The following is a 60,948-nucleotide window of genomic DNA, read 5'->3' as shown; positions in this document are numbered from 1 at the left end:
AGTGGCGTTAACCACAAAGGCTGGTAAGAAGCTGAGGGGAAGAACAAGGTAAAGGGTAAAAGAAGGCAGGAGGTGAGAGGCTGCAGTCTCTGGGGAAGGAGAGGCTGAAGATGGCAAGCAGTTTTAAGCTTCTATAGCAGCAGTGCCATGGGGAGATGAAACACAACAGGCTCCTTCAGACACCTGGGATGTCTTCTCAAATGTCTTTTAGCTTTGAAGAAATTAGCAAGATTCCACGTTGGAGAGCCTTTTGAGCAACAAACACTGGATTCAGCCACAGGACCAGAAAGACGGAAGAACAGAAGTAGAAAAAGAAAAGATAAAATCCTTGCTTTGTTTGATTGATTATTTTTGTAACCTATGTCCACTGGACTCATGCATTAATTACTGAAGAAAAACAAGATCACATAAGGGAGTTCACAGCCAAAAATAAGGTTATGTGCATGTAGATTGGCTCAGTCACAACAAAGATAATCCTTTATGCTGCTTTATTCACCATCCAGATTCATTAGGTGTTATCCAGCTAAGAATTATTAGTTTTAAAACTAATCCAGATTTAAGGAAGCCAATAGTAAAACTTCAAAGGATTAGATCAGCCCCTTTAGTGAAATATCTGAATGCAACCCTATCAAAAGAACTGAAAAAGCAAAATGTAGGTATTGACTCCACCATAAACAAGTGGCTATTTTGTGAATCACCCTGTTCGGGAACAAAAGAAGAACACTGGGAAGTGAATGCCTGTGTAATAATCACCATTTCCCCAGTTAAAACTAATTATTTGGAAAGAAGTTAAGACAAGAAGGAAAAAACACTTCTGTGATTAATTGTATTTGCAGTGTGTTAGCATACAAGCAAAAACCTTTTGTACATGGAAAGTACAAAAATAAGTGTAGGATGTTTGTAGCCATTTTGATTCAAAATACTTTTTAATGAATGCAGCAGTGACTAAAATGAGTAAAAACACAAGAGTGTCTTCCATTAAGATATTTAGAATGAGATCTCTTAAAGCTGTTAAGGTTTCCAGTGAAATGTAGTCTGAACAGCTAGCAGAGTCATGCAGAACCAGATACGGCTTTCAAATGTGTGTGAAGCTCATACATAAAGCTCATTCTTCTATTCATGCAACAACATAAGTAAAAAATCTGTAGTCTCTCAGTCATGGAAATACATGGTACTTACTTCTAAGGGCTGTAGGCATTTTAAATGGTCATTCTTATAAAGTCCTATTATGGAATATCCATAGCTGACTGCTAAAGCTGACCATTCATTTACTGATTATCACATGAATAAATCCTTTTCCAGCCTACTCTCAAGCAAACCATGCACAATACGTAGTCTTAATCCTCCCTGCATACATACACACACCTATTTTCTGGTTTTATTAAACTAGTAATCAGCAGACTACACACCACTCTGATCTGTTATAGCAGTCTCTTCTCCCCAGACTGCTTGGCTCAAATCGTCTGTAAACATTATTTAGATGGTGTCTTTCAATGTCTTTATTTTTCTAGGTGGGGCAGCAAACCCAATCCTTTAATAAAGTCAGTAGATTTCATGGACCATAGAGTCAGTGTCAGCTAACCAGGTAAAGTAATACAGGCAGGTGTCACTGATGACTTACAACTATATTCAAGGCTAAAAAGGTGTGCCATATCTCACTAGGCGGTCAACTGGCTCACTTCCACCTGAAATTCAAATTGGTCACTAAGAAAAAAGACTCACGGTGTCTGGAAACTTAATCCTCATGTCTCTGGTTTGTCAGGTCAAAGAGAACAAACAACAGTGTCATTAAGTGTGAAGAGATGCAAGTGATTTGCAGAAAGATACAGACTGCTGCTACATAGCTGCAAAATTAAATGTCTTCTGGATATCATGCCAGGGGTTTAGATTTACACCACGAAGGAATAAAAGACCCCCAAATGCTTCTCTCTTGAATTCCCTGCTAGGTCAGCTTGATTTGATTTTTAAAACAAATTTCTGGAAACAGGGATTGAGAAACAAAACAATGCAATTTTTTTTTCTTTTAATTTATCCCTTTCCATTTCTCTTCAGCCCACATATCATGGGACTGACATACAAGGTCAAAGAAGTTGAAAAGCTGACTGTTTCTTCAGTGCATGCCAAGAACAGAGCCTTATTCTGTGAGGATTACTAGAATGGTGATGTACATGAGAGTACTAGGACATAAACCCCCCACTGCTGCAAGTCAGTCCCAGTTCTTCCTTCCTCTGATGATTGCTGTAGTAAGGTGCAGGATCCTCCACCAGCATCTATGCCAGAACAGACATCACATCTAATCTCCTGGCTGTAGTGAACTGAAGCATCCCACATTTGATCAGATGAAGCTTGAAGAAAGTTTAGAGTACAAATGAATAATAAATATTTAACTGTGATGATAATGGAAGGTAAGTACCTGTCAAGGTAATTAAAACTAAGACCTTTTACCAAGAGCTATGATGACTTCTCCGGTAATGGACCTTTGTAAATTCAGGTCAGGTTTCTTTCTCCTCCCCTTTCCTAAATGTGCACCTGTGGTCAAAATAGAGTCAATTCAGGAGTACAGTTTAATGGCTGTGTGATGTAGAAAGTCAGAAAAGATGACTATGGAGTCTCTGTACAACCTGTGAATCAGTCCAGGACAGACATCCCTAACACAACTTTTCCCTAGCTTCTCTGCGGTCGTTCTGGTTCACAAGTCTCTCTTGGAGTTGTTTGCCCATGTTTGGGTGAAGTTTCACTCAGAGATTGCACAGCAGCATTAATATTGCCCTGTCTTCACCAGAAATCCCGAAGTACGTGCCTAAATAACAAATACTAGGCACAGGAGTGGAGGAGTGGTGACAATGCTTGACTCACTGCCAGGAGATCTGTGTAAAAGCATTCGCAGCAGGGCAGCTTAAGGGTATTCTGATTTAATTTAGAACTCAAGCATAATTTTTCTTAATTAACTAAAAATACTCTCTTTGTTTCCAAAGTCTGACCCTGGCCCTCATCCCAACCTATAAAATGACCAAAAACCCCCACGATAGGCCAAATAAGCAATAGTGATGTAAGCTAATCATTACCCATTTACAAGGATTTTCTCCATGCACATTTCATTACCTTCACACAAATAGCTTATGGCTTCTGCAACTGTAATAGGATTACTAACAGTGGCTTCCCTTCCTACCATACACTGAACATCCCAGTTTCTATGTGGATGTCAATCAAGGCAATGAGTAGCAGCCATGAATCACTTACTGTGTTTCTTTGCAAGGCACAGCACAGCACATGCACAGTGCCATTCAGGTGTTCCAGAGGCACTGTCCTCCAGTAAAACTGGGTCCCATAGCAGTAGTGCTCCAGGTTAAAAACCTCCCAGTGAGTCAACAGCATGAGCTGTCAGGCCAAAGGAACTCCCTGACAAGTGAAATTGCTGTTTGTGTTCTGCTCAGCACACCACGCCCAGTCTATGTTACTTGGAAAAGAGCGTGTGAGCAGGAGATCACATTGCCTGGGTACGAAGGTGGTGGTGGTGGAAAACAAGGTAAGAAGGTCAAGAGTATAGCCAAGCAAATGTTGCTTTCTTTGTGTCTCAAAAAGGGGGTTTTGAATGCGAGAAATTCTACAAAGAGCCTTGCTTGTATGCCAAGAGGTTGGAGAGAGTAATGTTAATCAGATGGAGAAAAAAGCTAGCAGCAGATAGGATCACTAAATGTTCCTTTCTAGCCCACTTACAGTGACTGGCACTTGGCAAGCATTTCACCTTCTGCATAGGTCACTTCATGGAACTACATGTTCCATGGGCTCAGCTGTCCTGAGCGCATGCTCCAGCACTGACCCACGGTTGCTACCTGTTTGGTAGTTTAAGAACACAGTCTGTACAGTTGAGGAAGATACAGTGTATAAAAGGGATGGGGGGGTAAATTTATATACAGTGTGCTCACTGGCAGGTTGGTCTCCAGCCTGTGCTGATGCCTGGATTGTTCTGCCCCAGGTGCTGAACTCTGCACTTCTTGGTGAGTTTCAAGAGGTTTCCACTGGCCCAGCCCTCAGGTTTTTCACTGCTGCTCTACCATCCAGCATAGCCTTCTCCTGCCCAGCACACAATTTAATGCCATCCTCAAAAATGGCTGAAGGTGCGCTCTGGCTCATCATCCGAGATCAATGATGAACATATCAAATAATATTGACCCTTTGCATTGACCTTAGGACACTCTTTTTACTATGCTTTGCCACCTGGACATCGAGTCATTGATTATTACCTTTGAGTCTGGCAATCTGGACAACTTCTAATCCATCTTCCCACTCCCTCACCCACCCTGCATTTCATTAGAAGAGTCCTGTGGGACACCACATCAAAAGACATTTTAGAGACAAGATAAATGATACCCAGTGCTGTCCCCATGTTTCCTGAGCCAGCTGTTCCTGCACATCCAGGCTGACCAGGTGTGACATCCATGTGGTGAAGCCATGCTGACTGGTCCTGACTGGCCACCCGGTACTTCATAAGTCTGAAAATGGATTCCCAGGGCATGTGCTGTGTGATTCTTGCCACCCAAGGGACAGGGAGAGGCTGCTCACCCTGCTGCTCCCTAGATCCTAATTCACTAGTATTAGTCTTTTTCCCCATCATCAGAGAGATCTCCATGATTTTCCACCAGTGATCAGTAGCAGTCTTATACTCACACCACCCTCCAGCCCCAAGTATTTGTGAGGAAAACTCATGCAGTCTATGAAGACTTGTGGAGTGCATTAATGCACGTACCATAACAGACTCACAGAGACAAATCCTTCCTGGAATTCAGATTGAGATGAATGGCAGCCCTGGCATCCTTCACAGGTTCTTAATGCAAGTCTTCTTGCACAGTCAGTCCCTTGCTTCTCCTCCATCTCCCACCCTGTTGGATTTCAGTCCTGTTATTTTTCTCTCCCAAGCTTTCCTGAAGTGGTCAGTCTCCTTATCTATGCCTATATCCCAGATTCTGTACTGTGGCTCTGGTGCATGCTCTTCACATATGCACCACCAGAGCAAACTAGTGTGACTGGCCCTTAAGAAATACCCTGAGCCCATGCCCATTGGTAACATCCTTATTCATACCAACCCCCTTTTCCCCAAAACCTGAGTATCAAGGGTGCAAAGCCAAGGTCAAAAGTTCAGTAGCGCTGAAGTTAGACTGGCCTGAACAGGTGTGAATTTACTAAGAGAGATCATAGGAGCTGATCTGCAGAGCCAAGGGTGCTGGGGTCACTACATCCATACTCAAGGGGTTTCTGTTCAGCATGGTATGTTAGATGCTCACATGCATCTGAGGAGCCCACTTCTTGTGCCCCAGAAACAAGACATTTGAACCACAGCATCAAAGGAATGGCCAGTCAGAGCTTTATTTCACAGGAATGCTCCTGACCCACATTGTAACTTCTATCACAAAGTGATAGATAGTCTGTGGATAGATAGCTCTGGATAGTCTGTGATTTCATAGCCAACATTAATACCAGCAACCCTGGGCTCCAGGGAAATGAGCCTGCTAGTCCTGGCTCCCTTTCACCTTACAGCTATGCATTATGCCTGTTTCTCCTCCTTCATGGCTGAGCAGCTTTTCTCTGCTTAGTTTTGTCCTTTCAGGGCATGTTTATATGACACTGCCCAGAGCAGGACTGAGAAATTCCCCATCTTTTCTTTTTCCAGCCAGTGATTATTTTTCCAAAATGCCTGTTATCTGCTGCACAGAAGGCCTTAAGAAAGAAAAGCCACCCATTCTGGAGTGTCAGCTGACGTACCTAAACCTAAGTGTCTTATTCAGACTTCAGCCTTGTCTGGCTTCATTTGCAGCTGTGAACAAACAGGGCTCATACATGTCATATCTGAAGGTTTGCGGTTAAAGAATGAGGAACCTGTAACCAGTGACATGATTTGTGAGAGTCAGGGTTTGGTGACATAATAAGCATCATGCAAAACTTTTGCAGCAACTGCTGGCAGATTGTAAGATCATAATTTTCCTTCATGCAGTTCTCCCCTCTCTTAGTATCCACCTTCTATTTTCTGAGAGAGGTAACAAAGCAGAACCACAGGCATTTTACTTGTCTTCAAGACCTGTTCAAGCCAGGAGCCCCATTTCTCCAGTACAATGAATGAGACATGAATTCTGTGGAAAAAGTAACTTGACAATAGAATGAAAATAACTTCTATGCTAAGAAGTGTGGGCAAGAGGGGCATGGGGGAAGCCCCTAATATTGGCATTTCCCAGCCTTTTGTACCAGCTGTTGCAAACTCATCACTTTCTGAATGTAAATTTCTAGACATAGGCCAAACAAACAAACAAGCAAACAAAACAGCCACACAAACCACCACCACCAAAAAACCAAGCAAACAAATAAAAAATAAAACAACCTGCCACTCCCCCCAAAAAATCCACAACAGAAAAAGCAAAGCAAATCCCATCAGCTTCAGCATCCTTCACAGGTTCTTAGTGCAAGTCTTCTTGCACAGTCAATCCCTTACTTCTCGTCCACCTCCCACTCTGTGGAATTTCAGGCCTGATTTGTTTTACCTCAAGTAACAGGTGTTAAACAAAGCAAAACTCAAGTAACTGCACAGAAGTCCAGGTTCCCTGGCTCTCTCTCAGGTAGAGCAGACTATACTAAATCTTTCTGTTCCTTTAGCTCAAGTAAAGTGCCTAGCAGACTCAGTATGTTTCAGAATAAAACTTTACAAAGAAAGCCCTCAACTACATCTTAGAAGTTTCAGATGGCAAATGAAAGTACCATTTGCAGTCTGGAGCATTAGGTTGCTGCACCGATGGCAAACACATACACTTCTGATGGTTTGTGTGTCAGGGAAAAACTAAAACAATGCATCAAATTAAGCTCCTGACAGTATTTGGTGTACCCTGTGTTAGCTGTAAGCACTGGCAGCCTACATGCTAAGTTCACTCTGCATGACTGAACCCAGAGGTTACAATTCTCTTTTAAGGGTATCTGCTGATAATAAAGCCATAAATATTTTAGTCCTGTTCTGTCTCCTACAGGAACTTTTCACCTTTTCTAAACATGTTACAAATACCTTCAGTACTCTTACCCTCATAGCACAAGTTTTGTTTACAGGATTCAGTCATCAATAAAGCTTATTTAATATGCTGTCCCCCCAGCAACAGCTTCTTCATGTCTGATGATGGCAGTTCCACTCTGCAGAAAGTGCTCCTTATTCTCCCCTTCAGGGATGGGAAAGAGGAGGTGGATTGAAGCTTCATGATTCATTTTCTGGAGGGGATACCTGTTTGAGTGGGATCAGAAGAGCCTGCAGCAGTGATGCCTTGTAGAGGTCCTTCCAAGCTATGACATCTGCCTGTACTGTGCCATGCTGACATTCAAGTCAGTCTGGCCAGTTAGAGATGGCATATCTGGACTTAGAGCAGAAGTCTAGTTTTAGCACACTGTCCAGCCTCTCCCTTGGATTAGGAAGGGAGAGAGACTGGGGATCCCAAAAATGAAGAAGTTACTCCATGAGACTCTTTACCTTCTGTCTTGTTTCCTACCAAGTCACTTCGGTTTGTGTCAGACATCAACTCAGACATGGACAGGGGGAAGCACTGTAAGCTTTCCACAAAAACCATACTTTTCAGTAAAAACAAAGTCAGGGAGTTGACTCTGTGCTCCTGGATCCTTTCAAAATTTGACATTTCTTTCATCATTTCCAAATGTGATGAACAAGAGCTAAAGGTGATGAGGCAGGCGATGGCAACATCTCTTCATATATATATATCTCCAGATATATAACCCATCCCTTGGCATACAAGACTGAACTGAATGTACATGGCTGTGTGAGATTGGCCCCACTTGCTTCTGCTGATCCTTTTCCTCCCAGCTGGATCACCCAGTACACACACCAACCCTGCTTTGCTGTCCTCTCACAGCCACAGATCACTGGGCCTCACTCTGCAACTACATGAAAGGAGGCTGTAGTGAGGTATTGGTCTCTTCTCCCAAGTAACAAGTGACAGGACAAGAGGAAGTGGCCTCAATTTGTGCCAGGGGACGTTTAAAATGAATACTAGGAAAAAAATTCTTCACTGAAAGGGTTGTCAAGCATGGGAACAGACTGCCCAGGGAAGTACTGCAGTTACCATCCCTGGAGGTATTTAAAAGCCATGTAGATGTGGCACTCATGGACGTGGTTTAGTAATGACCTGGCAGTGTTAAGTTAATGGCTGGACATGACCTTAGAGGTCTTTTCCAACCTAAATGATTCTATGATTCTATGAAGTCAAGGCCTCTGATGCTTGAACACAGTGGCACAGCAGCCTGTTATTATTTTGCTTCCTTTGTATACACCAAAATGACAACACAGAGCCTCGGGATAGGAAATCTCCTCCCATTTTCCAGCTTCAGCTGGCTCCTGGCCAACTCAGACTGGTTTGTCTGTGACTGTATTGTCTTCTGGCTCCCCTCCTTCTCTGGATGTGAGCTTCTCCCACTGCTTCATTTGTCCCAGTATAGATTTAGACAGGAATTATACCCCCTCTCCTTTCTTAGGCTGAACAGTTTCTGGTTGTTCTGCTCAAATGCCAGCAGCTTTGCATCTCTGCTAATTCCCCCTGGTCACACCTGATGAGAACTGGAAATGAGGTCAAGGCAAGGCCTCTCCACAGCCTTAGTCACCTTATTCATATTTACTGGCCACTACTGGAATTATTTATCTGGGTGCATGCGGAATTGAGTTGTAGCTTTCTCACAGTCATGTTACACTGTAGTGTAACATGTGGCTTGTAGTTCTTCATGAAAGCCTTCACACTGCCCTTCTGGTGTACCTATAGCTCAGTTACATACTTTCCAATGCAAAGTGTTTAAACCCGAAACAGCTCCAACTAGAAGCTGAAGAAAGAGGCCCCAAAATAACGGAGGTATGAAATCTCTGCCAATATTACTTTAGAACAGAAGACTGCACAAGACAAATCTACCTGCTCTATCTTAAAGACTCAAATCCACAAGTAAGAGGATTACAATAAAAAAATATCACTATCTAATGAAGTAATTTTTTTGTGACCGGCAAGCAATCATATGACAGACCCTTACATGAAGATAGTAGCAATGCAATTAAGTTGTTTTCCATCAGAATGGAATTTCCAATGATCTACTAAGTCAACTCTAAACCCACAAAAACCAACTGCAACTTACTGCAGTACCTTGCTGTCACATAGAGATAGATGTATTTAAACAGTGTGCTGAGATTAAAACCTGATTAAAACACTGCTGTTATCACTGGTCATCTTCCAAAAAAGCAAAATTATGTTTATGCTGTCTAGTAGTCAAGACAAGTAAAACAACACACTGGTACTGCTCAGAAAGTGAGGAAACAACACCTTTGCTCCATCTTTGCTATGCAGTGCTGTAACACTTGATGGGACAAAGGTCTTGCCTATGAGAACCTATCCAGCTTCTACCAGAGAAAAGCAAGCGTGTCCATGTGTGCTACTAAGACATCAATGGGAAACCCACCTACACTATCCACTACACTTGACCATAAGGCCAAGAACCCAGGTCCTAAAAGCAGTCAAACAAGATGGAGCAAAAGGTATGTGAAAAAAACAAACTGTGAAAGGGAATGTGGAAGCCCCTTACTCATGCTGCTTCTTTCTTGCTGCAACTCTGTTCCTAATCCCTTTCCTGTCACGCATTTCTAAATCTGTAATCTTAACCACAGATATATACCCCAGTGGGTTTTACAGCAAAGAGCTAAACTGAAAAGACAGTGAAAGGAAAGCAGATGCTGGCACACAAAAGCAGCATACAAATAAAAGTCCACTTTGGAGTCCTGTTCTCTCCAGAGTATTTGCTGAGCCTTCTTACTTTTCACAAGCACAAATGCTACAGCATTGCAAAGAACAGTCAGAAATCAAGAGTAAGTACAGAGTCAACTCTTACTCTACAAAATGCTTTAAGTAGAATGAGACCAAAATAAGTGGATCCAAAGTGAAGATTTGTGATGGCAGACTTCAAATTTTACTTGCTGTAAAACCTTACTGGGAGCTATTCAAAACATAAGAACAAAGATTCCAAATACAGAACAGAACAGTGATAATTTTTCCATAAGTGAACTCCTTCCCAACTCATGAAACATCTAAGAAGTAGGTCATGCAATCTTGATGTTCCACAGTCACCACAGGTCATTCATGATTGATAACAACTCCCTCAATTTTCTCTTTGTGTTCCTCAAAATTATGGAGGACATTTTGTATTTCCTACAGCCTCTTCCACCCTTCTGACAAGAGAAAAATGACGTGTCATACTGTGCTATCATCCAAAGACCTCTCTGGGAAAGAAAACTGAATAAAACAGAAAGGCTGTAGACAAGAGGAAACAACAAAAAAAGATGTACAAGACAAAATGTTCCTATGTCTTAAATCACAGCAGGTGCATAACACTTAGTTGTTGAGAGAGCCAGTTGTCCCACAGGAGCTTTTTCTTCTCTCCTTGTATGCTTCCAGCATAGCTATACATTTTTCCTAGATGAGATCCATTTACTTAGGCACAATTGGGAGCCTTGGCCAGGTTCTCAGTATTAAATCACTTTCCAGAGCATGTACAGATGCCCTATGATCCATGTTTACTCTCCCATTTGCAGATTTGCATTTGTCCCTCAAACTGCTCAGAAATTATTTGTACACATTCAGGGCAGGGTGTTTCTGGCAGTTAGGAGTGGGTACTGTATTTCCATGGGTGCAGCCTTCAGGAATATTTTTTCCTTACTTCCTTCCCACCTTCTTTTTTTAATCCTTTCTGTGATTTCAAACAGACACCCATAGCAGATGCTTCATGCTTTCAGCGTGCCATGTGCATGCTGTTCCATCAGCATCTGCTCCTCTGGCATGCACACATATCATATGGGGGAGCACACTTGCTTCTCTGACACCTCCCATAAAGCTTCGGCAACCTTCCTTCAGCATGGAGTCCAGCATTTCTGGGGGCTTTGAAACAACTGCCCAGGGCTTTTGTCAGCATTGCTCTCCCAGACATCATGGGATTTTCCAGTCTGGATTTTCCATGCCTGGATTTTCCAGTCTGGAATTTCTATCATCATAGCTCTTTTTTATGACTCAAAGCAAACACACATCTTTCTTTCCCTTTCACTCCTGCCTGGATTAAAAGGGAAAATGATGATTTTACAGCAGGAAGCCCCAAACAGCACCATTTTGTGCTTTCACCACCCAGCTGCCACCAGCTGCATGGCTGCAGGCTTAATGCTGCTCATTTCATAAGGGAAACGTCTCCTGCTGCACAGCAAAACAGGCTGCAGGCCTATCAAAGCTGCTCTGGTGGCGATGAGATGAGGCACCTCAGGCTACTGCTACACACAGGAAACCAAGCTGACAGCTCAGCTGCACACAATTGCATTAAAAGCACAAAAATAAAGATTTATACAAGGCCGCACCAAAGCTGGCTGCACACATTAGTGGGAGCCCAACTCACTCCTCCTCCAGGAGGGAGGCACTCCACTTACCAGCCCAAGCACTGCAGGCTTTGCTGCTAATAGGATCATTTCCTTCTAAAACCTTCCCCAAGGCAGCAGCCCAGGAACATGCACAGCTAACTTGGGCTGAAAGGGAATTTTCCACCACCCACAAGCCTGTTTCTACCTTCCATAAATCCTCTCAAGCACAGGCCACAAAAATCCACATCAGCCTCTGAAGATGACACATAACAAGTAATTGGACGTGCTAAATATTCAGGAACCAACTCCCATGTCAAGTTTCCTTTACACCTTCATGTTTAAAATAAGCACACATTGAATTTACACCTCCTTCCAGATGCCTTCACGTTTCTGTAATAATAGGATGGGGCTTAGTGTAAATCACTACAGGGCCATTAAGCAGAAAGATCATTCACACTCTCTCTGTCAATTAAGAGATATCAGATACAGGCAGATATACTGACAAGACATCCCTTTTCATCTGAGAAAATAAGCTTAAGCAATCCCTATACAATCACTCTTTTTCTCAGCAAACTTTCTGGAGCACAGATAAGATCAAAGGCGGCTTTCCCAACCAACAAAGTTATTAAGACCTCAAGGAAAAAGTAATGCTGCAGAAAATCCAGAGCTGTTTGATGGCTTCCTTGATCTGAGGATGGAGACATATGGAGAGGCACGTAGCCACTACCCCAGTACAAAAAGGGCAGCAGCTGCACATGTATCGTAAAAAAACATTTTTTTGGTGAGAAATATGTATTTTCAGGACATTTTTGAATTACTACTTGTTTGGCAGAACAGTTGCCAAACTTAAAAAATGCATATATATTTTTAACTACAGAAAAGCATCCTCATGACATGCAACCAGAAAGCACACCAGTGGTAATGCACTGTGTGCTGAAGTTAAAAGAAAAGGGGACAGGCATTGCCATAAGTTGTTTCACAAGCAAGTGAACTCTGGATCCATTTTCACAAGGAAGACAAACCCCCATCACCAAGATACCAAAAAAAACCCCAATCAGTTCAATTTTATTAGGAATGTCAAGATAACAGACCTATGGAATACATTTTAATTTAATGTTTGTCTTTGTTAGCTGATATAAGAGGCCAAACTGAGCACTAGCGAAAGGAGTCCATTAGAAACAAGGAGCTCCATATGAGCAGACACAGTAAAACTGTTTCCTGTCTATATTTTACCTAGAGCTAACATATAGCATGGATTCTGTAATGTACAAAGAATTTTCAAGAAAATTGCTCCAACTCACTATTCTTCGACTTTCCTCTGTAAAATGTGGTTAAAATGGGCCCAAGGATTCAAAAGCTACTCAGGAGAGACAACAAAGAGACAGAGATGCACAAAGTCAGGATATGAATTTGTTTTCTGAAGCAGTAACAATAAAAAAAGAAAAGGAACAATCTGGGCCAGCAGTTCAAACGATATGACATAAATATCATCTGAAAGTGGTATGCAAATGGCATCTGAACAGGCAAAAGACATTCACGCATGCCACTGAGACTACATTTGTAAAAGCCTTATGTAGAGTACAGTCAAGCTAAAACAAACCACAAGGACCTAATTCATCTTAACTATCATGGCAAGAGCCTCTTCCCCAACACAGTGTGCTCTGACCACCCTACCTGCACTGGAATGACTTAAGGAGAACTCTACCATACCTTGGCAAGGACCTTCGTGGTATCCAAGTTTCCTTAAGAGTCACACCAAAATTGTGCCATTGTTACTTCAGCCATGTAAGGAAAAAAGCTCCATACTTCTAGAAAGAAAACATAGCTCAGGAAAGTATCACTGAAAGGAGAAACTCTGCATTTGAATTGAAGAAACGATAACAGGCGTTACAGCCTGAAAAGTGTGGGAACATAGAGAAGGGAGAGCAGTACACACCTCTGCCTAGGTCAGTCCATAGCTCTCTTCATAGATGTCCAAGAGAACTCAGTGCAGAGAAAGCTATTAGTAAAAAATATTATTACTTAATATTTATGTAGCACTTTCCACCTGGCAATTTTTAAGCAATCAGTACATTAAGTAATTTACCAAGAAAAATAAAAACATACACTGGCATTCTGTGTGATCAGTAGCTTATGCTTTCAAAGGAAAACAAGTCTATTTTATCTTTATTAGATTTAAACTTTAAGGCCTGAATTTACTATACATTATTTACTGTTACATTTTAAATTGGCAGCGAGGTAATCAGTCAGGTCATTAGCTCCAAAATGCATTTAACAGTGCATTTTGCTAATTTCCCATATTAAGAAAACCACAGAAAAACCTGGAGATGTTAACATCTTTTTTATCATTGGTTAAGAACTAACAAGTTAGGGCACTGTAATTGTTGCTTTTTTTTTTTTTTAAAAAAAAACCCTCCCGAAAAATATCCTACCTTCCAGCTTTGCCACCCTGGACTTTTCTCATGCTGATGATGCCCAGTTAATGATTCTCCCTTATTTCAATTTGTCTTTTGAGATCTTTCTTAAATCATTTCCAGCTCCAACAGGGCTTCCTTTTTATGGGTAGCAGCACATGTCAGCTTGGCACAGCTTTCCTCTTACACAAGTGCAAGATGTTTCCTTGTGTTAATACAGGAAGCTATCAAAGACATACTGTGGCTGGATATAAAAGCAGATTCCATAGCACTGGCCATCATTAGCATTTCTAGCCATCAACATTATGCTCATCTGCAAATAACTCTATTGGGACTATGATTTCAAAAATACAGTTTGCATGCTCACTGTGACAGAGCAATTCCTGTATTTCAGATACGTGGTCTCTCTCTCTCTCATGGCCTGCAGGATGAGGGGGCAGCACACCAATTTTTCTTGCTGGTGAATTCAAACAAGAATCTGCTCTTTATGAGACACAATGCAAGCACAGGCAAATATGATGGCTGCATCCACTCAGTTCTGGGGCTTTTTTTAACACATATAATGGGTACACAAATTTAAGTGACATTCAAACTCCTGGCAAGTACCCAACCCACCCCACTGGTAACACAGATGTTGGGCATTTTTGAGTTGGGACATCATGGCAGTGAATCACTGAAAAAAATCAGTGATTCATCCTGTCTTCTTTTCTCCCTTAGCAGTAGGGAGATGGATTTTCAGAGAGGGATAAACTTTCTATTCTCTGAGGTACTGAACATTGAGCAAGGTTGGATATAAGAAAAAGGTAGATAGTTAATCCAAGTAACTCTAGCAGCTCTTCAATATGACATCTTGCTTTTGTGACTTCTTTATTAATCTTAATTGTTAGAAATAAAAACAAGTTATATTGTGTGAGAGCATCTCGTGATTACTATATGTGCTCCCACAAATACAGTGGATACTTTATTTTTCCTTGAAGTTTCCCTTGCAGTTTCATATTTCCTCTATGTTCCATTTGCATCTGGTATTCTCAGATAACTTACACAGCCAGAAATTAAATAATATCTTGAAAATCAAAAGCAGAATTATGAGGCTCAATAGATCAGTAGTAAGTACAGTAAACACTTGACAAAAATACGGAGACAACTGGGGTCTGGAACCAGTCCCATTTTTAACACCTCTAAAGCGTCTGTCTAATTAGGTTCATTTTTTGACAAACAAGAGTGGGATTAGATCAGCATTACAGTTATAGCAGCCACATGACAGAACCTAGACAATTTTGTCAATTTTTAGTCCTATACTGGCCTCTCATTTACAAAGCTCATGGGAGACTACACTACTTCCTCATGAGCATGAATCATTATGTTTACCCACATGTCAGAGTTAACCTACAGCGAAACTGCCATCTTTATAAATACTTCACAACATTTCAAAAATGGCATTCTGTCTGGGAGAAGGAGAGCAAGATCACAGCCCATTTATTCTCCCTCTTTTTTTCCTGGAGGGGAGAAGGGCAAAGTGAAATTCTGTATTTCAGGTAACAGAGACACCATTCCTAACATATTGCAATGTCATATACTGAAAACATGGTCGGTAAACAACAACTGTAAGCCCCTACTTGTTCATATGACAAATATTTCACTGAAAAATGGAGCAACATCAAAAAGCTAGAAAACAAATGGTCATTCTCTGTCAACACTGCAGCTGGTATTCACGCAGGTTTAGATGAATCCACGAGACACTTCTTCAGCGCTTATCCCAGGTGTCAGTTCAGCAAGAAATCTGGCTCCCGATAACCAAAGAGTTTAAAATCACCTTCAAATCGTGCATAGAGGCGTCTTATGTCTCTCTTGCTAATTCCTGAAAAATACCGCTCTACTTTTGTTCTGTTGTACACTGTTATGCCGGGTGGAATGGTGGGGTATGATACCAGGTGGTCTATGCCGGCTGCTTTCAAGATATACGGAGCATCGTCCTCCAGGGTTTCATGGTGTCCAATCACACTGTATGTGATTTCACAGGGAGCGCAAAGTTCCACATATGTTACCCAGTGAATGATGTGGTCACCAAACTGCACATCCAACCATCGGTGATTGGGATCACCGAGGTAGCGCACAAAATCCTCAAACTGCAGCCCTTTGGTCTCTGTGCGGTTCTTTCTGTATTTACGAATGATGCCGGGAGCAATTTCATGCCGGTACCAAGGTTCAAACCGAGGATTGTGCACAAACTTGTCTTTAAATGCAGAAATAAGTCTTTCAAATGGATCTCTAACAATAAAAAACTTGAAGTATAAATTCAGTCTAAACAGAGGAAGAAAAAAAAAGAAATAATTAAGGAACGTGTTTAGCTAAGTGTTTAAATTCTTTTTAGCATATACTTACAAAACATACATAAACTGACCACACACGTGGCAATGTGAATCCTACACTACTTGGACAGTCTAGCAATATTATAATCAATAGGACTAGAAATACAATTTGTGTCTTCTTACTAGCAGTTTTTGTATACGGTACAAAGAGGAAACAGTTTATCCTAGTTTTCACATTTTATTCAACTGGAGGAGATTAGCTTATCTCAGAACATAAACAGGAGATAAAAGATGCTGAAAGCTCCAAATCAAAGGTGTTTTTAATGCCATGTGATTAAGCTCAAAAAGCAAAATACATAAAGACAAGGGGAAAAGTCCCTTGGTGCAGCTAAATGCATAGAGAGGGCTGCATTTTTCACTGGCAGGCAATAAGACAAATTGCTGCTTAAGTAAAAAAAAAATCTATTTACTATTTTGTCATGCTTTCAGTAATGGCTGACAACATCACTGAAACATGAGACTACAGTTTTCAACAGAATTTCACATTATTATTGTGATACTGTAATATGTAATATTCTGTAGTCAGAGATTAAAATAAATTGAAAACAACGTTTACCTCAGTAAATAGCCGAAAAAGGAGATTGAGAGCCCAGCCCCCACTGAAATAAGTGGATGGACTCTTTCCAGCCTCTACAAGCACTTAAATCAGTCTTCAGGTTCTCCTGGCTTACTCCTAGCCAGGCAGGGCTAAAGGTTAGCAAACTAGATCAACAAATCCACACCATACCCTCTCTCTACACTTAAATTCTCTGATAAATTCAGAATTCCCAACCAATCCCATGTTATGCATCTCCAGCACAGCTTCTGTCATAAGCTGAATGCAACAACCCAAATCATAATGGCATTCAACTTCAAATATCCTAACGATGGCTCATGCTGCAGATGAACAGTTACTTTTATGCAGGGCTATTCACAGGGAGGGAGAACACATCCACGTTCTCAAGAACTTAGTGTCAATCTCTTCTCTTGCACAGTATCAACACAAGTGACTCCAACTCCACAGGTACTGCTGTGATAAATGTATTTGTGCCACTGCATGCAACAAACCTTGCACTGAGCTCTACTGGCAGCTGACACATGTATAAGGGGCTGACTCTTCAAAATGGCTTAATACACACAACCCCCCTGTAAGCACATATTTACAAGTGTCCACTGCCATCTTATGTCCTGTTCTCTCCATGTTGCCACCCCTCACAGGGATTATATATGGTATAGGCTCTAGTAGAGATGAGAGCAGAGAGAGTTAAAAATCTAGTCAAAGTAATGTAGAAGGTTCTACTGCAGAGTAGTTTTTCAGCTCTGAAAATAACTAGAAGCATCCAAACAGGAAGACAAAGTGGTTCAGCTGAACAGACAATACTGTCAGGCTAAGAAGCACTAACATTTCAAATCTAATTAGTTCAATCCCAGTAAGTCTGCCTGCAGTGACAATCTTGCCTGTAAGCAGTAATCATCCAAGGCATCATCCATCCTTATCATCCAAGGCATCAGGATGGACCTTCCAACTAAACCTTCCCTTCTGAAAGCCAACTATCTAACAATTACGTATGCATTGAACTATGGAAACCCTATATGCAGAGGGAGTTGGCTGGCTCACCTATCTGTATCACAAATTACACTGGTGTTCTCTTTCAAAGCCAGGAGAAAAGTAGACACAGCAACATCTGTGAGGATAATGGAATAGTGCTATAATACAACTGGTGGAGCAGAAATCCTGCTGTCCTCAATTCCAGGTGGAGACTTCAGCTGTACCCCTGACTGCTCGTACCACCACTGACTCCAAACTCTGCCCACACCCACTGGAAGCCACCACTTACCGTTTTTTAATTTCAGAGTCACTGAAAGAGGACAAACGTGGAAGGCCATTCTTCTCATGATCATGTACAATATTTTCTGGGATCTCTTCTATGGAAGAAAATGCCCCTAGACAAATCAAATCAGAGAGCAAGTTATTCTTTCAAGGGAAGAAAACAGTGAGTAAAAGCAAGCGTGTGTGCCTTTGGCTGACACATTTATGTCTTTCTCTTTTCTGTATTCTTACCATTTACGGTTACTATGTGTAAAACTGTTAAATTATGAGAGATTCTGACTGCAAAGCTAGAACCTGTTGAAATTCTTTAGGGTATGTGACATCAAGATCCAAGACCACGTCTGCATTTCCCCATCCTGAACCTCCAAATAACTACTTATGTATTTGGATGTAAATTACTCCCCCTCAACTATCAGTCCTGCCTGCTGAAACCACCCAAAGAGGAGAAAGTTGGGTCAACTGCAGCAGTAGCCTTCATCAGCAGATACTGGTACACTGGCAGCTTAAGGCAGAAGAGACAAGTGTTTACGTAGAAACAATTTTCTATCATTATCTGACATGACTGAACTAGGAAGCTCAAGGTGAAAAGTTCCCTGCTGTTAAGACATGAGTTATCCTCCACTCAGTGTAGCCAATACATCCCTGCCTGTCCTGAGGCATTCTTCGTGTGTTATCTCCGACATGCTGATAAGAAGAGTAGGTACTTCTAATGCACTCACATGATTTCATATTTAGTACTTTCTTTGTGTGTGGCTTTCATAGGTATTATGACATATGCATGCACATAGATATAGGCATATTTCTGCTCAATTTTTACCTCCCATCCATATATCAAAGATGAAACTAATATTAAAGTTTTTAAACACATACTCCTTGCTACAAAGGTCTTTCTGAGGGACACAGTTCATTTGCCAATTTGTGACTGTTTCCTTCTCTCTGGGTGCACAAACTAGTTCACATAAGGTACAGAAAACAAAAACTCAGGTGCAGAGCTGGCTGTTTGCAGGGTGCTTCTAACAAGAAAGCTGGGTTTACAATGTTCAGGTTTTGCCTAGATCTTGGAAATTATGCCACCTGCAAAACAACAGGAGGACATCAACTGACGCAAATATCTGTAGCAAATTCACTGCCCTGGTCAACAGAGAGGCAAGATGGTCTCATGTCAAACAAGGGTGTGTTAAATATGGTCATGTTAAGTTTACATATACAGATAGTGGTACAGCACAAAACCCTGAGGAAATGTGTTATTTTTATTGGCATACCAAGCTACTAGAAGAGGATGGTAGGCTACATGTAGACAGGCAGTGTTCACCTTGTAGATAATTTTTGAAACACACTAGTCCCTTTACTCCTTTTTTTACAGTCTTTTATAACATACCTTTGTTGACCAAACTATTGCCTTAAGCACCTCAGAATCTTCATAATTCTTATAATGGTTCACTGATAGAACATACACAAGATTTCAGCAGTACAGACTAACAGCAGTTGCCAAGTTTTAAGTAGCTTTCCTCATGGCTAAAAAACTCTAATTAAAGTCAGTGGCCTTTAGTAGAAATTTCTTATTATTGTTAATTAGGAATTATGACACCTTGTAATACTTTCAAATTTTATAAATTAGTGCCACCCCTTCAAAGATAAGAAACCTGCCTACCACATGCATGTGGGTACTCCATCATGACTCAAATCCCTTTTGAGCCAAGTAAAACAATATTTATTTTCACAGAAAAAACAGGTCTATCTTATTTTAAAGGGATGTTTTGAAAGGACTAGAAGCAACTGTGATGAATGAAAGGCTGAAATTGAGTATCAGTGTACAGAAATGCAGAAAGAATCCATTTTTGTGTTGCTCCAATTAGACCAATTCTGTTCTCTCTTCCTCCTCCTCAAAGAAACCCACACACCCCCAGCAGAGTAGATACCATTTAAAACAATCAAGACTTTTTTCCACTGAGTGTTGCCCACTTTTGGCGTCTGACAAAACAGGATCTTGTGCTTGTCACACACAAATATTCGGTCCAAGACGAATTTGGAAACTGCAGTGTGAGAAAGATCTCTCAATGCAGTGTCTCTGCAGATGTTCCTGAGAAGCTCAAGTCTTTCCATATGAACCAGGGGCTGGCGGATCAGATTTCCAGAAAAAGCTTTTCCAGTTGGCTTTATGAAATGCAGAGGGGAAAGAAAAACAAAAGTGAAAGAATTTAGTTTTCAGATCAAATTCTAAAAAGCCCCAAGTAGTGCACCCTAATGACCCCCAGATTCACAATTAAAACAATGCTATGTATTAACTAAAGGAGCAGCCCACAGTTCTTCCTGTCCTTCCTGTGCTGCTGCTGTTGGTTCTGTACTTGTTGCTTCATATCTTAACTCATTAGGTAGTAGGATACAGTAGTAAGAGCTTTTCCATACAATAATTTAAGTCTGCTGCAGAGCAGGAGGGTCTTATCTGTGTGCATAAAACATGCCTTGACCAAATACTGGAACTCCGACAAAGCTTCAACAGCCCCAAGGAAAGCTTCTGAGGAGTTGAGGACAGGAATTTCAACATAAATTATGCTTTAAACTCTGAGGAGTTGGGGCTGACCCCTGGTGTGATTCTTGGGGATGTCCTGTGTAGGGCTAAGAGTTGGACTCATGAACCTTGTGGGTCCCTTCCAACTCAGAATATTCTGTGATTCTGTGACCCATGTGTCTGGAAAAGAATTTAGGATAAAAGTTCTGTGTTGCTTTCTAGCACCTGTAGGCATTCAGTGTTTCCATTTATCCAAGTTGAAATAAAATTAAGTGGACAATGAGCATCAGTGCTTACTGTGGCAAATAAGTAGGCAGGATACCTCTCCCCAAAGATGAATGAACTGTTTCATATGTCTCATTTTTCTGAGACTAAGATAGGAGCCACAACCACCTCTTGCTGTACAATTAACGGGGAGAGAGGAAAAAGAAGATTCTCTGATTAAGAAGTGATGGGAAATTTTAAATTTCTACTGACAAATTTTCACCCTTCCACTAACTGATTCACATAGTTGGCAATCCCCAATATCAATACAGACTAGAGGATGAACTGATTGAGCGCAACCTTGTTGAGAAGGACTTGGGGATACTGATGAATGAAAAATTGGATACGTGCTGGCACTGCATACTTGCAGCCTGGAAAGCCAAACACATCCCAAACCACATAAAAAAGCAGTGTGGCCATCAGGTCAAAGGAGATGATTCTCCCCCTCTGCTCTACTGCCACCTGGAGTACTGCATCCAGCCCTGGGGCCCCAACATAGCAAAGACATACACCGGTTAGAAAAGGCCCAGAGGAAGGCCATGAAGATGGTCAGAGGGACAGAGCACCTCTCCTATGAAGACAGGCTGTGAGAACTGGGCTTGTTCAGCCTGGAGAAAAGAAGGCTCCAGGGAAACCTCACTGCAGCCTTTCAATGCTTACAAAGGGTTTATAAGAAAGATAAAGAGATACTTTTTTCCAGACCTTTAGTGACAGGACAAGGGATAATGGTTTACAACTAAAAGAAGATAGGTTTAGATTAGACATTTAGAAATTTTTTCCTACAAGGGGGAAGCATTGGAACAGGTTGCTCAGAGAACCTGTGGATGCCTCATCCGTGGAAGTGTTCAAGGCCAGGTTGGATGGGGCTTTGAGCAACCTGGTCTAGTGAAAGGTGTCCCTGCCCATGGCAGGGGTGTTTGGACTATATGGTCTTCAAAGGTCCCTTCCAACCCAAACCATTCTGTGATTCTAAAATTTTAGGCAGTGTCCAAGCTATAGATGAAAAAAAAATGGTTTTGCTTTTTGTCCCAATACTCCTTAAGGAAAAAATAATCTCATTTTACTTTTTTTGTTTGTCACTCTTCTCCAAGAATGTAATCTGAACAGTTTGTCAGATTGTTTATCTTTCAAAACAATTCCTTTTGCATGCAACTAGAATTAATGCTGTTATTCTACATTTCATGCTGCCAGGAATTCAAGAGGGAATAGTTTTAGATCCAGGAACCTTATTATCCTCTTCCATACAAGTAAAGGAAGATATTAAAACTGACTACACAGATCTGCCAGTCTTCCACTGAACAAAGTGTTTTTTCCAAACCTAAATTTCATGGGTTTTATGTATGAAAGCAAAAAGTGTCACATTTATATAGCTAACCTACCTTCTGTGCTGCATCACAAAAATACTTTAAACATAAGATGACTTATGTCATTAAGGTACCAATGCAAAAAAAGTTGGATTTTGCCCACTGTGCAACTGGTCTCAAATTTACATTTGCATAAGGGATTTTCAGAGTTTCCTTGTCAATTAGCAAGTACTACTTTATTGCTGAAGGCACAGAACTATGCATCTAAAGGATTAACTTGTATTGATTACTATTGTGTTCACAATCTACTTTGGAAAAATGCTGAAATGGAAAGCACGAAGAGCATAAAACATGAAAAAGAAATAGAGACTGGTAAAAAGAAAACAGAGAGTTTTGGCAGAGGACTAAGAGAATAGACAAGATAAAGGCTTGCCCTCAACAGCCACAAACCTGATGGTTATGGCAAGGCAGAATACAAGTAATCCAAAACTGGGCCATTATATTAAAAAAAATGACAAAAAATTAACAAAAATTACTCTCCTGACTTGATAAAGGAGTACTGTAACAATTTTCTCCTAGAAATGGAAACACGGTAAGTTGAATCATTCAGATGAAACAAAACAGCAGGTTACTGAAACAAACTAGCTTTGTGAAGTTAAAATGAATTCTGTCGGCTCTATCTAAATAGAACAGTTGGAAAATAATTCATGTCTAGCAATTCATTTTAACAACAGGAAGTCCTTAATCTCTTATTTTCGCCTACTCTTTAATACATGTAACCCATATCTCAACAGCATGCACCTGGAATTCTTCAGGCCAATGTTTTTCCTCCGGCACATGTACCTCCTCCACTTTTGTCACAGCTGTCAGTATCAATGACTCTTGCCTGACACCGTAGCCTAAAGAAGGAAGACAGATAAGAGCATTACAGAAGGTGAGGGGAAGGCAACTACTTCTGCTTTACCGCTAACACAAATGAACATTACTTTCTGTATTAAGCTTACAAAACGTTAGGATTTGTTTCTGCATGGAAAGGTATTGGACAACACACGAGACAGACTATGAATATTTTAAAGGACGCACACCGTAGGAATTTTGGATGCAATTTCAGCTGAGTTTTACCAAACATGCCCATCATCTTTTACTTGGGATCTTTTTCTTGTTTGGTTTTTTTTAAAACAAATTGTGCAGAGACATTGAAATCTTGAATTCAAATGTTGCAGTTGACAGACAATTTGGTACAATTACATGGACTTGTGTGTAGCTTTTTGTTTTTCAATAAACTTCCCAGAGCACGTCCAAATAAAAAACTTAATAAGGTTTCTCTCTCCCTTATTATTAGTAGATAGGTTTCTTCTGCTGTAAACTCCTACACTTATCAGAAGAAAAGTGTCATTAAGGACCACCTTTTATTTCTGTGGTGCTCTAAGTAAATACCTCTAACCAGCAATAAAGATCCCCTCTTCCCTTATTACTGGAATGATGGCCTTCCTTAGACCATTAAGTACCCTTAATAACAAACTTAGCTGATACTCTTGTCTCTTTTAGTGATTTTAGGTCAGCTAATATTTTGAGACCAAATTAAAGCATGTAAGGCAAGAACCCTTTTCATCTTTTGCATTTGGTATGGTACAGAAAAACTGAAAAATAACACAAGGCTGTAGCTTCAGTCTACACAGTGCAGAAAGATCAAAAATAATTTCAAGCAGATTTCTCTTGTTACAAAGCAATAAATTATTTCTCCCTGAAAATTTCTGTACATCCACATTGGACTTCTTTTCCCTTCATACATCTTCTTCAATGAATAATGTTTCTTCGTCTGCATCCACAGGGGCTTACTGTTTTATGGCTGAGAAAATATGTGTACTCCCTGTGTTCTCTACTTAAGGGAGTACTCTACTCTGCCTACACTGGATTTTAACAAAAGGCATGCATGGAGAAACAAGTTAATGTAAGCATACAAGTTATGTAAGCATACAGCCAATCAGATACTGTAATTACTGTTGTGCGCAGACTTACTTCATGGCATTCTTTTGTAAAATAATTTGATTCAGTGGAAGAGCAGGTCAGGTATTTTCATTATCATTGTGTAAAAGCATGCCTGCAGATGCTACTAGTGATGATGGACAGAAACTTCCTCTTTCTCACTAAGAAGTTCCTATTGTTCATGCTACCCAAGACATCGGTAAAAGGCTTAAGCAAAAGAACACTGATTCCTTGATCATCTGCCAGTTTTCTTCTATCTGCTAAAAAGATACATCCAAATAAGGAAAATTTCTGACAAGCCATAGTTTATTTAGTCTGGAAGAGTTTCTCCAGGATTTGCCATCCTGTTTGGACTTCCTCCAAAATTCTGTTGGTATATTCAGAGTACATCCCTTTATTAGTTCTATTACAAGCACTGGTATCTCCAATACATACATACACGTAACCACACTCATGCCTTTGCAGGGCAAGCTTGAGAGTTTATACATTTTCTGCTCAGAGAACTATTCAAAAAGGGAGGAAGATTCAGTATAGAGAAAAAAAAAAGAAAAATGGGCAAGCCAAGGTAATAAAAAGCAAGTAAATGCAGAGGGTATAATCTAATAATTTATTTTTTTAAAAATACATTTTAATCTTCTTGACAAATTCTGGAGGAAAGGACCACTCAACGAATAAGTGAACTGTGAAACAAGACTTGGTATAGAATGAAATACTGGAAGATACAACTACATAACATAAAGCCAGCTGATTTGCAGATGTGCTAGGGCTCAAAAACAGTTGGGTCCAAGAAAAGCTAAGTTAGCCTACAGTTCTCCTCTGGAAGACTTTCTGAACACATCTCCAAATAGTGGCACGCTGTCTATAGAGGTACACTTGATATATTTATCCAGTTACATAATATGTTATCAAGTTACTGAAACATGGCACCAGTGATGTCAGCGCTTCAAAAATTACACATTTTTTCACATGTCTTAGGAAGATACAGAAACACAAATCTCTTAAGGCTGTCATATCATCACCTTCACCCAAAACTCTCTGTAGGATGACTTTGTAACAGCAGCTGCTTAGCAGACTGAAAACTGTGCTGTGTGGTGTCATCAAATGGCTTAAATTCCTCATCAGCTTAATAACATCTGGGCTACTTAAGCTAAGCAAAAGCCCATAAGCTGTTTGCAAGTCAAACAGCAGAGGATAACACTGAATGCAAGAAGCAGGGCAGAGGTGGCTACACAGAGTGCACTGCAAAGGAAATAAAACTTTCCACAAGTTTTACACAATACCTCAGTCACAAGACAAGCAGCCACCAAAGGACAGAAACTAATATCACGTGAAATGAACTCTTCAATACCTTGTGAGTCTCCTTTGACTTTAAGCAGGTAATTGTGCTCTCTTGTTTTGCACATGACATCCACCCCTAGTAGATCATGCTACTGAAACTAAATGTACTTGAAAAAGCTGACCTAAAAGTCAGTACTTGCAAACATGATCCCTTCTGTTCATAAACACCAAAGAAAAGACATGATGTTAGTTTTCCAGAATTATACCAAGAAAAGCAGGAACCAAATATCAGCTCTGTCACTTCTAGAAACTTAGTTGTTCTGTTCTCAGTCCTACTGAAAAGTGGTAAACATGTTAAGAGCTACTTTTCACAGAAAAGAGTATTTGTGTGAAACACTACTCAATTTTCTGTTTCACATCAAAGTTGAACTTACCATCTGGGTCTTTAAAAGTCAACGTGATAAACTTGCTAGCAACCATGAACATGAATATCACCCAAAAGCATGCAGCTAGCAGCAGCCACTGGTGGTGCATGTTGTCAGGCATGAGCCATATAAAGTTGATGCTTCCTGTATGAAAGAGGAAAGATTGACACATTAATTATTTTTGTCCCAGTTTAGAAAAATACTTTCCATAACCAAAATGCAAAAACTCTAATGTGCATGTATGTCATAAAACATAGCAGTAGATTTCACTTTTTACTTTGTGCCTATTCAGCTGGGTTTTCAACCAGCGTTAAGGCTGAGGCAATGTAACTACCAGCTGCTATCAAAGGGAGGCTTCGCTCCTCCTTCACCCCTACATACACATTCCCAGCCCCCTCCCTGTGCTGGCAATAGCACTGTCTATTCTCTCTGGGGAGACAGATCGGTGAAACCCCTGATTTTTTTACAGCATAGTTTATTTTTCCATTGAGGTAAGAAAGACAGGTCATTGTAGGAAAGGCAGGGAGAATGAAGAAAGCTGCGCTCTCAGTGCTAGATGTGACATTAACACTGTACTTGGTTATCCCAAGTCACCTCAGGACATATAACACTAAGAACCATCCACGCAAATAATAAAAAGGGTTTCCTTGCAGCAGTGCCTCCTACCTGTAGCTGCATCCCTGCAGGTAAGCCTCACAGACAGGACTTCCCCAGGACAGCAGGAAGAGCTACCCAAACAATTGAGACTGCAGATTTAATGTGCAAAGAAACCACCCACAGGAACTGACAGAATCCAAGCAGAGCGAATATGAGGATACTGCACAGTATTATGAATGTAGCATTTACCCTGCCTCGCAGCTTTAAAGTCTGCTGTACTGCTCTAAGCACTTCTATCTTGATTTTTCAAACTGTAACCCTAATAAATTATTTTTTTATTATTAGAAGTTAAGATTAAATATAAGGAAACCCACGACAAAAAAGTCCCCAGCCATTAAGAGAAATGTATAATTTTAAGCTACATCTTTCACTGAATTTCCAGCTTCTGATGGGCAATACACACAGGGACTGCCACCAAGTATCTGTGAAAGCTCCACTGCAAAAAAACTCCAACAACCCACAACAAAAACCTAACAGCAAACATCATCACTTACATACCAAAACCTGAGACTTCTCAGGTTTGAATATTTATCCTGCAAAAATACAGCACCATTGTCTCTATTGTTGCTGCAGAGACAGACACCTGAGGGTCTGAACTCAGGTGCTGGAAAGTTAAAATGTAAGTGAATGCTTCCTTTTGAGGACACATGCAACACAACATCAAAACACTTAACCAAAGGGGATCTAATACAAAAAAATCTCATACAATGACATCCTCACAACAATCCCGTGAGATTTGTGTTTGTAGCCTCAGGAAGAACAAAAATCCAAAATCACGCATGCAACTATCAATAGGATCAAACTCACTCCTAAAGTAGCCACATGCAATTTCTATACAGCCATTTGAGTGAATTACCAGGGAATAAGCCATATGCCCTCATTCCCATTTAAGATGCTAAAAATGTGCTGATTAATACTTCTAAGGAAATTTATATTGAGTTTTTCAGTCATATACCAGTATTCCACCTTCTTTGTGCCCACAAAGCTTCAGTAACAGAAGTAAGCCTGGTTTTGACGTTGTTTCAGCATGTCCATCTGCAACATCAGTACTACTGCTACAGGTGCCAATCACTTTTCCAACTAGCTTTTGCCTTCCAGCAATGCAAATGTTTCCAGGAAGGGTTCTCACTGTAGCAGACAGAAGTGAAATGTCTTCAGGGTATGTTGAAAGCCTGTGCAGGCAGACAAGCAGATCAAAACAGATTTAGGACCAGAAGGATGTATGCAAAACGGGTAAGAAGAGGAAAAGAACAGAATATCACAAATAAAAAAAAAATCATAATTTTTAGCAAGGATGGCAGTGTTCAGGCCTAATTTTATTTTCTCAGCTTGGTTTTTGAAAGATCCTTTTTTTCCTCCTCTTTTATGGTTTCATTCTCCTATAAGCACCACACTTGGGTAAAAAGATGCATCAACTGTCTTTTGGACAATTACAGGTGCTGTGACTTCCATGAAGACAACGTTTGTCATCGCCTGTTTTCTGATGCAATTCCCCAACTGCCAGTTGAGTGTGCATGAATTCCAGAGGACTGACCTGTTTCCAGCTAAGTAGTTCAAAAGTTATTCTCTAACTACCACTGCACTTGTACAAAACTTGCCCTAAGATTCATGCTGACAACCACTAGGTCTCAAAGGCCCTCATTTTTCAGTCTGCCATGACATCCACTATCTCCCACTTTAAGCACTGATATTTATCTTTCAGAAGTAATGATCATTTGAAAAATTTTCCAACTCTCACAGATGAGGGAAATTTAGATCAGATATCAAGACACAAAAATGTAGTAATGACATTTTTGCTTTTTAGGTAGCTCTGCTAAAACCATGAGAACCGTTCAACACTCAAAAAACAACGGAACCTCAGTTCAAGGCAGCAGACTGACAGAAGCTTTAAGAGGACACTCTGCAGGAGGAAATTTCTTTCTAACCATCAGCTATGGGCTTTTCAGACATATAATGAAAGGTCTGGGCCAGTCCTTTCTATCCAACTCAGTATATTTGTTCTGCATTAAGAAGGGTAGAAACGGCCTCCAACATTCATAGCATCCCTGCTAGTCTGCCCACTTTTATAATGGTGATGGATGCATACCATTCAGTAAGGCCTATTGATCTATATCCCCTTATGTAATTTACGTATTGGATTTGTAAGAAATTGCGTTAAATGACATGGGAAAAGCAATTAGCATACACAGGACTGTGCTGCCAGGTCCTGTGCTGTAGGGATAGAACATTTCAGCCAAAATCACCCAGAAGCATCTCCGGACTCAGAGAGCAGAAAGGGAGTAGAATTGCAGTCACATCCATAACCACCACCACTATTACCCTTCAATATGTTGATGCTGAGAGAAAAATGTAAAGCAGCTTTGTCTACTTTTTTTTTTTATGCACACAGCAACTCTGCAACCATACTTATCAAAGTAATAGTCTTGTCAGAGGATCTCTCATTATGCAACTACAATGCCTGGCACCGCTACTCCCTTCCACCATCCTACACTACATCTGTATCAGCAGCTTATCACCAATCTCAAGAAGCTGGACTATTCAAAATTATATATAGGAGTACCTCAACCATTACACTCACTTAAATGCAATGATCAGTATTTTTAAATAATGTGTTTATGTCTCCCTTTCTCTACCTTCTTTAATATTTTTATTGTTTTCACATAGGGTAATTGCACTTCCTGCTTTATTCTGATATTACTGTATTTCTGTTGCCTCTCCTGTTATTTATTTTCTAGTGAATACATGTACTAGCTACTGTTTTTTCTCTGTAATAGTTTCCTTCTGCTTTCAAAAGTGTCTGTTACTTCTTGTTGTCTAAAACATTTTTTTCTTTACAAGCAGAAGAAGCAAAAAATATGTTGAAAGTGTAGTCCATTTGGTCACAATGAAATACACAGTGAGTTTTCCAGTTACTCCTTCTCCCGCTTATTACAATTCTACACTTTTTAGGAGCACAAGATCCCCAAAACTCCTCTCTCCATCCATTCCTCTGTCCTTCCCTCTCAGGGCTACTTAGCACAAATTGTCACATAACCCTCAGGTTAGCCAGATGCCAGTTTTGCAGGAGAAAAAAATGTTACCGCAAACACAAACAAGAACCAAAGATCAAGACACAGAGTTGCAGGCTTGACCCATGGCTCACGAGTAACCTGCTACCTCAAATAAACACTCATACTTTGCCAAAGACTGCTGTCTTCATGGGAATGATGGGATAAAGTGCAGAACATTTAACATTAAAACTCGGTGCATGGTCTCTGCTCTGCAGCTTGTGCTGCTTGGACTGGGGCTCCTTGGCAGGACAGTGCCTGAGGTAATCATGACTGGCAGCAGCATGCCAGTAGTCCCAAACTCCCAACTCCTTGCCCATCTGCACGTGACTAATGATGTAATTTCAAATGGAACTGGTAATAAAGGCCGAACAACAGCTAGCTGGGATAACTAATCCATTTTCATCAATGTCTCCTTTGTGTTATCTTAGAGGTGAGAGATCTGGCCAATTTATTACACTTTAAAAAAATCTTGGATCAAAATCTGTCACACAGGCTCCTTTGGCAAGTCGTGTGGTGCAACTAAACAATGTTACATTATACCAGGCCTTTCTGGAAACTGGTAATTTCCTAAGGTTTTTCTCCTCCCGACGGCACGAACAGGCTCGTGGCTCTGCTCTTCCAGCTCCTGCTGGAGAGGGGAGCCCTCCCTGCGCACGCACAGGTCACCTGTCAGCGGGATGGGAACCAACTATGGGAGCAGCAGCGCCTGCACCGCTGCGTGACCCACCTCGGCCCGGGGCAGGCTCGGGAACGGGACCCTCCTCCACCCCAGCACGCCGTGCCCTGTCTGACAGACACCAGCTCCCACTCCAGCGGGCACCCCACGCTCTTCACAGCCGGGAACGGCAGCAGCTCCTCTTTCCCCAGCGTCGGAGCTTCCTGGGGGCTCCACTCATTCCATAAACACAAGGGGGTCCCCCCCAGGAAGCCGGGACACGGCCGCGATCTTACAGGCAGGGGACGAACCGAGGCAATGCCCACCCCCAGCCCCGGCTCCGGGCGCAAGAGGCGTGAACTTTTCCCGTTCCGGAGGAAGAAGCAAGGCGGGCTTCTCCTCACCCCCGGTAGGGATGGATAACCCATGCCCGCAGCGCTCGCCGCCTTCCTCGCCCTATCCGGGGTGCCGGAGGAGCCTCTCCCGGGGACTGCCGGCCGCCAGGCCTCCCCCGCCCGGGCCCCTGCCCGGCCCTCCCCGGCTTACCGGCCCTCCAGCGCCGCTCCCCGCAGCGCCGGGGTCCCGCCTCACTCGGCGGCACGGCCGGCCCGCTCGGGCGGCCCCGGCTGCCGGCACATCCCCCCCGCCCGGCTGCGGGCGGCGGCGGCGCCTCCCCGGGCCCGCTCAGCCCCTGCTGCCGCCGCCCGGCCCTGCCACCACCTCCTTCATTTCCTCCCGAGGCCGCGGGCAGGCCCCAGCCCCGCCGCCGGGAAGGGGAGGAAGATGAAGGCCGCCACAGCAACGGCGCGGCTCGGTTGCGAGAAGACGCAGCGCCGCACCCGGCCGCCCAGAGGCGGGAGGGGGAGGGATGGAGGACGGGCTGGGCGGCTCTGCCCTTCCCTCCCTTGCCCTCCCGTCCCCGCCTCGCCTCGGCCTGGTGGGAGCGGGACGTGCGAGCCCGAGTCGCGTAAATACACGTGTATACGTGTGCTTGGTTTGGTTTGGTTATTTATTTACTCTTTAATAGGTCCGTAACGCTCGTGTTTAAAAAAAACCAACCAACCAACCAGAAAAACGCCACACAACTACTCTTCCCCCCCCCCAACAACAAAAAGAACCCTGAAAATGACAGAATCACAGAATCATTTTTGTTGGAAAAGACCTTTAATACCTCTCGTCCCGGCATGGCAGACACAGGGCGGGTTTAGGCTCTAGGAGGAGAGGAAAGGTGCCGCAAAACATGGGAAGAACAGTAGTAGTGTGAAGGCAGGTGTCTGAGCCCTGCTGTACAGCCCATAGCCCTGCCCAGGCTCCTTTCCCCCCAAAGACACGATGTAGTAGTGCACACACAGTTGCTGCACACAGCACTCTGCTCACTGGACCAGAGAGATGCTCACCTGCAGGACTCTGATACCCGCAAATCCCATCAAAACCAAGTGCTGGTGATGCGTCTCTTTTTAACAGCTATTTAAACAAGTCCTCTTGGGCACATTTCGCAGTCTTACAGTACACTCTTCCCTGTCAGAGGAGGATTTACAGCCTCCGATCCATGCATTTTCAGACTTGACTACCATGCTGCACTATGGTAAAGCCCAACCAAGTCCAAGGATGATGTCGTTGGTATGGATGCCATGGCCAACCTATGGAGCAGAACAGGCTAATGCAAATGTCTTTGCAGCCATGTGTTCAGTGACATGTTGACGGCTGCTAGCCCTCAGTGAGGCAGCAAAAGCATAGCTTTCACTGGGAACCAATGGCCAAAAGCCAGTAATCAGAAAACCAGTTCTCTATCTGACTCTGTTTGTAACAGCATCTTGGGACACTACATTCTTGTGCCTCCCTTCCTCTACCTGTGAAGTAGAAATTGTGATAAATGACAGTTACTTTGCTGGCAAAGCATGTTGGAAATCTGTGGCTGTCACCAGTTTGAGTCTTGAACAGGCTAGAAAGTTGCTCCTTTCTTCAGGCTTCAAAGCGATGACTACAACTGCAGCCATGCAGATTTATTAATAAGCTGTCTCCAGCTGTGGAACTAATTCCTGCCAGATTATCAGGCTCAGCTCAAGAATTTTAACCTTTCAAGTATGTTGTTACTGACATGTGTAATAATTAATCCAGTACAAAAGAAACCAATTTTCCAAACTAAGCACAGTTAATAAGCTTTGTTGTCAGTAATTGGGCCTGAAAGTGTCTGATGAAGTTGAAGAATGTGTTGCATAGGCAACTGTACTGTTGGATTATGCAGTTGCTAGTTCAGGCGAACAGGATTCTTCCTACTAATAATGTTAAACTGTTAGGTTTAGTACTTTAAATAGACAGCAAAATCAACAGTTGAGTGTGAGTTCTTTTTAATACTAGAGAACTTTTACATTGTCAGAGCAATGCAAAGGATAGATGAGTTGGTGAAAAGTCACCCTCCCCTCTCTGGGACATTCTAGAGTGACTTCTTGAGAGATATGCCTCTGTAGCCAGTGGAAGTGATGCATCCATTTTTTCTTTAAGGACATGGGCCTAAACCTAAAAAATTCGTCTTAATAACATGTTCAGTGTTTATGCCATTAAAAAAAGATTTGTATGTCCTAATAAAATGTCTTGTATATCTTCATTCCAGGTTTGACGTTTCTCCTGGAAGAGTCTTACTTGCAAGAGATTAACATTTGCAACTTGGCCAGTCAGGAAGGACTGAGGTGGTACTGGACATCTGAGCTGCAGGAACACATTCAAGCATTATAAGAAGTTATCTGTCAGTGGCAGGCTGTCTTGACTGCTCTTGGTATGAGTTAATTCCAAATAGCATTTAAGCATAGCAAAAATGTTTAAATGAGCCCCTGTCGTGGACAAGATAAGTAATCATACATACTGCAGTTTGTATTTGAACACTCCAGCCCAATCACACTGAAAGAATCCTCATTTTCCTTGACCTTCCAAGCTTATCCTATTCAGCAGAAGCCTAGGCTTGCCAATACTGTTCAACTTACACTATGTTTATTTTTCACCCTTTGGTGTTATTTCAGGTTTTAATCCCATGCCAGTTACTAGGATTAGTCTTGGTAGCCCTTTTAGTCATGCTTTGTTTCCTTAAGAGCTGACCTTAAGACAAGTCACTTGGTTCTGCATCAAGTACTCAGGAAGAACAAATCTTATTTAAATCAGGAGGAAGACATGCTTTTCCTAGTGCAGTGCCATTATTAGTGAATTCATCAATCTGCTTCATGACTGTATTTCTGAGGCATAACTGATCACTAAAGGAGATCTCTTGTGTACAAGTATCTTGCTTTTCAGCTGGTCAGACATGGCACCTTTGGTATGTAATACATTTATCAAGATGTGATAGTCACGAGCAGATTCTTTTTCTGGAACATAAGGGAGCTTATTTAAATGTGGTTCTAGCTGATACAAATTAGAACATATAGAATACCTTGTGGCCTCTGTAGTCATTAAGAAACACATCAGAAATAAAAAAAAAGATCAGGCCAAGGAATACAAGAATATGCAGCCTCATACAGATGTAGGATTTTCTAGTATGGCCTAAATATAATACATAAAGTAGTATGTATTTCCTGGATTATTTTTTATATAAAGCAATTTCAACTAGCAATGACCTATAAAGTGCATGTCAAACAGAGCTGGTGCATAGAAATGACTGAGGTGTGTGGAGAGAGCAGGGGGCCTTAGGGCTGATATCTGTAGTAAAATCATACTGGCTGCAGTAGGGGCAAGATTAGATCCGTAAGCAGCAAATTAGATGTGTGCATTTGAAGACTAAGTTCAATTCTTATTTCAGGGTAGAAACAAATTTTACCCCATGATAAGTGCCTTGGAATTGTTAAATCTTTTCATATCATTACACCATTTGTTACCCTTTGAGAAGGACACAAAAGTATAGACTGAGGTAAGTAGGTCATTGGCTGAACCATCTAATTTATCTTGCATTCTTCAGACACTAACTCTGAGCTGATAGTTTGAAAAGCAAAAACAGCTTTGCAGGGTTTGTTAGTAGCAATGAACCAAACGTGCTCCTAGGACTGGGCTAGAGGAGCTAAGAACTACATTTAATTATCAAATCAATGTCAATTAAAATTGAACTCAATGATTCAAAATTAATTATATAGATCACAAAATGAGTGCAACCAAAAAGCAAATTATCATGTCAATGTATCAAGGTAAGTCAATTCTTTAAATAAAAATCAGAAATAACAATAGAGTTTTAAGTCCCAGTTATGGGTGTTTTCCAAAGTAGAGAAATTAAGAAAATTGACTTAAGCAATTAGTGTTCAAAACAATGTACTGTACTTCAAAGTAACCTGCTACCCTCTTTTAACCCTCTCCTTTCCCCATGGCCTGAATCAGACAGCTGGATTTGCCAACTTTCATTTCTCTCTATAGCTGGCAGAGTCAAACTGGCAAGCAGCTATCTTAAGCTCACCTGCTGCATTCACCGAGGTACAATTTCCAGGTGACAAAGTTGCTGTGATACTGCAGGTACAGTGCTCACTGTTGCATCTGTGACTTCGACTCCAATGAGGGCAAGCTGCATGTACTCATGCACTGTTCTGTGCCTCAACAGGAGTTGCAAGATTGGCATTGCACAGATAGAGTGCCAGAACTGCTCTGGGCACAGATAAAGAAGCAAACCAGGTTTTTAAGGGGTTATTTTTGTCATTGTTTCTCAAAAGAGAGTATTGGGTGGAGACAGCAGGGCTACTCTAAGACAATACTTTTCTTTGCCAGTGTTTGAGATCACATTCTCAAATGTTGAAAAAACACATGAGGACAACATGGTAAGACACAACTCCTGACTGACCTGATACCAGTGGTGCTACATTATCAAGAGTTGGGAGAGCTGTTGTCTTCTGTTTGATTATCACTGCCTTAGAAAACTGACCAGTTTTGGGGTAAGCAGAAATACCTGAAGGAAGCTGAGGGGTGACTTGGGTCATGGGAGTGTAAGGATAAAAAAAGAGATGGAGGCAGGTACAGAACCCGGGTCCCATTTGCTAATGAATGCATGTAGGATCAGAGTATTTTACATTAAGTGGAACAGCTTTCACAGGGATATTGAGTGCTTAAAATAATTTATAACTTGCTGGTTGGAGCTGGCTCTTAGGAGATGGCAGTTGTGGTATCTATCAGGAGAAATTTGAACATTTGTTTCCCATATACCAGTAGCTCCATAATTAACTAGGAACAGCACCACTCTTGTGAAGGCAAGAAAAAAATGTTTGTGCTACAGCTACTAGGAGATGCAAGTCTAGAAGGGTTATCCTAAAATGACAGGCATTGCTCTACAATCCAAACTAAGGAAGACAAGTCGGAGAGGGCTGGGACTTCACAGCTCTTGGCATGTCCTCCTGGCCAAGGCAGTGCAAAGGCAGACTGTGCTCTGGCAACAGGGAGTCACTCCCCAGGGAGGGCACATGTCCTCCCGCATGGTGCAGCCTCTGTGCCATGCTCCAGACTATGGTCCTCTAGGAGCATGCTCCTCAACCAAGAATAATTTTGGAGCTATTTATGTCTGACTGTTTTCAGTGGAAATTAAGGGTCTATCATTTTACAGAATCTGGAGCTTAGTCCATAGTTTCCTTGATTCTTTATTTAAAAATAAAAAGAGAAACACAAAGTGAAAATGCCTTGTGTTTTTAGGGGGTTATTTTGCTGCCTTCCTGAATGAGAGTTAATGATGTTACCATGTGTCCTGTAATTCACCATACATGTTTGCATGACACAATACTAAAAAAAAAAAGGGAGAAGGAAGTTCCCCAATCAACATGTAGACAAAAATAGGGATAGGAGGAAGAATTAAGACAGAGAAGTTGGATTGTTTAGAAGAACACAGCCTTTGGAGTTGCAATACTGAGGTCAACAGAATTCTTCAGTCACTGAAACTTATGCTGAAGTTTCTTGCCCTTGAAAAAAAGACATCAGGCCCACAAGACTTAGCTTTGCCTTGATTATCTCTGGTAAATTTTATTTCCTTCAGCTTAATGTTTCCCAAGATATTAGTCCACAGTCAGTCTGGGGCTGCAACAATAAAATCTTGTTCTCACTAAGATGACAACACATGGGAGATTGTCTATTTGAAAATTCCTATTTCTAAAATTAGTGTATTTTAACCAGCTTTGGCAACCACCACCAAGAAGAGCCCTGAAAATATGAGGGGCTGGGTAAATAGAAAGTTTTATTGACACAGCTTTCAGCCTTACTACAAGGAAAAGGCTTGAGAGTATAAGATTATTTCAACATGTAATGTGAAGCTTTGACATCCCTCAAAGTATAACTGATGGTTATCAACCAGCTTCTCCATTTATTCAGCTCACTCAAAGAGCAGTTGATGTTTTGGAACTGTGTGACCATCAGCCATTCATCAAACCTTATGTCAGCACTGGCCATGATAGCTCAACCATGAGAAGCATTATGGCTTATCTCCAGGAGTTTCTTCATCTAAAAAGAGGGAGAATGATTTTACATCTTCTTGTTATGTATTCAACTTAAATGAAAGAAGATTAACAAGATGAAATCTGTGTTCACAGACAATCTCTGAAGAGTATTATAATACACTCAGTTACAAAGTACACAGTTAAATGAATAAGTCACTGTTGCTATTGCAATAGGTATTTGATAAATGGCAATACTGAAGGTGCCAGCTTTATACTTCAAACAAAGTAATTGTTGTTTAATGTTTAATGCTCTATATCCATCACTGTAGCGTTCAAGAAAGTATCATGATGTGTTTTTTCAGGTGATGTTGCTCTAAATTGCAAAATCTACAACTGAGCTCAAAATGATGAAATGAAATAAAAAATGAGCAAGCCAAGGCAAGATGTGTGTTTCAAATGTGAACTAAATATTATCTCAAAAAGCAGATTTTTTTGGTGGTTCAGGATACCATCTTGTAGCAGAGATCCTACTGACAGGACTCTTTTCTCAGTTCCTTTATAAATATGGTGGGTATTCCAGATCAACTGTATTAAGCATTCCTCCCCTTGCCATCTAACATCATAGATTCTTATTCCATACAATCTTTTTTGAGCATTCAGAGCCAAAACTTTCCTTTTCTTAGGCTGTCAGTTCTTGTTACAGGGCACTAGGTCCTCTGTTCATCTTCAGGCTCAGCTCACAAGAGTCTCTGAGAATCACTATTTCTTTTTTTAGCAAAAGGGACACCCCAACCCTGCATTTGGAAGCATTGCACCATTTAGGCATGTTGCCACAGCAACACTGTCTATTTTAAGTTGTATCACCAGAAAAGAAGGAGACTGCCATCCATCCACCCACTTACCATCTCCCTCTAGATATTCTGTCCTTTTGTATTTTACATCATTTAACTAGTGGGCTTTCCCTGGTTTGGAAAAAAAACAAAAACAAACCCAACACCAGAGCAGTTAGCATGTACTTTGTTGTGACATCATTCTGGACAAATCCTTGATGAACGCTCAGCCGCAGGTATTGATTGAGTTATCTCATGGGTTGCCTAAGCAGAAGAACATACTGCTTCCTTGTCCAGCTGGAGCAACACCGAATAAAATTAAGCCAAGTCAGAGTTCTAGGTTGAAGATCTTTTCAAATGTCTTGACATGTACTAATTATACTGAAATTTCAGCTCAGTGTAGCCCAATACAGCCCATTGCCACAGTACTACTTCCACACAGCACAACCTGGTAGATGCAAATTGCTTCATTTCAAAGGATTTTACACTTCTCTGTCTCAATGTAGCAGACATAAAATCATGTTTCTCCAAGAAATTAGCCAAGAAACTATCCAAAAGAGTACAAATGTTGAGATTCCTGATGTAGTTTCCTAACTTCCCCATTAGCATCCATTCTCCATTTTGATGCTCTTGGTTAACTTCTTGTCTTTGAACTCCTACTCTATGAGACACGCTTTTACTGATCCCCTTCAAATATCTACTTGCTGGCATACTCAACTTTAAGACTGTGGCTTTATATCTGTAAAGTACAACAACACACTAAACTCAGCCTTGTATTCAGCATAAATAGGCACTGGCATGTTTAATAGAAGATGAGTAGTGGGAGATCTCTGCAGGCTTTGTGGCATGTTTGCCTAATAAACACCCTCTAGTTTCTTCAGCTTTCCTCATCTTTCCAAACAGGTCATGGGTGAGGTATAAAAAGCCCTCAGAGCAGGATAAGGCTTTGTACCAAGCACTGCTGAGCTGCAGAGGGGGAGAGGCACGAGGAAGCAGAAGGAGCCAGCTGGGATGCCATTTTGCAGGCTCTGTCCTTGCTGTCTGTGATAACTGCTGATTTCATTGCAGAGATCATTTACAAAAAGGAAGAGAGCCCTTCACCCTTTTTGCCCACTGATGCCAAATTTTCTTGTTATTAATTTATCAATCACAGCATGTTTTATACTAAAATTATGGGTGTCATAATATTGCTGCTGCTAAATATATGCCAAGCCTCCTTACCATAAAAAACCCTCATCGACCCCCCACTAAAGCTTAATTTTTAACTCATTTGTGAATCACTGTGGGCACTGAAACTCACCCTATTTCTCTCTCTTTACGTAGGGAGCCCGGGACCTTAAAGCAGAAATTTTATTTGTGCAGTAAAAGTATGGCTCATTAATGTGGCTTGGTGTTGCTATATCCATTGGGAGAGCTGCACCTTAGCTAACACCTTTGAAATGAAATGTACAGCAGCAGAGAAAGTTCTGATTTAAGGAAGCTGAATGTGTTCGTAATACAACATCTTCATCTATTTGAAATTTTGTTTTTAAACACTTTTCCCATTCTTCTCTCATACCGCACAGACTGTGATAAAATACTATTTTCAGTTTGGTGATAGGTTGTACTGGGGTTTTTTTAATGGAACTTGACTGAGCTAATTTTTATCTTATCTTAGTATAAGCCTCATGTGATGCAAATCCACAGGCTTCACTGCACCAACGTATAGGCAAAATTTGCTGAAGGAAGACACAGAGTACCCATAGGGTACTCCCTGGGAAAGGGTGCATTAAAGCAGCAGATTGTTTATTGTGCATGAGAATGAAGAAGGAAAGGTTCAGGTAGCACCCAGTATTTTATGTCAGGGAGAGGTAGATTTTACCCACCCGATATGATCACACGCCTCTTTCCCTATGCTGTTACAAAAAAATCCCACTACTGAACTCAGATATGTTTAAATACTTTGAAAGGGGCTACTATAGAATTGGTTGTGTGGGAAAGAAGTGGGAATTTAAGCAGGTAATGAGTTGCCTGAGAAAGAAAGCAACAGACTGTGCCTTTCTTACCAGACAGAGAAACCAGAGAACCACATCCCACTACAGAGAATAATCAGTGGCAATCTTAATCTGGTAATAATTTCATAGTATTCTCTAGAAAAAGGTAGGAAATATTTAGAATTTAAAAGTATTGGTATCTCATAAGCTAATACTAAAAAAATAGTAGCAAACAGTGAATCTATAATGACTCTCTAAGATCCTGCGTTTCTGCTGCATGGGAGTGAGTTGGATGCAAAATCTGTGATAAGCATGGCAAGAGAAACACTTGGTGAACAATAATTTTCAGTTTGGTTAAAGTGTCAAAAGACAGAAAGACAGTTAATATGAAAACATACAGTCCTTCAGAGTATATTCTCTCACTGTCTACCTCTGATGCGTTCAGCTCACACTCAGCTCTGCTTTCACATTTCTGTGACTACATTTGGCTTAAATGAAATGATACCAAACACGAACCTGCTTCTTGCTGCCATGAAAAATAAATCGCCATCCTCCTTTCACTCTAGGATTTCATGGGCTTGAACAGAAGGCAGGGTCATTGCAGAATGGAGCTATGGGCTTCTTGGAACCCTGCATCTCCTTGTTACTGAAAGCCTGGGAGGATTTGCTGTGAGAAACCAACATCACAAAACTCGCTGCAATCTGCTTAGCTCCCACAGAGGATAAAAATTACACAGTCAGAGGGAATAGTCTTTTCTAATACTATCCTGTCTTGAAACTCCCATTTCCAGTTAAAACAGTGAAAAGCTGACAGCTGAGTGTCTGCTATGGGAATATCTGATCTCTCCTGAGAGCTTCTCGCTCAGATTATTGCCCCCAGAGGGCTGTGATGAGGTGAAGACCTCTGTCTCTCCCAGGAGTAGGAACAAAGGGTGAACTAATGATGCTGGGGTCACTCGGCTCCTCCTACACCTCTTTATGTGCTCAGGACACACAGCTGTGCAGCTGACGAGGTCACATGAAGTCTGGCTCCCCTTTTCTTTGTGAGAAAGCAGGTGCATCTCCTCTCTGACTGCTCTGAAATGTTTCCACTCAGAACAGTCCTGCCGTCATCCTTTTAGTGTGCAGCACAGCCATTGAGGGACATTATGAGATGAGGTGGGCTGCTGTGACAATAATACCTTCTGCAGCTTTTTATGTCTTACATCCCACGTTGGAGCCATTGCCTCCCAAGCATCTCTAGCACAGAGAATCATAGAATGATTAGGGTCTTGGAAGGGACCTTAAAGATCATCATATTCCAATATGTTAGAAGCTGGAGAACTGACTATGTATTTGCTTTAGCACACCCAAAGTCTATGAAAATAGTGTCTGGGAGGACTCCGCCTTCTCAGACTGTGACCTGTTTAGAAAGCATTACCCTGAGAACTCTCAGAGAGAAACCCAGGAAGTTTTCCATAGTCAAACCCAAGGATTAAATCGGGAAGAACAGAGAATCACTTTCTGTTGTGAGCAGATCTATGTCTTGTCTACAACCATATCCACCATGAAATTAAGAGGTGGATGGCTTTCCTTATTTCACGCGAAGGTAAATGTAGTAAGATTGGCCAAGACTTGTTCAATATGAAAGTTCACATCCCTTCTAATTACAATGAAAACGTTATTTTCCAAACTGTCACGAGGAGAAATATTTTTTAAACACTCAGCAAGCCTTACTACAAAACTGAATTTTTGGCTAAAAATGAAAATACCAGCAGCTCCGTCACTTGACCACGCATAGCATCTTCTTTTCTTCCCTCCCTCCTTCCTCTGTGTCACCTCTTTCAGAAAAGCAGCTCTGACGGAGAGTTCCAGAGGGCAGAGGACGGGATGTCTAATGCTGGACCTTCCGCGGGCGGGCCGGTCCAGAGGGGCGGCAGGGGGTGGCAGCGCCGTGTCCGGCAGAGGGAGCGACAGTGGCAGCGGTGCTTGGGACCGCCCCGGCGCCCATTGGCTCGGCGGCTCCATATGGGGCTCGGCGCGGCTCCATAAAGGCAGCCCGTCCGCCCGTCCGTCCGTCTGTCCCCGCCCGGCCATGCCCTCGCCACCGCCCGCCCTGCCCTTGCTCCTGGCTGCCTGCTGCCTCTGCGCCCTCCCGCGGGGCTCAGGTACGTCCCGGCACCGGGAGGCAGGGGCGGAGAGGGGGAACACGGCAGAACCCCGAAACATTGAAAGGGTCGTCTCCCCTTGAGGGGCGCCGTCGGGGCTGGGCTCCGCGGCATCCTAACGCTGCCGTGTCCCCGCAGGGTTCCCGCAGCCTTTCTCGCGCTACTGGGACGGTGTGGAGCTGCCCCAAAAACAGGTACGTCTGTCGCTGCCGTCTGACAGCAATGCGCGGTGGACGGGTAGGGCAGAGACGGTCCAACCCGGGACGGGCTGACCGGGAGAGGTGGGAAACGAGACTCGCCCGTGGCAGGGAAGGAAGGAAGTGGGCAACGGACTGGGAATACCTTATGAAATCCCTGAGGGAGGAGGGAGGCTGGCGCCCTTTGCTGCCCGCAGAGGTAGGTGGGACGGGTGTGGGCAGGGGTGTGATGTGCATCAGGGTGTAGAATAGGATACCTGGGTAACCAAAAGCCGGGCAGGCTAATAACCAGCCAGTTCCGACTCCCCCAGTGAAAACACAGATCCTAAGGTATGATAGACACACTGCTAATGTCTAATCTTTACTTTTTAAAGCAACTGGCACTGTGTTTCAGTCAGTGGATGGAAATGTCCAATGAACCCCAGGTAAATTGACTCTGGTAATGTGTTTGATCTCTCTTCCAGACATAGTAATTGTCCTCTATAACCCAGAGCACTGATGTCTGCTGGTGGCAGAGCCTCTGCCAGAGAGCCAGTGGCTCTGGAGAGCAGGGCAAGTTTGCTGGTGTATGTGCTCTCCTCCCTGTGGAGCTAACACAGATCTAGAGAAAGAAAAAAAAAAGTGCTTTTCTTGCCATCCCAGTGGTACCTAACACTGAAGTAAGAAGCGCCGGACAGTGCTGCAGGAGTTATAGGTCCTGTCTGGTCCCCTGGGTGCTTGGTGGGTTGATGGGTTTTCTCTGGGGTTCTCAGAGGAGAGGGGAGTGAGAAGAAATTTTCACAGCTTGTTTCTGCTCTAGTGTCTCTGACTCAGAACTTGCAAACGCTTTGAAAAAAAAAAATCAGTATCTGAAAGCTCAGCCCCACTGCATTTGATATCAAGCCCAAGGGTCATTTTCAAAGAGGAGAGAAAAATATTTGCAGGATCAAGAAGTATCTGGAAATTTTAAACATTTTGTGCTGGTTTTTTCTTTCTGAAATCTTTCAGTTTTTTAAAACAAAACCTAAGGAAAACAGTTCCCAGAGCCCATTGTTCAGGTGTCTTACACTTCGCTTCCTTTGGAGCTGTAGTTATTTCTCATCTAATGTGATTGCATGCATAAGCAAACCACCCTCCTGTGGCAATGAGTATGGGACAGTGTATTTCAGTATACAGTTAAAGATTATAGAATTGATCTGCTGAAATGCTTGTAGATGAAAATGAGCATAGATTAAAAATGCCAAACTCCAAAGCTATTCCTAGAACAATTAGCATAGAAAAATATGTTTTAAATGTAAGAGGTTGATTTAGGTCTCTTTATAGCACAAGACTGTATTGACAATAGTAGTATTGTGTGTATTCTCCTCATACAAAATACTAGTTTTTCAGGTCATAATAGCATCAGTAGATCTTTCCCTGCTCTGAATGGTTTTAGTGAATCTAAATTGTACTGGGATCAGAATCAAGCCTGGAGAAGAGGAGACTGAGGGGAGACTTCATTGCAGTCTACAGTTTCCTCGTGAGGGGAAGGAGGGTAGACAGTGATCTCTTCTCTGTGGTGACCAGTGACAGAGCCCGAGGGAATGGCCTGAAGTTGTGTCAGGGGAGGTTTAGGTTGGGTATTAGAAAAAGGTTCTTCACCCAGAGGGTAGTTGGGTCCTGAAACAGGCTTCCCAGGGAAGTGGTCACAGCAGCAAGCCTGACAGAGTTCAAGAAGCATTTGGACAATTCTCTCAGGCATGTGATGTGATTCTTGAGGTGTCCTGTGCAGGGCCAGGAGTTGGACTCGATGATCCTTGTAGGTCCCTTCCAACTTGGCAGATTCTGTGATTCTGTGAAAACTTGTACACCACATCCTTCCAGTAAATGTATTAAAGTATTGTTTGGGTTTATTTTCAGATCTCCAGCTCTGTTTTGGATCTCTGTTATTCCATATTCAACAGCATGCATAAAAATGAGGTAGGCTGTAACTGCTTTTGTTTCAAAGCACCTGCTCCTTAAAATTAAAAAGCAAGCCCTCCAAAACCAACTTTTTGACATTTCTTTCCAAACAAATGTTTTAAGAGATGTAGGAGAGTATATAAAAGATTATTTCTTCTTGTTAGTAGTTTGTATGTAATTCTGAACCACATTAAACTATATATGAAATTGCTGGTTTTCACCAATTCAGAGTTCAAGAACCAAAACATTCTCTTACAGCCAGTCAGTATTTAAACCTGAGTCTCACTTTTTAATAATACAGGGTTAACTATGCTACAAATATACATAAAATTTGATCAATAGCATAACTTAAATCATGCTGAACATGGAGGTGTATGATTTGCTTTACCAATTTTAATAGTCTATTTGAGCTTGAGGATTTTTTTGTGTTTCTGACTCAGATTAAAAAGATTAAATTGAGGAGTTATTGAGTATAGCTTTTTCGCTGGTGCAGTCATATTAGGTCCCAGCTCAATGTCATCTCTGCTTTATATCACTTTTTTATTATCACCACACTATTAAGAACTTTTTCCATAAAATTCACTCAGCCCCTGGGTATGTTAAAAAGGCCAATTTACTTGTGGAGTTTGAGTTCTCTGTTGTCTCAAAATGGGAGTAGATTGTTCAAGACAAAAATAGAAAGTATTTTGACATGCGTTTCAGTATCTCTTCTTGCCAGTGTCTTTAGCTTATTATAATTCCAAGCATACTTTCCTAAAGCAACCATAAAACTCTATCATATTGAACTTGATTGTATAAAAAATTCTAATATTTCAGTCATAAATGTCTAATAAATGTTTTTGAGTTTGGTATTGACTCCTATGCTTCCACAGCTTAGCTAATGAGGGAACATACAGAATCATCTGGTAACTTTGAACAGAGTCCTTTTTACCTTTCAAAAAATTCACCCTCTGTTATGTGCCCTCAAGACTGGGAGCTGAATCTCATAAAATATCCTTTCAAAAATATGACTAATATCAGCTATATATCTGCAATATGATTTCTAGGTGTGGTCTAATTAAAGTGGAAGATTGAATATAAATGTGAAATATGGAAAAAGAACTATGTAAAGTTTTACCCAGTTGATCAAATCTATTACATGAAGTTGTACTTTCTTAGCCCACAAGGAATCTTGTGTCTATGTAAGACTCAAACATGAGTCTATATGTAGTGCACCCAATGAAACAGTTATGAAATCCTACTGATTTCAGCTGAACTTCAACTTTCACCATCATACTGTATTTATGTGAATTAAAAAAAAATTAGTCAGAGTTATAGGTTATGTAGAGAATGTAGGTGGTGTTTCAAGAGAAGGAATGAGGCCTAAGCACTATGAAAGGCAAAGTCAATGGCAATTCTGGACTTGAACTCCACCTGGGGAACTTAAAATATTTTGTGAGAACTAAGACTATTTAACATCAATGTCTAATGACACTTACAAAGAAAGCAAAAAGAGCTGTGTAAACCTAGCTACATCACAATCACCTCACTGAACATTTACCTAAAGTCAAACCAAGACAATGTTTAGAAGCTCAGTTTTTACCATGTTTCTTCCACATAGTAACCTCTCACTGTTATAAATTAGCTAGGATAGTTGACACTGGAGGCTAAGTCATGAGTCAGTCTCTATCTTTGCTTGGTATGTAATAATCATATCACAACAACGGTAGCATTCACACTGTCTCTTTGATGTACTCTCCTTCTTTGCATCCTTAAAGCACCTTGATTGAGCAAACACTTTTTTCTTCTGTAGTGTTTTATAGTCCTGTAAGTTGATGTCAGTTGCTCTATAAATTGTCTTGAGGCTTGAACCAAAGAAATCCTCTTCTCATACCGTGACTCAATGATCCTTGTGGGTCCCTTCCAACCCAGCATATTCTGTGATTCTGTGAAATGTGATTCCCTCCTTCTTGCTCGTATATTTTGTCTTTTAAAATTCTTCCTCTCCTGTTTCCCATCTGCATGTTTTCCTGTTTTCACACCCTGTCTTCATGTCCTTGCTCATTTTATGTGCTTGTTTTTCAAGCCCACCTCAAGTAACTAAACCCAAACTATGGCACACAAAGCCATCCCATTCCTGGCTGGCTATGAGCATGCAGCCTGGCAGCCATGTCATGGACAGGATGGCTCCCAAACCAGGCTGCAAGTTCAGGGCTGTGTTAGATGAGGAGCTTAGTCTGCTCACATGAAGTCATGGGCAAAGTTTCTACTCCTTGATGTAAGACTGAGTAGAAAAATGAGCAATTTTCTGAAGAATAAAGATTTTAGAGGAAGGCTTAAAACCAGCAATCATTCTTGGGTTAAAACCAAGGGCAGTCTGAAAGGTGAGGAGCAGCCACATTTTAACAAGGTAAGAGCTATCAGTACAATTCAAGCCTGAGGAGTAGAGCTGCTGCATTTGCTCCAGGGTGAGCTCTGCTTCCCCTACCAGAGCATGGCTGCGCTTTGCTGTACAGCGAGGGAAGCATATTGAATGATGGTAATGAATGCAGTAACATTGATTAAGGCAAGGCTTGAAATCAATCTTTAGAAAGATCTGTTTGCTGCTGTTCCAATATCTGTGATAAGTGTAAGGTTCTCTCTTCTCATGTGGAGTGCACCAGCCTCATCAGTAATAGAGGGTCTGTACCAAACCAAAGAAAAGCTGGCATGTTGATTAACTTACACTGTCTGCTTGCAGGAATCACAGATTGCTTCTGCAAAGTTTACAAAGAAGGTATGTAAATGTGAAGACAAGCAAGTAGCAGTGGGCAGGGAAGTATGTCCCTTTCCTTGTTTCTTTGCTGCTTTTTTTAAAGTCAGCTTGGGGTTTTTTTTAGTGGTTGGGAAGTGATCTGTGCAGACCCTGCTTATACCTACCCTATGTGTAAAGATTTCTTTTATACCTTTTCTAAACCCTGTGAATCTTTAATTTTGGTAATTTAGTATATTTACACTAGACAGAATGGATAAGTTCTTGACAATGCCCTTTGGGCATTAATTTTTAATCAGCATTCCAGATGAATGGGCATTGGGGACTATCAACATCTTGTTTGCATGCTGCTGAAAAAGGCCTGAATTATCAATATTCTAATAGAATGGTACCAAAATTTGTCAACAGATCTATTGAACTGAGTTTAAAGTACTTTGTTATTATGTTTTATTTTACAGGACAGTCATGGGACTCTGGGACGGCCTTTTTTCCTTTTCAGGGTATCTGAATCTCTTACCTTCTAAAGATTCTGAATCACAGATGATATATGTCCATATAACAGGAGAGCTGTTTCCCTTCACCAATTCTTGCTGCAATTGTTTTGAGTAGAGGCCAAATATCCCTTGCTTGAAAGCTGAGGGAGCCATTTGCTTAAAAAGCTCTGATTTGACTAAAAAACCTCAAGATAATGAGATCTTGGGTAGTAATGGATTACACACATTTTTTTGTTTGAAGATATGCTGCTGCAAGTGTTTTATCTTGAGCCAAATCATCCATGTGGCTTGTATCTCCAAGACTGTCAAGGTGCACTGATGGTAAATGCATTAGATAAAATGTGCCTGAGCTGACTGTCCCCTTGGCCTGAAAGGTCCGGCCTGTAACTGATGTCACACTGCATAACAGAGTGAAAAGCCAAAGCAAAATTATCATAATTTCTCTCACGTCTTTCACCCATTGGCTTGCTATGACATGGTGACAGCCAAATGAGCTGGTTTGGACACACTCTGATTAACAAAAAACTAACTTCTAGGAATATTTTCAACATATTTTAAAAAATTAAAAATACTATCGAGTAGGTCATATCAAGTAACCAGAGTCCCAATTAACTGTCATTTGCATTTTAGCTTACTTCAAGTGTGTCCAGCCAGGTTCTCTCTGTGCTGGTATTTGTATATTCTTTCTTAGGCATGTGCAATTCCCCAAGGGATTGAGACCAAAACCCTGAATGAGAATAATTAAAGCCAGAATTTTATCTGTTTGGACAGAGGCTGAATGAATATTTCTCAAATTCAAACATACAACCCACCCTGCACGGATCCCCTGATACTTGATATTGGAAATCTTATTGAAGTCTTTTTATACAGTACTCTATCTGCATGATGGTGATTTATTTTGGTGTGCTTATAAATCTGGTATCTAGTACTTCTGCACAGTCATCTAATTAATATATTTTTCAGCCTCGAAATGGAAGAACTATCAAAGGCAGTGGTAAGTGGACATCCAAAAGTGACAAGAATTTTTCTGATTTTTTCAGTAATGATGATCCTCGTGACAGAAGGAGTTACTGAGAAGCATTACAAACCTAGTACAAACCTAGATACACATGTGGATGTTTCATATGATCACTAGGAGATGTCTTAACAGAAATGTGATTTTTAAGGCTCAGAGCCTTAGAGTGTACGCTCTTGACAAAGGGATTGTTTTTTTGTCTCTTTAAGGTTGAGTAAGAAGATAGAAATGGTACAGAAACTGTAAAGTTTAAAGACAGAGGGTGTAAATGGTACTTGAAACACAAAAGCTAGACTTTTTTTGTTCAAAGGCACCTTCAGTCACCTAATCCTACATGAGATCTCCCTAACACTGAATCTGTACATACAGGTGGTAGTCCTCACATCATAATTAGGACCTTTTTGAGGGTAAACATGCTCTATGAAGAGCAGGGCTGGGGATGTAAGGGAGGAAGAAAATGAGATCTAATAATATCACCTAGCACTTACATATCCATCTTTGAAAGTATCTACTTAAGGTCTAAGTGAGCTTTACTGGGAAATGGACAATATAGTCAATATATCCATGTACCCTCCTTCAGTCTCTTTTCTTCCAATATTTTATCCCACAATAAAAGATCACCATTTTTGTTTGCAATCTAAGAATTATTTCCAGCTGTTGACTGAAAGGAGTTTGGTTGTTTTTTCTTTTGTTTTGGTTTTGTTTTGTTGTTGTTGTTGTTGTTATTGTTGTTGTTGGTTTTTGGGGGGCTGTGTTTGTTTTTTTATGATAAAACCTGCAAAAACCCCCCACAAGTAAAGAATACCCTTGCTGTGTATTCAGAATGAAACTATTTTGGAAAGAAAGGAACCAAAGATTTAAGAGAGTGTTGTAGAGCAACATTGCTACTTGCTTGCTCTGGTCTTAGGCACTGCCCTGGGCAATCTGTTGCTTGTCATAGATGAAAGGAACATGAGGAACTACATGGATCTCTGGTTTGAGTTGGTGCAGCTGTTCTTGTTGTTAGATCCACATGTGTGTGGGAAATGTTTCATAGCTCAGTAGCATGTTGGTGTAGAAGCCACTACTCTTTACTCATGCCCTAGCCTAACATACAGCAGTTAATTTTATCCACAGCTCAGCCCCCTGAGCCAACCTGGTTGCAAGATGCATTCCATGCTTCCATACTCTAAAAGGTCAGCAGAGTTAGGACATGGAGAAGAGAAGAACTGTGTGAGGAGGGAGGATTAATGTTTGAGTATAAATAACAGATTTGGGCACTTAACTAGATGTACAGAAGTGAAACTAAGTCATATTCATCTCAACATAAAACATGACACTGTTTTAATTTGTTTCAGAATACCATGGAATATGAAGTTCATGAGTTGATTTACCAGCTTGATGACTTGGTTTACATAAAGAAAGGAAACTTCCCATTGCACTGGTTGTCTATTATGTGACTCAGTTGAATTCGCTGTTCCATGTAATAAATTTGCAATCATTAATTCTTGTTGTCCCTTTCTTACTAAAGCCTGTCCTAGACTTCATTGGGCTATAGTGTAGCACTGCCTGGTGCCAGCTGTAATCAAAGGAAAGAAGTCATCTCAATATTGACAATTTTCAAAACCAACAGTGCATTTTATAACATCTTCTTTAATAGGGTCATAAACTATAAGCTTGTCCTTTTGACTAGATAATGTATTTCCCCAGAATTTCAGAGTATGCATCCTGAACAACACGGTATTAAAATCATCATGGACATTTTAATGATTTATTTCTTATTTTGGGCTTGAGTGTGATGATTGATGAATCCAATGCACTTTAAAAGAAGGGGAATAAGTACTGCTGCTACACACAGACATTATTTGATCAAATGATGTATTTTTTTTCAGCCTTGCCTTATTGGCTGTCATAAAGCACAAATGAGGCACTTTTGAGAGATATTCTGAACATCTGCCCTTTTTCTCTGAAATCATACATTTAAACCTGTGGTGTAGCCAATTGTGCTTGCACTGCATAGAGTGTTTTGGTAGGTGGAGACATTTATGGGCACAAGTACTAAGCAGTTACTTCCTTAGGAAGAAAAGAGCATAGTAAAAGCCAGAATCTGGGGATACAAAGAAGGCTGCAATTCCTGAACACAGCATTGGCTTCCTCAAGCCCTTTGTTATCCTTCTGTCTCCTCTTTGGCTACTCAGTCATAGTACCATGGCATAATACTCTCTCAATTACACTGGCACAGCCACACATGAACTGGATTGGGAGACACCTTTGTCTTTAAAAACAAACCCCGAGAAACCTGTATTTTGTTGTTTTGTGGGGATTTTTGTGGGGTTTTTAACTGGATAGGTTCCCAATTTGGGCTGTATTAACACAAGTTTGGCTGGTAGGTAGAGGGAAGTGATGAGTTACTTGGCAGTTGTTAGGCCACATCTAGGGTGGATTGTTCAGTTTTGGGCCCCACAATACAGGAAGGGCATGGACAAACTGGAGGGAGCTCGTGGAGGGTGATGAGGACTGAATCCCTCACCCCTGAGGAGGGGTGAGGTTCAGCCTGCAGGAGGGATGCCTTCAGGGGCACCTAATAGACTTTCCAATGCCTATGAGGGTCATCAAGGAGACAGCTGGGCTGCTCACAGAGTGGAGTGGGAGGACAAGTAGCAACGAGCATAAGTTGAAGCAAGAGAGGTCGAAGTGTCCAGGCAGTGCAACCAGTTGTCCAGAAAGGTTGTGCAGTCTCCAGTCCTTGAAGATTTTCAAGACCAGAGTAGAAAAAACCTGGTCTGAATTTCTGCTTGGGATCAGACTAGAGACCTCCTGAGGTCCCTGCCAGCTTCAGTTATTCTGTGACATGAGTGCAATTTTATGCTATGTATTTCAGCCTCTAACAGGATCAAGACCTGGCTGTGTTATACCTTCTGTGCCTCCACCTGGGCAGAGGGTGCTGGTGGGGTGGGGTTCCCAGAGAGGCTGGTCAGTTAAGGCCTATTTGTGCTTTCATAGCACCCTATTGCTGTTGTTCAGTGTGTTGTCAATTCCTGTTGGAAATTATTAGCCCTTGGAAAGACTACCAAAGGGATGCTTGCTCCTCTGGCTTCTCAGGTATTTAGAGCCAGCTAGGGTATCCCTCTGGAAGAAACAACTAAGCCAAATACAAGTGGTGGAGGCGCACTGTGGTAATGCAAATAAATATGAGATAATGATACAAAAGCACAGCAATGGCATTCCTAGCTTATTTCATCTCAGAGGCCAAAGCTGAAGCGTATAACATTTTGCACAGTTCTGCATAAATATTTGTACTGGTTTTGTCTGGGATAGAGTTTTCTTCATAGCAGTTTTTATGGTGCTATGTTTTGGATCTGTGACCAAAGCACTGGTGATAACACAGGGATGTTTTAGCTATTGCCTAGCAGTGCTTGCACAACCTCAAGACCTGTTTCCCACCCCACCAGCCATGAGGCTGGGGATGCACAAGGACTTGGGAGGCAACACAGCTGGGAAAGCTGACCCCAACTGCCAAAGGGATATCCCAGACCATATGGTGGTGTGCTCTGCAATAGACATTGGGGGAAGGAGACAGGGACACACACACGCACATGTTCGGATGGTGTTTGTCTTCCCAAGTCACAGTTAGGAGTGATGGAGCCCAGCTTTCCTGGAGATGGCCATCACTGCTGATGTGAAGAAATGAATGAATTCCATGTTTTGCTTTGCTTTACCTACTGAACTGTCTTTATCTCAGCCCATGACTTTTCTCATTTTTACCCTTTGAATTCTCTCCCCGATCCCACTGGGGGAAGCAATCAAGACAACTGAATTAAACGACAGCAGTACTGTACCATAGGCAACTCATGCTGTGCTCTCACAATCAGCAGTGGCTTTCTCCACCCACAAGAGGTTTCAGGAATAACATCTATTGGGGCATTAAAACTGGTTAATAGGACTGATAGTAATGGGTGGCAATTTGCGGGTGAGAACCTATCTTACGCTCCTCAGTCATATTCCTGTAGTAACTGTGACTCCTCTGTAAAAAGCACAGAAGAGCTCTTGTTCACTGCTCAGTGCAAATCTTTGCTCCCTGGAGCAATACAAATGTCACGTGTGAAACAGGAGAGATTAAAAATGAAATGCAAAGGTCATCCCCGGCCTGAAACTCTTTATGGACATCCCACTGCAAAACCCACAGCAGAAACTGAGGAGCGCAGACACAGGTGACAACAACAATTAGAAGCACAGAAATATTTCTGAAAAAAAAAAAGAGGTGAAAGCTCAGTTCCCATTGTCAGCCAGAGAAGAGACAAATCAAGAGTGACATGACAAAGTATACAAAGTAATGAGTGAGTTTAGAAGAGTAAATTGGGTGCTTATCCATTCTCTGGTAATAAAAAGCACCAAGGAGAGACACTCAATTACACTGAGAGGCAACACATTCCAGCTGCACAGGGGAATTTTTTTTTCCAATAATCAACTCTTGAAACCAGTTGCTGCAGCTTAGAGCACGTATTTACAGCTCTGTCGGCTCCTAGGAAGGCAGGCATGTTCAGGAGTGCACACCTTCGTGTCGTCTAACTTGACTTGAAAATCACTTCATGCTGGCCCAGGACCTTAAAAGCCTGGCCTGGTGGAGCTGGGCTCAGCAAGGCATTGCTCAGCAGAGCGCACAGCAAGGGACCTGGAAATGCAGTCACCTGTGGGGGAGCGAGTGCTGCCCAGCCTCACGACATGCCACTCACCAAAAAGCCAGAGCACGAAGCACAAGAGGAAAGCCTTCTTGGTGTTTTATGTCACTCTGTCTTGTCCTTTCATGATCTTCTGCCTTGGACAGCCTCACTCCCTTCTCAGCTCCCACAGGGAAGACTCACTTACTAAATCTTCAGGTGATGGCAAGCTGGGAGCGATGGCAAGCGCTAGAGGACAAAGTCAGCATTCAGAATGGTGTTGGGAAAGACTGATATGGAAAAAAATACGTACAGCTCACTGAGTATGAAAGGAAGTTATTACATCTACTGAAGAAAAACCAGTTGCAGCTTTGCAGTAAAGGGAATGGGTAACTGTAGACAGTCAAATATCATAGTATTGAGGAGAGCACAGAAATACAATGTGGAATGAATAAGAAGCTGTAGGAACTATCACATGGGAGGTGCTGCACTACTGACTATAGGTAAGACTTCATGTACAGAGCAATACAGGAGAAGAAAGAGGGAAACCAACAGCAGAGAGGAAAGGCAGAGGTCAAGGAAAGCTGGCACTGAATAAAGGGAGGTTGCTTTGCAAGAAGGAAAGTGTGAGGAGGGGAATGATAAAATGCTTAATTTTAAGCTCACCACTCCCAGCAGCAGCCATCCATGCCCATGGATGGATACTGCTGGGAGAGGTGAGCTTAAAATGAAAACAGGTTCATATTAAATCTGACAATGGGGAGAATGAAGTGCTGACTGATAGGCAGAGTTATCTTTTCCTGGTCATAAAAATTTTCCTGGGGAACTGACACCTCACTTGAACTCTAAGTTACAAAAGTCCCAGCTCTGAAACAGCTGCAAGCAGCATTTTCTCTTTTCTGTGTTATATCATGGTGCAGTGTTTCATTTGATGAAAGATTAGTACCATTGTATTGTTGAGCACAGAATAATAGAATCATTTGGGTTGGAAAAGATCTTGAAGATCATCAAGTCCAACTGTTAATCTAGCACCACCATGTTCACCACTAAATCACATCCCAAAGTGCCACATCTACATGTCTTATAAATACCTCCTGGGATGGGGACTCAGCCACTCGCTTGGGCAGCCTGCTCCCATATGCGACAACCCTTTTGATGAAGAAATTTTTTCCTAATGTCTAGCATACTTCAGATAGAAATTGCTCTAGCTGCTTCTGGAGAAGTGGAAGTTTCAACCTTGAAGAGCCCAGCCCTTACACTTTACATACTTTTAATTTATGATAACACCTGTCACACTAACAGCTGTGAGAAGTGACCCAGAGGCAGTCCTGGGAAGCTTAGTGTCTTTGCTTCTGAAATGCTTGTGTAAAACAAGAGAAAAAATCCCAGCATGGAAAAGGAAATACATGGATTACAGGATGAATGGAAAAGATCATTTGTGATCTGTGAACTCAGACTGCACACAAACTGAAGTCCTTTAAAAATGCATTGAGAGGATTCAAATCATTGGCAATGAGGGCTGACCAACGGCCAGTGAGGTAACTGCCATGTATGCATGACAGGCAATTCTGTCTAGGAACTAAAACCACATCAGCTGACTGCTTGTCTCCACAACTCTCAGCAGGTGATGTGACAGAAGTAGCTGCAGAAATTGAAAAACCCACTGGAGATTAAAAACCATAGCCAGTTGTGCAGAAGATATGTAACTGCCTGACAGGCTGGCCAAAAGCTGCCAGCATCCCATTCAAGTTTCTCTAATGCATGTTAGGCTGTCAAATGAAGTCCAGCTACAAGATGGATATGCTAATTATTCTAAACATAGCAATTAAATGTTTGTTTATTTGCTGAAATCTTAGAGTCAAGTCGTGATCCCAAAATATCTACTGGATGCTTATGTGGAGATCCCTTTAAAGACTTATCTTACTTACCGGTTCCAGACAAGTCACACATTGCAATTACCACCCCTCTACCTTATTAAACAGAGTAAAAGCATATCTTTGACTGGGCTGGACTGCATAAACTGTCTTTATACAACTATCACTCTGACAGATTTCTGCACTGAACAACTAGAAGGAGCTGCTAAGTCTCCTTCTCCAGTCATTTCTGGATCTACTTTTCCCAGAGTGTATAAACAAAAATATGACTGATCTTACAGCTGGTTATGATTCACCACCTAAATTTTGGAATTTCTTTGGGGCAAAGAACCTTGTACACCAAACATCATCTATCTATTAGCCTGCAACCTGCTGCAAGATCAATACAGGAAGTCTGAATGTGAACGTAGAGCAAACTTGAAAGAAAAATAATTTGCATATCTTTACCACAAAGCTTCAGCACCCAGGGGTTTCTACACAGCAGTTCAGATAGTACCTGCTGGATTACCGCATGGGGGAGATGCATACACATAAATACAGGCTTCTGGATATAGGTCTCTAAACATCAACCATAAAAATACCTAAACATGGAGTAAAACTTCCAACAGAAAAGGCAAAAATACAGAATGCACATGAGCGGACCTCAGAGCACAGACAGGCAATCACGTGTGACCCACTGTAAAAGAAGCAAAATCCAGCAGCCTCATTCCGTGTAGCACAAAAGTCATATTTCCTCTCAGGATCCCGGAGTGAACTGACATGCTGCAGCCACCCACCCTGCGGGCAGCGTGACCTCTCCAGGGACTACACCAGAGACTCCGCTACGTGAACAAACACCAAAACCAGCCTTTGATTATAACTTGGTAGTCTCATATCACATCTTTTCCCTCATTTTCACAGCTCTGTATAGTCTGCATAGTTCCACAGCCTGTGTATAATCTCAAATATAACTCAAATTCACTATTTTGTGACTTGCAATAGAGCACGCACTTCCAAGAGAACAAGGGTGTTTAGGAATTGCAATATTGGGACCAGTCAGCAGAGGGAAACGCCAAGATCAAATTTGGGATGGTCAAAGCAGAGGCACTCCCAGCCCTACCCCGCTGCACTGTGCACTGGGCTTGACCCGCTCCCAGCTCGGGTGATGGATGAGTTCAGCATCCCTTGCACTGACTATGACAAGACTCTCTGAGGCCATAACTTGGGATGTTTCCTCTCCTTACAAAGAAAGTGAAGGTGACAGAAGATAGCAAGCTTATAAACACACAGATTTCAGCTCAAAGTGAACTACAAGCACTCTGCCCAACTGAGACATCTGTCAACAGCACCCAGTCCTCTAGACAGGTAAAAGAATAAGAGCTTTTCCAGGTTATCATTCCACCTCCATGCTTCCATCTGCCCACAGCTTCATTGAATTGTGGAGCAGCATGTACGTGCATTTTCTAATGGGTGTTATTGAAAACATCTATTTTCCTTGACAGACAGTTATGCCATGCCATAACTGAGTTAGGAAAGTAACACTACATCAAGACAAACGTGTTTTGCAGTATCAGTAACAAGAGAGGTGCCAGAGGAGCTATGTTTTGAATTTTTTTTTGCTTTAATTTGCACTAAGTTACATGCCAGTCTCAGCTACAGGTGACTGAGCTAAGTTGAAACCTGTAGCATGAGATATAAGAGAACTAGTCATGTGCAGAAGTACCATGCAATTAATATCTTGTTTTAAAAGTAAATCAGCACTTTGGTGGTCAACAGGACAAGCAAAATTATTTCTATTAGATTGTACTTTAAGGAGTATTTTGTATTAAATGAAGGACAGTTTTTATTACAATTTCATTAGTATAATTTCATGCTTTGCATTTATTTTAGTCAGGGCATACGTGAGAGCTCTTTCTTTCACAGAGCTACCTATTTCCATGTTACTGGTAGGAATCAGCTTGTGGTTTCAGCTCTCCTTCATATCTACCTAGAACTGCAGATATGAAGTTAATAGATGAGGACAGGTGGATAAGCAAGAAAATGGTGCCCTGATATAAATACTGTTTTCTTAGGAGAAAGGCCAAAAACTAAAGGGAGTAAGGCAGCTGAGTAGGGAATGTGTAAAATGGGAAATAGGACTTCTGAGCTCTAGTTCTGGCTCTCTTCATATGTGACAGTACCCTTACATTTCAGTCAGTCACCTAAGGGTATGATTTCCATACTTATCAAGTGCTTTATTGAACAGGGGCTTACATGTGGGTATGAAGCTAAGCATATACCCTACTAAGATGGCACCCTTCTACCTTCCTCTTTTGTGAAAAAAGGGTATGGTTACTTAGTCTCAAAGTTTTGCTGTGTGTTTCTGTTCAGAAATACTTCAAAATCATCCAGAGTACCTATTAGTCAACCTGGATACAACCCCAACTTTCCACGGAAGTCAAATGCTGATGATCTTGATATTTGTCTGAATTTGTTCCCAATCCCTATGTTTAGAATAAATAATGACATTAATTACCATAATAGATTAGTAATATTTGTTCACAGAGTTTACCTTATAATCAACTAAGAGAATTTATGGTCAAATAAAACTTGTTTTCTGCTTACCTTAATGCATTATTATTTATCAGTGCAGTCAGTGCTACTCCAGTAAATGTTTAAGTACTCCTCAGTGTACGTTTTGTAAAACTGGTTCAAAATCGAGTTCTGCATTTTTCCCTTTCAGACTGGCAACACCTCTAAAAAAAAAAAGTAAAAAATAACCCCCAAAACTTTTCTCATTGTTCAATCCCCATGTATCTTGGTATCTATACTTTCTCTGCTGATGTGTTGTAAGGCAGCAGTGAAGTGCCCTAACTCCATTTCCTCTTCAGCAGCAAAACATTTGATGCCGAGTGACTTGCATTCACTTTTAAAAAGTGCTGTGGAAGGAAGAACATGTCTAGAAAGTATCAGTGATTCTGTTGTGTCAGTGTGACATAAGGTATAAATGCACAGCAAGAATGGCCAAAAAGTATCCTGACATTCCTCTTGCTTGACAAACTTTATAGCATAAATGAAAGAATATCACTCAGTAATTCCTGCCACGAAGGGAATAATTCTTTGCTTTATTCTGTTGTGAAATGCTACCTCACACCATAAATTTTATATTCACTTTTTGCTGATATTTATGCTCATCTTGCCTTCATGGTCTATATCTCTCATTCTATTTTTACAGTATTTTCATCTCCACTGTCATGTTTCAGTTTCACACCCCTTGAGAACTATTTCTCCCAACAACAGCTTCTACTTTACCCTTTCCTCCTCTGGTTGCCCTAGCACAGAGCATCCTGGTACAGAGGAAGGAGGATGCTCTGAGGAGGAACACGCCATGAAGCAGACACTAGAGTAAATTTCCTTTGAGAGGTACTGTAGCTATTAATGCTCTCAAAGTAAGTTAAATGCTCCTGGATAGGGAAAAGTCATTTCTAAAAAGCTGCAAAAACGACTATTCCTCTATGGGCCATTCACTTAAGAGTTGGACTTTGATGATCCTTGTGGCCCCTTCCAACTCAGAATATACTGTGAAATTTAAAAAAGTATACGGATTTATAGAGGAAAAAAGATGGATTGGGGGGGGAGGAGGGGTAAGGGGAAGTACACCCCTTCTTAAGTTCTTGATAGCTTTCATACTCATTTGTACCATGGACAAAACCTGAATTTGTAATCTGTGTTGAGAGAAGACATGGTTTCACCAGTTTCTGTATCCTTTGCCATAATAGAGACTTAGTGTCATGATGGAGCAGTCTAAAAAGAGTCAGATGTTCACTATAGTTTTATGAGCAACAAGGCTTTAAAACAGAGGGTTACTAACTTCTAAACCAGAGTTGAACAACCTCTGAGGCACTGAACTAATTACATTATGAATCTGTGATGGAAGAAAAGTTCACACAAACAGCAGTGTGTGTCTTGACTCCCCTGCTTGCTTCACAAATGTTACCCGTAACATTTTCAAAATTAAGCATGTATTTTACTTTGTGAAAAAAAGTTAAAAAGTTATTTGGGTGCTATGCTAGGCTTTTTTTTTTTTTTTTTTTTTTATCTTTTCTGTTCCTCCATCTCTGAGAAAAGAGAAAAGAAGACCAGTGTTGCATTCTAGAAACTTTATTACAAGCTTTAAGAATGTCTTAATATTAGCAGGAAAAATACTTGATGAAGAAGCAAATGCATACAAATTAGTGCTACTGAGTCCCATCATCCATAAGTGCACAAACAAGACCAAGAAAAGCAAGTGTCACTGGCTACCATCTCATTCCTGAGAAGGAGCAGCATTTCTGCCAGTTTTCTTGGAAAGGAGCTGGGGAAGGATGTTTGATAGGACCCCGCCTTGAGCAATGGTCACATGGGCACAGAGCTTGTCCAGCTCACTATCAGTTCTCACAGCCACCATAATGTGCCTGGGCATGATCCTTGTTTTCTTGTTGTCATGTGCAGCAACTCCTGCCGCCTCCAGGACCTCTGCTGTCAAGTACTCAATTACTGCAGTCAGGTAGATGGCAGCGCCAGAACTAATCCTTTTAATGTAATTCCCTCCTCCTCGGAGTCTATGGACACGACCCACAGGAAACAGCAGACCTGCCTTCACTGATTTGCTTCTCCTTGATGCAGTTCCAGGTTTGTCAGCCACTGCTTTTTTCTTTCCTTGTCCAGACATGCTGATGGGTGAAGAGGTCTTCAAAATACTCGGGTTCTTGGGCTACAGCTAATGGATAGCAGGAGGAGACAACAGAAGGTCAATTACCTTTCTCTTCTTCCACATCAAGAAGAAAGCTCATTCTTTTCTTGAGGAAAGAGCACACCACAGTTCATCAATGGCAGAGCTAAAATTATAATTACTACTACCCTTTTACAGCCTGCCTTTTAGGGGAAAAACCTCATTGCCAAACCTGTCAAGAAAGGCTTATTGAAGTAGATATGAAGAGCTCAAAAGAAGAGAGGCTTTACCCTGCTACTTAGAATGTATTTGGAACTGAGGCACAAAGTGTTTTCTTCAGTAAGATTTTCTTAAACAGTTACCTCAAAACTAACTTGAGGCCAAGCCTGCCTCTTCTTCCAAAAGTAATCTGTATGCTAACTTCTGCTACTATCAAGTTACATCTTCCTTTCATTTTAAATCTAACAATTGAAAAATTCCTGCAGCCCTCAGCATCTTATACCCCCAAACACTCAAAAGATATTTTCATACAGAGCACTAAATTAAGTCCTCAAGTGGTATTCTCCAGCAGCTATGAGAGTACTGCTGGAGGTGTTCTGAACCAGGAAGAGGACAAATTGACTTGGGCAGTACAATGCAGACTGAAGAACAGAAATTACCAGCTGCATCCTCAAGACAAATGAAATTCAGCCCATGAATGAAACTCTTACAGTGGGAGGGGAAAAAATACTCATTTAAATAACACATCTAGTCTGAGTAAATAGGGCAGTTAGCTTCCACCACAGCTGTTTGCAATATACAAGAACATCACTAGATTATTATGTGGGAATTTTTTTTGGGTAGTTTTTATAGCAAAGTTTAAATATTTCAGAAAAATCAGAAGAAACTTTGAGTGGAAGGGAAAAAACACAAACCAAAAGCCAGCCCCTAAGCAGCTCTGGCAAACCAAGCCACAACTCCTTAGGCCTATTACCAGACAATTTTCCTACTTGGATTACTCACAGCACAGACATACTATGCTATAAAAGCAACTAACTTACAAAGTAGCATGAAGTCCACAAGAACCCCCAATATTTCACAGTGCATTATGAATGAAAAGTATACCCTATTACCTTCAGAAATTCTTATTTTGGCCTAGTCTGTGCCTTGCTGCAGCCTGCACTTAACCACAAACAAATCACATGATATCACTCCCTCTGCCCCCCCCCGGAACAAAACCTTTTGTACGAACAACTTTTTCTCCGCATCAGTGGGTCACCTGGATAATGATTGAATCATTTGCACATGTGCTTCATCTTTCTTCACCTACTCCCTGATTTGGGAGAAAAGGAAGAAATACATTACAGCTGCTCAGAAGCAAATTCTCTGGAGCAAGGAGGAAGGTGGCAGGTTTTTTCCAAGGGCTGAGCCCCAGCTATGTTTCAGTCTCACTGTGACACTGCCAGCTCTCACCCAGTCTGGTTGGAGTATTTCTGTCTGGACACTATGTGTAAAAACAGTCCTCTCCTTCCTGCTGAAGCTTGATAAAAAGAGTACATAGGGAAAATGGGCTTTATAAATACAATGTATTTTTAGTTGGGTGGAAGGAGAAACCATGTATTGCTTTATGTGTGTCCTGGGCATAGTTATGTTTGGTTCACATTGTGTCTGAGCCCCACCAAGTGATTGGATGTGGCTGCTCCTAAGATTTAGGCTTCTGCCCCCTCTCCCAGTAACTCACTGTCCCAAATGGGGATCAGGGTTTACTGTGGGAACAGGGGAGTCCTGGTGCCAAGGGTGCTTGGCTAGTTCCTCTCATTTCACCTGGGCAAAAATCTCACCTAATGCAAAGGAATATTTGCACCTTTTAAAAAGTGAGTGCTCACTTTCTGCTCATGCTCTTTTGGTGTTTGTTTTCTGGCATTCAAAATAGGTTACAACCAGCGACAAACAAGAGCCATGGGCATGAACAGTGTT

The 60,948-nt window shown here is 41.5% G+C and overlaps 2 protein-coding genes across 11 annotated transcripts; one reads left to right on the top strand and one right to left on the bottom strand.

Moving 5' to 3' along the window:
* Positions 1-13,555: 13,555 nt before the first annotated feature.
* On the bottom strand, positions 13,556-31,018 carry CHST10 (carbohydrate sulfotransferase 10). 6 transcript variants are annotated; one of them, XM_032678691.1, is made up of 7 exons: positions 30,675-30,760; positions 27,510-27,595; positions 25,776-25,912; positions 22,879-22,976; positions 19,920-20,154; positions 18,008-18,113; positions 13,556-16,122 (listed from the first exon to the last, which is right to left on the bottom strand). In XM_032678691.1, the coding sequence occupies exons 3-7, from the start codon at positions 25,885-25,887 to the stop codon at positions 15,585-15,587; spliced, it is 1,089 nt and encodes a 362-aa protein (XP_032534582.1). In that variant the 5' UTR covers positions 25,888-25,912; positions 27,510-27,595; positions 30,675-30,760; the 3' UTR covers positions 13,556-15,584. The 6 variants fall into 6 exon arrangements, with proteins under 6 accessions (XP_032534582.1, XP_032534586.1, XP_032534583.1 ...); XM_032678695.1 differs by lacking the exon at positions 27,510-27,595 and having other exon boundaries at positions 25,776-25,910; positions 30,675-31,018; XM_032678692.1 differs by lacking the exon at positions 30,675-30,760 and having other exon boundaries at positions 27,510-30,143.
* NMS (neuromedin S) lies at positions 30,440-49,252 on the top strand. 5 transcript variants are annotated; one of them, XM_032678697.1, is made up of 13 exons: positions 30,440-30,537; positions 32,740-32,901; positions 34,515-34,610; positions 38,239-38,360; positions 41,136-41,455; positions 41,594-41,649; positions 42,027-42,077; positions 43,531-43,590; positions 46,292-46,327; positions 46,762-46,803; positions 47,761-47,791; positions 48,929-48,987; positions 49,150-49,187. In XM_032678697.1, the coding sequence occupies exons 4-12, from the start codon at positions 38,347-38,349 to the stop codon at positions 48,982-48,984; spliced, it is 666 nt and encodes a 221-aa protein (XP_032534588.1). In that variant the 5' UTR covers positions 30,440-30,537; positions 32,740-32,901; positions 34,515-34,610; positions 38,239-38,346; the 3' UTR covers positions 48,985-48,987; positions 49,150-49,187. The 5 variants fall into 5 exon arrangements, with proteins under 5 accessions (XP_032534588.1, XP_032534589.1, XP_032534591.1 ...); XM_032678698.1 differs by having other exon boundaries at positions 33,913-34,610; XM_032678700.1 differs by lacking the exon at positions 48,929-48,987 and having other exon boundaries at positions 49,150-49,252.
* Positions 49,253-60,948: the final 11,696 nt, after the last annotated feature.

This window comes from Chiroxiphia lanceolata, chromosome 2 (assembly GCF_009829145.1).
Source record: "Chiroxiphia lanceolata isolate bChiLan1 chromosome 2, bChiLan1.pri, whole genome shotgun sequence".
Classification (NCBI taxonomy): domain Eukaryota; kingdom Metazoa; phylum Chordata; class Aves; order Passeriformes; family Pipridae; genus Chiroxiphia; species Chiroxiphia lanceolata.
The sequence above is the reverse complement of the archived record's forward strand: the minus strand, read 5'-3'. Positions and strand labels throughout refer to the sequence as shown.

What these genes read in the sequence shown, in the direction of transcription:
- CHST10 (XM_032678695.1), bottom strand. Translation starts at nt 25,887, where the DNA reads ATGCCTGACAACATGCACCACCAGTGGCTGCTGCTAGCTGCATGCTTT. An exon ending in AGTCTTGATTGTTTTAAATG is followed by an intron (nt 18,114 to 19,919) that starts GTATCTACTCTG and finishes TGATTTGTCTAG; the next exon opens with GGGCATTTTCTTCCATAGAA. An exon ending in GACTCTGAAATTAAAAAACG is followed by an intron (nt 16,123 to 18,007) that starts GTAAGTGGTGGC and finishes TCCTCTGTTTAG; the next exon opens with ACTGAATTTATACTTCAAGT.
- NMS (XM_032678699.1), top strand. An exon ending in CGCCCTCCCGCGGGGCTCAG is followed by an intron (nt 41,456 to 41,593) that starts GTACGTCCCGGC and finishes GTGTCCCCGCAG; the next exon opens with GGTTCCCGCAGCCTTTCTCG. An exon ending in CTGCAAAGTTTACAAAGAAG is followed by an intron (nt 46,328 to 46,761) that starts GTATGTAAATGT and finishes TTTATTTTACAG; the next exon opens with GACAGTCATGGGACTCTGGG.